At 45.5% G+C, this 71,307-nt stretch overlaps 1 protein-coding gene and 3 long non-coding RNA genes across 5 annotated transcripts; 2 read left to right on the top strand and 2 right to left on the bottom strand.

Annotated features, from left to right (window-relative positions):
- Positions 1 to 11,068: 11,068 nt before the first annotated feature.
- Positions 11,069 to 15,971, top strand: LOC144577080 (uncharacterized). Its single transcript, XR_013520363.1, has 2 exons — positions 11,069 to 11,966; positions 15,804 to 15,971. It is a non-coding gene; the product is annotated as an uncharacterized LOC144577080 (long non-coding RNA).
- A 9,534-nt stretch (positions 15,972 to 25,505) lies between these two features.
- Positions 25,506 to 57,154, bottom strand: ATP1A1 (ATPase Na+/K+ transporting subunit alpha 1). Of its 2 annotated transcripts, XM_002751282.7 has the most exons (23): positions 56,875 to 57,154; positions 46,061 to 46,171; positions 45,320 to 45,379; positions 42,254 to 42,457; positions 41,531 to 41,644; positions 41,014 to 41,148; positions 40,776 to 40,893; positions 40,088 to 40,356; positions 39,390 to 39,588; positions 38,936 to 39,045; positions 36,865 to 36,999; positions 36,133 to 36,325; positions 34,594 to 34,769; positions 33,265 to 33,401; positions 31,936 to 32,086; positions 31,206 to 31,374; positions 30,912 to 31,066; positions 30,452 to 30,575; positions 29,034 to 29,179; positions 28,805 to 28,935; positions 28,411 to 28,512; positions 26,309 to 26,400; positions 25,506 to 25,863 (listed from the first exon to the last, which is right to left on the bottom strand). In XM_002751282.7, the coding sequence occupies exons 1-23, from the start codon at positions 56,884 to 56,886 to the stop codon at positions 25,835 to 25,837; spliced, it is 3,072 nt and encodes a 1,023-aa protein (XP_002751328.1). In that variant the 5' UTR covers positions 56,887 to 57,154; the 3' UTR covers positions 25,506 to 25,834. The 2 variants fall into 2 exon arrangements, with proteins under 2 accessions (XP_002751328.1, XP_078188973.1); XM_078332847.1 differs by lacking the exons at positions 38,936 to 39,045; positions 39,390 to 39,588; positions 40,088 to 40,356; ... (5 more) ...; positions 46,061 to 46,171; positions 56,875 to 57,154 and having other exon boundaries at positions 33,265 to 33,909; positions 34,046 to 34,769; positions 36,865 to 37,001.
- Positions 47,707 to 56,361, bottom strand: LOC144577081 (uncharacterized). The gene is made up of 2 exons (XR_013520364.1): positions 51,960 to 56,361; positions 47,707 to 49,821 (listed from the first exon to the last, which is right to left on the bottom strand). It is a non-coding gene; the product is annotated as an uncharacterized LOC144577081 (long non-coding RNA).
- On the top strand, positions 52,167 to 69,955 carry LOC128928259 (uncharacterized). The gene is made up of 4 exons (XR_008473120.2): positions 52,167 to 52,306; positions 65,442 to 65,539; positions 67,469 to 67,845; positions 69,562 to 69,955. It is a non-coding gene; the product is annotated as an uncharacterized LOC128928259 (long non-coding RNA).
- Positions 69,956 to 71,307: the final 1,352 nt, after the last annotated feature.

Below are 71,307 nucleotides of genomic sequence, written 5' to 3'. Positions count from 1 at the left end.
AGGGCTCTTCCTTGTCTCAGGATCTTCCAGTTAACAAGGCTGAAAATCTCCCTGCCTCCTGGAGCTTGCGTCTATGAAAGGGGGCAGTCAGCAAACACACGAACAGAGACAAGCTCAGAGAGTTTAAGGTACTGGAAAGAGGTGGAAACAAGGGTTTGTGGGTTAAATGATGTGCCCAGTGTCGTGCACTTTGTAGGGGACAGAGCCAGGACTCAATACACATGGATCTGGCACCAGAATTCACCTGACTGTGCCACACAGGCTCTCCTGCATAGCTACTGCTTTCACCGCCAGCAGGTAACAATGAGACCTCACCTTTGCATAGCATTTGATAGTCTTCCAAGCAATTTCCAGCACATCACCTCATTTCACCTTGGTACATTATTATTTCCAGCTTTTCCTCTGAGGCCTGCCACGAATGCAAAGGAAAATGGTAGGAGCAGATCCTATAGCAACGGAGCCAATTAAGCTTCTTGCAAATGTGGAGCAGTTAAATCCCCATGACATGAAGGACCAAGAAAAGCCTTGAATTGACCATGCCTAGAGCAGAACCTTGTGGGCCAGAATTTAAATAGGCAAAGGTCTTTTTTTTCTCCTCCTGTGACTTACAGAAACTAGTTCTTATTCAGTCTCTGAATGTGGAAAGCAGTCACTGACAGCAGCTTCTGTATTCTTAGGTGCCTGGGGATGCTGGAGCAGTGCTCTGTCCTTCCAGCGTCTCCAGGGAAAAAAAATCTCTCTAGTGAATACTGCTTACTCCTTCAAGCATTCAGTCTTAGCAATAAGGTCAGGGTTTGACTGTTTGGTATTTTCACATACTCGGTCTCATTTGATGTTCACATAATCCCACTGTGTTGCTTCTCATAATCTTTGTAACTGTTGGATGGGGAAACTGAGGGTCAGGCTGAAGGCACCCAGTGGATACATTTCTGTGGGAATGGCAGGTGAGCTGGGACTTGAGACTCAGGATTCCTGACACCAAGATTCCTCCTAGCTCTGCCCCTGAAAGGACGTTTGCTTTCCTGCTAGCTTTGGAAGGAGCACTTTCTAAAATGTGTTATATATTTGCCTGTCTCTTACAGCAGAGGACACTGGGGGTAGGGAGTATGTGGGCTGGTGTAACATTTTCTTGACGAATAAAGGTATTTTTGTGAACACATAGCTCTCCAGTCTGCGCAGCATCGTGCCTGGGTATTACTTTTCTTACTCCAACTTTTGATAATACTAGGCCTGCTCAGCCCTTGTCCTCTCTCTTGATTTTTGAGGATTTCAATTAGAAGATGCTTATTAAAAACTGTTGTAGGCAAATTCAGTAGGACTGTAAATTGCTATAACTCATCTGAGGGGCAATTAGGCAGGGAGTTTAAGAAGCTTTAAAAATGTTTGGTTGGGTACAGTGGCTCATGCCTATAGTCCTAGCACTTTGGGAGGCTGAGGTGGGAGGATTTCTTGAGGCCAGGAGATTGAGACCAACCTGTGCAACATAATGAGACCCTGTCTCTATTTTAAAGAAAATTTTATAAAAATAAAGAAGTTTATAATTTTTGATCCCATAATATCTTAAAAAATATTCAGAAGCATGCAAAATTATTTCTATATAAATATTTCACTATGGCATTATTTATAAATTTTAAAATGGAAAGTAATCAATATAAGGAACAATTCAACTTTGATTAAATGAAATACATGACATCCATGTGATGGAATATTACATAGCCATTAAAACCGCAAAAAAATCCAATCAAATAGCAGTATGCTGTGTTGGTTAAACAGGTTGTAAACAGCAAGCAGATTTGAATCACAGTTTTGAAAAAGTAATTAATAAACACAAATAGAAAAATAACAGTAGCATACACACCAACATTTTGTAGGACTTACATCTACATGTGGGGCGATGGGTGTTTTTTTTAATGCTTTCATATTTTCTATGTTGAACATGTGCTACTTTTGACATTTTTGAAACATGACTGAAATATTATTTAGGCGTGAAATACTGGCTATGTGCTAAATGACCCATTGAGGCACTGAGTAAGGGCCAGACCAATGGGCATGACTATTAGATATGAAAGTGGCTTGATGAGGCTGAGACAATGTTTTTACTGATTTCTGAATCGGGGGCTCTCTTCTGAAGGTCTCAAAAGAGCTGTCAGGGAAGGACAAGTATTCTTTTCCTTAAGGATTTTAGTCTTGCTGGAGAGAAAATAGCCCATCAAACTATGAGAGAGCACAGGAAGGAGGGGGCGTCCATGTGGGCCCCACAGTGACAAGAGGTAGGAGCTGTGTGTGGGCAGCTGGGCCTGGAAGGGCAGATGGGAAATCAATGGGAGGAGGAAAGTGGGCAGCCCGAGCAGTTTCCTCCTGCTCCTTCCCTAGAAATCCAAGCTGCCTATTGTAGCTCTGCTTGGACAATGAACCCCAGAAGCTGTGTGCTGGGTCCACCTGTGAGGAGCCTGACCCAGCCTGGCATGCCATGGGGATGCCTGTGGAAGGGCATGGTCCTGCCCAGCACTAGCTGGGAGGGAACCTGCCCAGGCTCCCATTACCCCCAATGAATCTGGGTCACAGCCGCCAAAGCAGTTTGCCCCATGCTTGTGCTGTCCTGCTGAGCAGCCCGGTGTGGCTGGGCAGGAGTGTGGAAGGTGCATGAGGTATGCACTAAGGTCTCACCATGGCATCTGCTGTCAGGATAAGAACTCCAAGTCCCCATGTGGCCCTTTATTACTGATAATAACCCTTGGGCTGTGGGCAGCAAACTCATAGAAATACTAAGTGCACACAGGTGCATGTGCCCCAAGCAACCACCCCTACCTCCCCACATACACACACACACCCTGCCCTGAGCATCTTTAGATTGGTGGGTCAGTGGAAATGCAGCCCCTGTCCCCTCTCATCCTCATCCCACAGCCCATGGTGCCCATGGTGGAGGTGCCATCCTTGTCAAGCCCCATCGAGGCTGACTGGGCTCCTGGCAGCTCTGTCTTCTGGAGTGAGTCAGCCAGATTCTGGGGCCTTTGCTGCTCTGAGAACCTGCCAGAGTCAGGACAAGCCTCTGTCTCCTGGGTGACTTGGGGAGGTGCACGCTCACCCTACCCATCCACCCCAGCTTCCCCAGCTTCACAAGAAGGATCAGGCAGGTGAGAGGAGTCCCTGGCTTGTCTCAATCTAAATAAGCCACGAAGCAAACTGTGACAAGGCTTAACTGCCAATTATAGTTGTTAATGTCGGTGTGTTTTGTAGTGACTGCCCACAAATCTTCTAAGAAGATGAGATGCCTTTTCATTCATTCATTTAGTAGATACTTATGCATGTGGAGGGCTAGAAGAAATGGGAATGGAAAAGACAAGACCCAGCAATTTCACTTTCATATATATACACCAAAGATAATGGAAAACTTGTACACAATGTTCATAGCAGAATTATTCATAATGGCCAGAAAGCAAAAACAACCCAACTATCCATCAACTGATGAATAGATTAATAAAATGTGGTATATCCCTAATGAAATATTATTTGGCCATAAAAAAGGAATAAAATACTGCTAGATACTGCAGCATGAATAAACCCTGAAAGCTTTCTGTTAAGTGAAACAAGCCAGAGGCAAACGGTGTTACTGCATTATCCCACTTACATGAGATGCTCAAAAGAGACAAATCTCTATAGGTTTCTGTAGTCAGAAAGTAGATCAGCGGTTGCCTAGGGTTGAGGAGGTGGGAGATAAGACTGAGGGGCTAAGAGGAATAGGAATTCTCTTTGAGGTGTTGAAAATGTTCTAACTGTTGTGTGAGGCTTACCTCTCTGAATTCAGCTCCAGGCAGAGGGGTGGATGCAAGCATCACTTAGTTGGCTGGGCTCTGCCCTCATTGCTCCCTTTGACTGGTATCCCAGGGGGTGTCTTGATTTCAAATGGGCTTGTTGGAGTGGGTGCTAGACTATAATAAAGCCTTGGTTTCTTTAGATGAAGGCTAAGGCATGAGGTCAGACCACGTGCAGGGCAGTGGTTCCTGTAATTGCTAGAAAACCAGGCTAAAATCGGCATTTACTCCTCCCTCTTCTGAGCCCTGGAAGGGTGGATTGGTGGCAAAGATAGATGGTGTGACCTGATAGGATACCCCCTGCTCCACAGCTTCCCAGTGTCCTCAGTCCCGCCAGACAGCATCTGGACAAAGCAGCACAGTCCAGCCTCTTTCTTTCCACCACTCACTCCAAGCAACTCACCCTTGCTCTAAACACCCCCGCATTTTCCTGCGATCATCTCTTGGTTCATACTGTGTCCTCCGCACTAAATGAACTTTCTTCATCATTCCCTGTTAAAATTCTACTCTTCTGTTAAGATGTGGACCAAATGCACCTCCTTTCACCTACCATGTGTTCTTACACCTGCCACAGGCAGGAATACCGTCTTCATTCCTCCCACTATCCAGCATCAGGATGTATCTGATGCTCTCTTCTCTGTGAGTCCCATCATACCCATTATCCTCTGTGGCTGGGTGTCAGCACTGTCACCCTGCCCCTCTTCCTATTGTGGACATTTCTGTCTCTCCCATGGACAGTGAGCTCCTTGAGGGCAGGGATGCTCTACAATGTCAATATGTATCCTTCTTGGTGCCACATCCAATGCCTTGCACATGGTATGTTTTGAGAAAACATCTGCTGAATTATGGTGTAGGCATTTTTCTAACCAGATGGGCTGTGTTTTGCAGAAACTCAGCATAAAGGAATTCACCATTAATGAGTTCAAAACAAGGGGAACTAATTTCACAAATGGTACCTGTTTGCAAGATTTTTAGCTCTCTCAGTCCATTTGCTCACTTGGGGCTGCATTCTGTGGTCAACTTCTGCATCTCTGTACCTTCCCTCAGATCAGCTAGCACGTTGGTAAATGCCAGTAGCTTCTGCAGGAAAAACTGGGTACAGGGTTTGTACCACCACTGGCTGTGCTCTAAGGGCTGGAGAGGGAGCTGCTAAAATTGAGAGATTTTCATTTATTATGTTCTGTTCAGTTAAGCCATCAGTGATATTTCTTCTTTAGACCTTTATCTTTTCTGCCAAACATAAAAATATTCCAACCATTTGCACCCATATTGGTGAGCTGCAGACAGTGACATGATGAATTTGTCAGCAGAAAACTGTTGTTTTTCCTCTGTGTGATTTGGAAAGGTCTGTTGTCCTTTTGCATAGAGTTTTCTTATATGTTAGTGCCAATTTGTTTTCCAGAGGAGCACATCTCCAAATTTATAATGAAAGGCAAGCAAAGTGGGACTTCGTGGCCTTGGCTGGACACCAAGTGATAGCTAATTTTTGCAGCAGGAAAAGCGAAATAACAAGTCCCTGGATTGCAATTTTGGTTTCTCCTTCTGTTCTCAAACAAAATTGTTTAAATAATAAACTCTTGTCTTCATTATAATTATTAGTTAATGAATGAATGCATGTCTGTATTTCAAAAGTATATTTTTATTTTTTAGATATTAAATGTCATTCTAGGATTGGCAATTACCTTTGGGCTGCTGACCTTTGATTAAGGCAGAAGATGCTGGTAAAATGAATTAATTGTTCATTTAGCCAAATAGACGGAAAGGACAAACAAAAGTCTAGTTGACTGTTACTCTTGAACCCTCCCATTAGCCGACATCTGATCTGCAGCTAGTACAGAGAAATGATGAGTATGTCCATTTGGCAGAATGAAGGAGTTCCATTTAAAACTATATAGTTTATATTTCCTTGATGAACTTGATTTACTTGATTACAGACTCTGAAATAAGGAATGTCATCGTAACATAACTCTACCAACCATTTTGGAATCTCATTTGCTGCGAAGAACGAATGAGGATCTTAATTTATTCAATTTCTTATGTCAGAATACAAACTTTACACAACCCAAAAAATCTTTTCTCATGTCTTCAAATGAGGATCTTAATTTATTCAATTTCTATGTCAGAATATAAAGTCTACACAGCCCCAGAAAACTTCCCCGAGTCTCCCTCCTTCCCCGTCATGCTCGTTCTTGTCTGCTCAGACCCTTCCTGGTGTGGAGACTCTACCTTGTACACGTACACACCCACACATGCACACACACTCCTATCTCCATTCTCTGAGGACTCCGATCTGCTTCAGCCTTCACAGGTGCTAACAGTTTAATTTATTTCTCATACCCCCAAGTCACATATCATATTTCTTTAAATCTAAAATGACACTGATTTCAAGATGCTACATTCGTTTATGTACCCTTAAAATATTTTAACTGCAAGAATCCAGAGATTGGTTAGGTCCCAATTTTAAAGATGTTTAGAAACGATACAGTGTGAGCCTTGCAATCGATGAAATGTATTTAAATTTTGAAGGGAGCCTTTTGGAGGCAACGCCTTAGTGACTCCAATGGTGGAGTGTCAGGGATCTTGGCAGACTCCCGGGGGAGGGTTTGGAGCCAGATGGTGACTGTGCTGTCACATAGTCACATCATGTAGTAGCTGCTTCTCTCACATTTCCAGTGGGACTGGCTCGAGGTGTGAAGACCCTATACATAACGAAGCGAAACATACACGAATAACATGCAAGAAGAGGTGTAGACCTGGCTCTAGGAGATTCGCAGATGTCCTGTGATGCTGCATAAATCTCATTGACCAGAGAAGCCTGTTACATAAGTGTTCTGAGAACAGCCTGTCGTCAATCTCTTTGCCTAGGCCCTGGGCTGAGGTAGAGACTTGAGTTCTCATTTTTGTTTTGCTGTTCTCTAGCCCAGGGGCCACGTGTCCTAGGTGGCTGTTTTTTGCCCTTTGTCCTCAAAGTTAGAGTTCCTCGGGGGAGGCAAAAGACCACGGGCCTTGGGCTTCAATCAGGATAGCTCCACTTTTATGTCTTGAATATGGTACGTTTGTGATTTCCTATTATTATAAAATAAAGGTTTCTCTGTTAAAGGAAAGCTTGAAAACCATTGATTCAGATGAACTTTATACTTTCCTTCTCTGCTAAAATTCTCAGGTTTATTAATAGGTCGATTATAGAGAAGTATTAGACGCTTTATCCTTTCATAGTGGCATCAAGACAGGAGGGCCGAGGATTATTCATGTGAATAATGAATAATCGGCTGTTCTGTCCTTTTTTTTTTTTTTTTGAGACGGAGTTTCGCTCTTGTTACCCAGGCTGGAGTGCAATGGCGCGATCTCGGCTCACCGCAACCTCCGCCTCCTGGGTTCAGGCAATTCTCCTGCCTCAGCCTCCCGAGTAGCTGGGATTACAGGCACGCGCCACCGTGCCCAGCTAATTTTTTGTAATTTTTAGTAGAGACGGGGTTTCACCATGTTGACCAGGATGGTCTCGATCTGTTGACTTCGTGATCCACCCGCCTCGTCCTCCCAAAGTGCTGGGATTACAGGCGTGAGCCACCGCGCCCGGCTCCGCTGTTCTGTTCTAACTGCTTCCTCCTCGCTGCTCCTGCTGAGGCCTCGCCTGTGAGTGAGCCCTTGGGGTTGAAGTAGGTTTGCCCAGTGTCTAGTCTCCTATGGCTGCTGTAACAAATTCCCACAAATTGAATGGCTTAAAACCAAATGTATTATTGTACAGTTTTTTAGGCTAGAAATCTGACATGGGCTGGAATAAAGATGTCTGCAGGGCTGCACTTCTTTCTGGAGGTTCTAGGGAAGAATCCATTTCCTTGCCTTTCCCACTTTCTGGAGGCCACTTTTATTCCTTGGTTTGTGACTCCTTCCTCCATCCCTCCAGCAACGGCGAGTGAGTACTTTTCACATCTCCCTGGCTGTCTTCCACAGCCACATCTCACTCCGATTCTCTTCTGCCTCCCGCTTCCATGTTTCGGGGATCCTTGTAATTACATTGAGCCCGTTCAATTCAGTATAATCTTCCTATTTTAAGATCACTTGATTATCAGCCCTTTCTCTCTGCAATCCTGATTTCCCTATCCATGGAACTATCATGTTCACAGGTCCTGGGGATTAGGACAAAGCCCTCTTTGGGGGCCACTATTCTGTCTTCCACACCTAGAACTAGGAGTTGTGGTGTGACAGGGCTTGTGAGAATCAGAAAAAAAGAAGTGACACAAAACAAGCCGCAAAGCTGTAAGCCAGCCTATTTTGAGTGGTGATTTTATTCCCCACATTATTGCTAGATAATGTTTATTAAACAAGGGACCCAGGGAGTAGCACATAAATATTTCATGTGGGATTGGTGTCACAGGTTGAGTTTCCCAGAAGCAGACCCAAAGATGGAAACTTCCATGAATGACATTTACTAGGAGTACTCTTGGGATCAACACCTTTGGAATAGAAGGAAAGTGAGAAACAATTTGGGCAGGGAGAGAAATTGGGCGGCAAAGCAGTCTCAACATAGGCCTTCACTGACCCTACAGGGAACTCTGAAGGCGGGGTGAGGGTGCCAGACCATTATACATCATTGGATGTGGGCCGTTCCAGGAAGGGGTGTGGGGTATGACCTTGAGTGAGGCACCTCTCTTCAGCTAAGGCACTTCCTGGACAGGTCTGTCTGCCAGCAAATCCCCAGCAGCTTGAGGGAATAAGTTTGCCAGTTCTAAAAAGAAGTGTGGGTGGTGCCTCCCAATGCCCACTACAAAAGGACTCTAGCATAGTGTGCTCATCAGTAAGCTGGAGAGAACTCTCCAAGGCCTGGGTCCTAGAGCAGAGAAACTGTGGGTAGGAAATGGAGGGATTTGCCCAGACAGGCAAAGAATTGATTCAGAAGGGATATTGTTCTTCTTCTACCTATAACCCCAGTCCCTGCAGAACTCTGAGGCTCCCTACCCACGGGGAGACAGCCTGCCTGCTGCTCACCTCCTACTCATCACTGGAATCACAGAACGAGTAGTGGCCACACTGGCCTGAAGATTCTGGACAGTGAATAGATTTACACAGAGTAAACAAGAAGCTGGGCTGAGTCTGACTTGATCTCTCACCCTAGAAACCCACACACTGACAGCAGTCAATTCTGCAGTATTTATGTGTCTTGGTGGCTGCTGCTCATGGTGGCTATTTCCCATGATCGCATCTCATTATTCTTTATTACCTTGTCATCTGGAGGAGGAAGGATATCATCATCAATATTCTGTGAATTCCTAAATTATTTCACTTCTTTCAAATGAACTCTCCCCCCAGCCTTGTGACCTTTGGCGTCCTGCAGAACTCTACACAGAGGCTGGGAGTTAGGTTCGCCTTAAGTGAACACAGAATAAGTGGCTCCCCCACTCAGGGTCACCAGAAAAACCCTAACCCGTGAGAACCTTCCTACCCTGTTGTCTGATGTCTGAAGGCCCACCATTAGGACACCAAATTTTCAACTGCAAGCTCTGATCCCAATTAAATGTAGACACTCTCAGAAAGGGTATCTCTCAGGTGCATTTGAGATGTTTTCCTGGGGAAAAAAATGGGATATTAAGTAGCAATGTTCCAAATACCAAAACCTCCCTAAGGCACCGTGAAAAGCCATTTGGCAATAATACCAAAAGCTTTTAAATGTTCACACTCTGACCTAGCAGTTTCACTCCTGTGAATATAACCTAAGGAAACTGATCTCACTACTGAGAGGACTTTACACACAAGAATGGGCCTGGAGTGTAATCCCAGCTTTTTGGGACGTCAAGGCAGGCGGATCACTTTAGTTGATCGCACATACTAACCTGAATCCAGGGTTGTTGGCTCACGCCTGTAATCCCAGCACTTTGGGACGTCAAGGGGGTGAGGAGTGGATCACCTTACGTCAGGAGTTCGAGATCAGCCTGGCCAACATGGCGAAACCCCGTCTCTACTAAAAGTACAAAAATTAGCAGGCATGGTGGCGGGCGCCTGTAGTCCCAGCTACTCAGGAGGCTGAGGCAGGAGAATCGCTTGAACCCGGGAGGCAGAGGTTACAGTGAACCGAGATCATACCACTGCACTCTAGCCTGGGTAACAAAGGGGGAGACTCCGTCTCAAAAATAAATAAATAAGATCACAGAAAATAGTTGATAATGCGGAAGCTTTGGAAAGCACTTGAATGCTAAACATTTGCGAGATGCTTAGAGAAGCGACAGCATATGGACCCAATTTTTAAAAGTCCTGCCATGAAAAATTATAGGTAGGACTGTAATAACACTTGACTGTAATAACACGTGTCTGTAATAACACGGTGAAAATGTTTATGTTGCAGAGTGGAAAACAACCCTGGATTCCGGTTCGTATGTACGTGCGTTTTACCACAGCTGTGTAGAAACAAATCCATACACGTGGACGTAGAATGAAGTGAAACACGTGCAAATGGTAACCACGCTGTCCTTAGGGGCGGAATCCGAACCACCCTGTGAAACTCATTGATCATAGGGGTCCAAAGTGGCTCCCGCCGGAGCTCATGGCGCTCGCGAAGGCGAGGTCATCAGTTCAAGGCTAACCTGAGCAACCTCATAAGCTCAAACTGATTGGTTAAAAAAAAAAAAAAAGAAAAGAAAGTCATTGATCATCATTCGTACAGGCCCTGTGATGGCTGCAGTGTTTCTGTAACGAATGATTTTTTTTTTTTTTTTTGAGATGGAGTTTTGCTCTTGTTACCCAGACTGGAGTGCAATGGCGCGATCTCGGCTCACCGCAACCTCCACCCCCTGGTTCAGGCAATTCTCCTGCCTCAGCCTCCTGAGTAGCTGGGATTACAGGCACGCGCCACCATGCCCAGCTAATTTTTGTATTTTGAGTAGAGACGGGGTTTCACCATGTTGACCAGGATGGTCTCGATCTCTTGACCTCGTGATCCACCCACCTCAGCCTCCCAAAGCGCTGGGATTACAGGCTTGAGCCACCGCGCCCGGCCACGAATGATGTTTAAGCACGGAGCCCTACACCGGCCGACGCGCCGCTGGGAGACAGGAGCCGCGCCCACGCTCAGGTGGCAGCCCAGGTGGCAGCAGACGCTACCGGCGGGGGACCCTGTGCTGTCCCTGCAGGCGGAGGCTGGGCCGGGTTTGGAGGCGTCGCTCAGCTCCAGGCCCAGGACCCGCCGCGAAGCGCCGCCTCCGCGGGTTGATCCTCGGCGGCCGCCGTAGCGCGGAGATGAGTCCGCGCGCCCCCGGGCGCCGTGCGCGCTGCCTGCGGGCTCCCACCTGAGCGGCGCATCCTCAGGCCCCGGGCCTGGCCTCGTCGCCTGCGAGAGGGCTCTGTGACGGTGCCCACCTCGCGGGCTGTGCGAGGCCCGAGTGAAAGGGTGCGTTTGCGGTAAGAACGTGCTCGTCACGGTGCCCAGTCCTAATACGGGCTGCCAGCCTGAGGGCGGAGGCACAGTCCCGGCCCAAAGGCCAGTTTCCGGGTGAACGGTCCCAGTCTACACTGCTGCACGGAGCAGGGGACAGTGTGGACGGCGGACAGGTCTGAAGGCCCTTTAGGATAAGGATGGCGCTTCAGGGTTGTTGGAAGGGTTGAATGACATTATGTCTAAAGGGACGAGCACGGCGGCTGCTGCTAAGATAAATCATTTTCTCTACTGCCACTGCCCTTATAACCACACGCCTGCAGCAGCCTGCCGGGACGTCCCCTCATTTCCAAACTGGAGGTAGTAGGTGTGTTGTGAGCATTGAGAAAATACAGGAAGAACCTGGAGTTAACTAGGATTTAGGAAATGGGAGCAATTCTTCCTTCGCCAGGTGACCGACAGGCTGCACTGTGGTGGACACATACCCTTAGCACCGATTCTTGCGAGTCCAGGTAAAGAGCGAGAGAAGACGTACCGTGTTAAGTCGAAGGAGCCAGCGGTATCCAGGCAGCCCCAGAACCTCAACAGTACTGTACCAGGGCCCTCTTCAGTGAATGAATCTCCTCTTTGGCCTGTGTGCATTTGCTGCACCCATCAGTTCCCAAACCCGGTCTCGAAAGCCAGGAGCTCAAGGACACTTGTCCCAATCCTAGAAAACAAGTGCAGCACATACCACGAGCAGCACCCCTAAAAGCCAGCCCTACTGGCAGTACAGGCCCTGCACCCCCTAGGTAAGTGGCACACTCTAAGCCTCTTGGAAACAGCTAACTCAAGGCCTGACTAGGTTACTCCTATCTCCTCTCTTCAGGGAATCAGACTTTGTAAAGTAAGAGACAAAAGAAAACTGACCTAGGTCCTTTCCACTGTCTAATGAAATGTGTTTCACTTGTGTTTAAAGTGAATTGCAGGCTGGCATGGAGGCTCATGCCTATAATCCCAACACTTTGGGAGGCCAAGGCAGGCAGATTGCTTGAGCCTAGAAGTTTGAAACCAGTCTAGCAACAAGGAAAAATCCCATCTCTACAAAAAAAAATACAAAAATTAGCAGGACGTGATGGCGCATGCCCGTAGTCCCAGCTGCTCCAGAGGCTGAGGCAGGAGGATGGCTTGAGCCTGGGAGGTCGAGGCTGCAGTAAGCTGTAATCATGCCAGTGCACTCCAGCCTGGGTGACACAGTCAGATCCTGTCTCAAAAAAAAAAAAAAAAAAAAGCGAATTGTAGGACCAGCTACATTTCTAGAGCCCGTCCTCTTTATAGTCACGGTGCTGAACTCTCTGCTCCCTCTTTATAGTCACGGTGCTGAACTCTCTGCTCCCTCTTTATAGTCACGGTGCTGAACTCTCTGCTCCCTCTTTATAGTCACGGTGCTGAACTCTCTGCTCCCTCTTTATAGTCACGGTGCTGAACTCTCTGCTCTCTCTTTATAGTCACGGTGCTGAACTCTCTGATCTCATTGAATCCTGACAACCACCCTCACAAGGCTCTGTCCATTTTACATATTGGAAAACTAAGGTTAAGAGAAACTTGTTGAAGGTCACAGCTAGTAAACTACAGAGAACCAGAATGTGAGTCTGGGTTGATCCTGACTCTAAACAGTTTGCTCTTAACAACTGTACTCCTTTGAAAACACTGACTTCTTTTCTTCGTTAAGTAAAATGCTTTCTGTATCTTCATTTTCCGAACCTTCTAATAAAACATTTTGCAGAACATATTTTCTGAGTATCCCCCATCCCCCAAACCAGGCTTCTTTCCCTAACCTTTTAGTCATTGCAAACACATAATAGATGCATGCTGAATTTGTGAGCTTGACATGACAGGCTTTGGTTAGGGAATTCAGCTATAAGCAGCCAGACTCTCAGAGCCAAAGCCAGGGGTGCTAGGAGCCCTGGCCCTCCAGTGGCACTGTGATAAGGCCTCTGTGTCCTGCCTCAGAGGCCTTTCCATCCCTACAGTCACTGGGACAGAATAGCGTATGCTTTCACCCTTATATGGCTCCAGCTGTAGGATTTCAGTTTTTAAAAATCTGCAATACTGCAGCAGAAATGTAGTTATGAGTCAGGGATGTGTACGTGTGTGTGTGTGTCTGTGTGTGAAAGCCAGTCTCTCAGCACCAGCTAAAAATGTGAAGCAGCAAGTCTGTGCTGGGAATTGAGGACACCATATGCTTGCATTTCTGGGTCTTCCTAAGAGTTATGTAACTGCCCCCAAAGCCAGGGGGCAGGAGCAGGGCCAGCCGTGGGAGACGTTTCCAAAGAGGAATGCTGAGGAAGGACTGACCTTGAGGAGACAGGGAGTTTGCCAGGCTGTGGAATGTTCCCAGCCTTGGGGCTTAAACAAAAACTGTATTCAGAGGGTGAGTGCTCTGTTGAGAACAAACCCTGTCTGTCTCCCTGCTTTGTCTTGGGGGCTAATCAAGGTGACCCCTTTCTCTGCAGGTGCTGGATATTGAATTTAGAGGTGGGCACAGCTGCCAGAGCAGGGCCGTAGTAATCCTCCCAGCCATCTCTAATTAGCAGACTTCAGGGCCCACAGTGTTCTGAGGGTCAGGCAGAAGGGAGATAAGAGCTCTCATCTATTCATAGAATAAGGCGGCAGAAAGGCACCCTGGGAGGAGAGCCAGGGGAGGGGATACAACCAATCAGCAAAGGTTTATCAAGGGCTCACTCTGTGGTCACCCTTGGGGGAGGGAAGTATGTGATTGGCCCCATCCTGCTAAGGGCTTCTGCACAGTATTCTTTCCTAGAAAACACCCTCCCCACCATTCTTACTCCCTGCTCCAGATCTTCCTTGACTAAAGCCTGTTACTCTTATAGGCCTCAGTTCAGAGGCCTGAGACCTAGAGCAATGTTTTTCAAACTGTGGGTCATGACCCATTAGTCGTTTCTGTAATTAATTTAACAGGTTACATCGAGCATTACCATCCCCCGTGCCCCCCAAAAAAGCAAAACAAAAAGAACAAAGGAAGTAGAAAGGAGGCTATCTGAGCACATTAGACACCATGAAGTTAAGTGTTGTTTCAGTTATGTGTATGCTGGATCATGATATAAAAAATAAAATGCTTGCTGGTGATTGTGATTAAAAAAAAAAAAAGATTAAAAAACCCCTGACTTAAAGGCTGTATCTGTCCATATCCTTCTCAATGCAAGTGTCAGAAACCCTGGCTCAATCTAACTTAGATGAGGAGGACATTTATTATCTCACTTAAAGGGAGGACTAGAGGTGGTACAGGCCCTATGGTGGTTGATACAGTGGCTATACTCTGCCACCAACTGTACCATGCCTTCATGTTTGGTTTTATCCTCAAACTGGTAGTAAGATAGTTACAGACCCTTCCTGTCGTTTCCAGAGAACCTTGGGGTGGAGAGACAGAGACTAGATCTTCTTGTGTATCTGAAGAGTGAAGGAATTTTTTCTGGAAGCCCGCTGGCTGAATTCACTATCTCAGTAGAGAATTGGTCACAGCTCTATTCCTACCATCACTGGCAAGGGGGTATAGGAGTCCCATGAGTAGATGAGACTGAGCAGGAAATCCTCCTGGAGCTGAAGAGAAGAGGAAAGGTGACCAAAGTAGGACCAGATGACAGAATGGGAGAAGATGCTTGCAATATCTAAAACGGACTAATATCTAGAACACACAGGAATGCCTACAAATCAGGAGAAAGACAGCAGTCCCACAGAAATGTGGAAAAGATATGAACATGTAGTTTATAGAAGACTCAACCCTCAAATCTTATAAAATATGAAGTGCTCAAAATCATTGTTAATAATCAAAAATGTGAATTTAAATGAGACTACATGCATATGACTGAAAACAATTATTAACAAAACTGTGAGGTCTGAGAAAAATGAAATAAGAAAAAGGAAAAAAATCTAGGTGGACAATTCCAGTGATTGGCAGGGTGTGAGGTCGTGGGAACCTCATGCTGCTGGTGAGACTGTGGACTGGTGCAGCCATTCTGGAGGGCAGTGTGGTCTTCTTGGTGAAATTATGTAAATGAATATATCATGTGACCCACAGTTCTGCCCCGGGGGAAGTTCTCACAAAAGCCCCGAGAAGACCTGTATGAGGATGTTCCTGCAGTCTTATTGGTGGTGGAAGGGAGTTGCCTACCACCTGAGTGTCAGTTATTGTGAAAAAGAATAGGTCAGATGTGGTGCATGCACACTAGAAAGTACTGTGCAGCAGTTAGAAGTAATGGCGTACTCATAGCAAAAAAAAAGAAAAAACCTACTTAGTGGTTATGAACTTTTTTGAAAGGTCATTTTCTGTTGATGCATACTGAGATGTATAATGGGTGAAACAATGTCTGGGACTATCTTAAAATACTTCTGAAAGAAAGAAGTAGGGATGGAAGGGAGAGACTACATAAAACACAGTTGGCAAAATGTTGGCAAATTGTTCAAACTAGGTGATGGCTACCTGGAGGTTTGTGATATTATCTCTACTTTTGTGCACCTTAGAGAATTTTCATGATAAAAGTTTAAAAGTACTCACACACACAATACCCATGTTGCAAGAACACATTGAAATAAGAAGATGAACATTAAAATGGTTGGTTACCTTTTAGGAGAAGGAAGGAGAGCTGAGTGTGGTGCAAAAAAGGGAAGAGTGCTGGCTTTGGACGCGCATGTGCTGCAGTTGGAACCACACAGATGACCACGATTCCTGCGCATGCTGTGCAAATTCATGAAGTGTTCCATTTCTTTATAAATAAATAAATGGAAAAAAGTATAAACGGCCTAGACAAATTGTGACACCCCAGTGGAGCATGGGATGGGTAAAGACCGAGGGGAAGGCGTGTGCATTTGGCTGGCAATGAGCACGGCCTGCCCAGCGCCCATCTTTATTTCCCCAAGAGCTTCCTCTCAACACTTGAGGCTTGGTTAGACTCCTCTTGTGGCTTTCTGTGGGACCAGGGGATTTTTCTCTTCTGGCACTTACCACACATCATCTTAAGACCTGCTCACTGCACTATCTTCCCCACCAGACTGTAACAGGGAGTGGGCCCTTGTGTTTGTTTTGCTCAATTCTGTGTCCCCAGCATGTGGCCCAGGGTCCACCATTCTGGGTGCGCTCTAAAACCTGTTTAGTGAAAAACAGTAGCCAATGTCTGTTGAGTATTATCTTACTTTATTTCTACAACTCCATGATAAAGTAGGAAATCGTATTTTCACCTATTTGATTAACAAGGAAACAGAGGCTCGGAGAGGTTAAGAGACTTGGCTGAAGTTACAGAGTTGAAGTGTGGCAGAGCAAGGATCCAGGCAGACCAGCTGCCGTTAGAACCAGTGTTCTCAGTCTGCACCATGCTATCCTGAAGAGGGATGGAGGCTAGTGGTGTTGAGGAGAGAAGCTAGCACGCTTGAAATACTTTTCTAGCACCATCAGACACTTCCAAACCAAGAGCTAATGTGGTGGTACAACCTTTGGGAGCTGTGTGGTTGAGAAGGGAGTGGAGGCATCAGAGAGATAGGGAACATTGGAAAAGAGCTTAATAGAAACAGCTGCAGATGGCCAGCAAGTGATTGCAGTTGAATCCAAAAACATCTTCCCTACATTGCTATGGGGTTGAGATGGTAGGCTGAGGCCCAGCCCACCCCTGTGGGGGTATCTCTTGCCTTTTAGGTAGTTCTTAATCAGTGGTTCTCAACTGGGGGTGGTTTTACCCCTCCAGCGGACGGACATTTGACAGTATCTGGAGACACTTTTCCTTGTCACAACTGGAGGGAGAAGGGTGGCTAATGGCATCTACTGGGTAGAGCCCAGGGAGGCTGCTAAACGTGCTAAAATGCACAATACGCAGAATGACGCGCTCCCCTCCAAACAGATTCATCTGATCAGAATCTTAACAGTGCTGCAATTGAGAAACCTGCTTGAAACCCATCAGTTCTTAACCTGAATGATAGCTCTGACCATTTACCCACTCTGCTTCCACAGCCTTTCTCTCTCAGCTTCCAGAATCTCTAAATACAAGGACACGGCAAAGGCACAGTATTGTCAAGAGAAGCCTGAATGTTGGCTGGGCCTGGGGAGCTTCACATGATGCCGTTTCCTTTGATGGTTCATTACAGCCCAGGGCCCCTGTACCATCATCTTCCTTTCTGCTCTCTGATGCTTAGTCCCAGTGGTGTGCTGGTTAATGTTTAACCACCAGCTCTCTGAGAAGACAAGTCCTGGTTTGTAGCATTTGATGATTTCCATGGTGTAACTATTCCAACCTTGGCCAATTGCAAAATTCCTGAACATTTAACAAATGAGCTGGGGTGAGCCAGCTCCTGCACACCACTGCGTAGACTCCACCTTCCGATCTTCCATGTTCTCTCATAAGCCACATAAATGCGTACCTGCTGAGTCGATGGCTTAACACAATAAAAGTGGGTTTCTCACACAACAGTCCAATATGGGTGTTCCTGATAGAGTGGTTCTCCTACATGGCCCCCCTCCAAGCAGCAAGTCAGGAACAGGCTCCTTCTGTTTTGTGGCTTACTTCCTCTAGAGCAGTGGTTCTCAAACTTCAGCATACATCAGAGTCATCTTAAAATGCAAATCCCCAGGGTTTCTGACTCAGTAGGTCTGGGATGGGGCTTGCGGATGTGCATTTTCTAAGCAGTTCCCAGGCATTGCTGGTCTTGCTGGTTGGGGGATACATTTTGAGAACCACTTCTGAGGCAGTGATTTTTAACCTTGGCAGCACATTGGAATCACCTGGGAAGCTTTGTTAAATCCTGATGCCCGGTTCCACTTCCAGAGCGTCTGTTTTAATTGGTCTAGGATGCAGCCTGACCAATGCGGGTATTTAAAGCTCCCATGTGATTTCGATCTACAGCCAAGGATGAGAACTACTGCTTGAGAGCCTTCCTGTTTCTTCCACCATTCAGCTGGTGGGTATAGAAAGAGAATGCTTTTTTTGTGGAAGGGCTTGTGGGCCAGGCCTGCAAGTGATATGTGCATAAAGTCAGCTCCCGTTCCATTGCCCAGAACAGTCACATGGCTGTACCTCCACAAGGTGGGTGAGAAATGTGTTCACGGTGGTGAGTGCTTAGGAAGAAGAAGGGGTATGGTTTGTTGAACGACTAATGAGTTTCTGCCATGCCTAACTACTAGCTCTTTATTTGGAATAAGTATACCTAGCTAGGTGTTAGGGTCAAGTGTATGGACCCACAAGAATCTGATGAGTCCCCATTATTATATGGGAGTCTCTGGCTTAAGAGTATCTTGAGGTAAAAACTACCAGTGGCAACACAGGGTTGTTTTATGTCCCTAATGGGAAGCAGCTTGATCTAGTGGAAAGATTACAGCTTGTAGATATGTGCTCAAACACTTTTTAACAATTATTATACTTTAAGTTCTGGGATACATGTACAGAACCTGCAGGTTTTTTACATAGGTATACATGTGCTATGATGGTTTGCTGCACCCATCAACCCATCATCTACATTAGGTATTTCTCCTAATGCTATCCCTCCTCTAGCCGCCATTCCTTGACAGACCCCAGCATGTGATGTTCCCCTCCCTGTGTCCATGTGTTCTTATTGTTCAATTTCCACTTATGAGTGAGAATATGTGGTGTTTCGTTTTCTGTTCTTACGTTAGTTTGCTGAGAATGATGGTTTCCAGCTTCATCCATGTTCCTGAAAAGGACATGAACTCATCCTTTTTTATGGCTGCATAGTATTCCATGGTGTATATGTGCCACATTTTCTTTATCCAGCCTATCATTGATGGCATTTGGATTGGTCCCAAGTCTTTGCTATTGTGAAAAGTGCTGCAACAAACATGTGTGTATATGAGTCTCTATAGCAGAATGATCTATAATCCTTTGGGTATATATATTTCTGGTTCTGGATCCTTGAGGTATCATCATACAGTCTTCCACAATGGTTGAACTAATTTACACTCCCACCAACAGTGTAAAAGTGTTCCTATTTCTCCACATCCTCTCCAGCATCTGTTGTTTCCTGACTTTTTAATGATCGACATTCTAACTGGTGTGAGATGGTATCTCATTGTGGTTTTGATTTGCATTTCTCTAATGACTTGTTCAGAAGTGTCTGTTCATATCCTTTGCCCACTTTTTGATGGGTTTTTCTTTGGTAAATTTACCACTTCTTACAGGTTACTAACCCCTCAGTTTCTCCTCTCTGCAAAGTGGGCGTTACATTTACCTCTAGCTACTTACTAGGATGAAATGAAATACAAAGCCCCCAGAATGTACTACTGTAGGCAGAACATGTTCAGTGAATGTTGGTTTCCCTTCCCTTAGAAAACATTGCCTTGTTGGCACCAGTGATAAGGGAATTGGAATGGGTGACTGACAAGGACTCTAGGCTTCTCTCCTGGCACATGTACATGGGGTGAAGAGCTGGCTGTGAGCATTTTGCTGTCTCTTCTTTGGGAGAGAACCAATACACAGAAGACTTTTGTAGTAAAGGATGAATGTACGTTCTGGGACAATATTTAGTTGGCAATAATACCCTCATATGCCTGTCATTTTAGCAAAACTTTAAAAACTTGCAACTAGGCTGGGCACTATGGCTCATACCTATAATCCCACAGCACTTTGGGAGGCCAAGTCAGGATGATCTCTTGAGCCTAGGAGTTTGAGAGCAGCCTGGGCAACATAGTGAGTGAGACCACATCTCTAAAACAAAAACAAAAGAACCCACCAACAACAAAAACTTGCAAGCAGTTATTTATTTATTTTTTCTTTTTTAAGTATTTTTTCTTTTTTTAAGATGGGTTTCACCATGTTGGTCAGGCTAGTCTTGAACTCCCGAGCTCAGGAGATCCGCTGGCCTTGGCCTCCAAAGTGCTTGGATTACAGGCTTGAACCACCACACCCGGCCAGCAGTTTTAAATAGAGCAATAATTTGTACTACAAAAACATTCTTTGCATTAACGAATAACCTCTTTAAACAGCTCTGCTTCCCTACGCACAGATTAACTGTACTGCGTCAGAGTCCTAAATGGGGAAGGGAAGAGATGAGAAGGGATGAGATCCCTGCTTTTTATAGAAGTCAGGGCTGGGAGGGACAGTGTTAACACCTCTGTCTGTCCGCTGAAGGACAATCATGAACACAGAGAAGGCCTCTCTACAGCCCATGGGAGGCAAGGGACACACCCCTGTATGCAGACAGCCGCAGCCTGGGAAGCAGATCTGCCCGTTCACCTAACAGGAGAGGCAGTGCCGAGCTTGCCTGGGATTAGAGCCTCCCACCTTCATGCTTCCCAGTTACGCAAGTTGCAGCTTGATCACCCAGCAGCTCCTGGGGGCAAATCCATTTGAGTAACTGTTCAACAGCATGTGCTTAATTTCCAAGAAACTTTCCATGATCTGGTTTTAACACCAGCTCTAACCTTCCCTGTTCTTTGTTTTTCATACAAACACTGCCCTCCTCCTGTTCTTGACCCCTAGTAGTGCTTTCTCCCACCACAGCCAGCACTTCCCTAGCATGTTGGGAACCCAGGCTTCGAGCCCAGCTGTCTGGGTTCAAGGCAGATTCGCCCAACTCTGCCACTTATTAGCTGTGTGACTTCAGGCAAGTTACTTCACTTCTCTGAGGCTCGGTTTTTTTCACTTGTGAAATAGTCATAATTTAGGACATTGCCTGGAACGTAACAACCACTGTACAGTAAGTAGCTACGTCTGTTAGGTGGGAACAGCAGCGTGTTCCCCTCTGTTTATCTTCAGGAGACACCTGGAGCACAGTGTGTGGTGGAGACGTGTGTATGGGCGAGTGTGTGAGGTGAGTGACCTTTTATTGAACCATGATGTCGGGCCGGTCACTGTACTAAGCCCTTTCCGCATTTTCCTTCACATAGTCTTCACAATAGCCTCATGAGGTAAGAATGGGGTCATCTGCATTTTACAGACAGAGGCTTGGAGAGACCATGTGACTTGCCCACATTGTCCACCTAGTATGCCCAGGGTCCAGGCTCCCCAACCCATTGCTGAGACTGCCACCCTCTCCCGGCACACAGCTGACGGGATAGGGCTGAAAAGGAAACTCAGCTCTTGAAAGTCTGTGGGCACAAATCCCGTGCAGCCCCACCAGCGAGCCTGAGCCCAGCCAGGAGATGCCTCCCACCGTGAGCGCCCGAACATCTGTGCACTCAGGTTTTCATCCAGGAGGGCAGCGTACAACATAGCTGGCGGCAAATGTGAGACCCATTCGTTCCAGTCTCGCTCTAGCCTTGCCTCCTCCTCTTAACCACAGGACACCGTGGATAAGTCACTTTGCCTGTGTGCCCTCCTTCAGGAGGGAGTGCTGACCCCCTGTGCTAAGTGCTCAGTTTTCTTTGTGAGGCACTGAGCTGAGCACCAGGGATAAAATGGAAAAGAACAGATCAGCTTTATGACCTCATAAAGCTTAGCAGGAAAAAAAGGGATATTAAATTAATAATGACATAACTGGGTAATATAAATAATGAATTAGAATTGTGAGTTCTTTGAAGAAATAGAGAGTACTCATCAACTATCTGATGGGAGATTCTGGTCTAGTTGGGGGAAGGGAGCGGTTTCTTATGAGAGCATTAGAAGCCCAGGACAGGGACTCGAAAGCTCTGGAACCAGGCAGATCCAGGGCTGATGTCCTTCTTGGTGTCTCTGTCTTTGTGGATCTCTTCTCTACCCAATACCTTTGCTTGCCACATGGCTCTCCACTCCACTTTCCAACACCCCAGTTCCATGCATGACTTATTCTTACACTCTCTAACTTCAAAGTCTTGAGAGAGGAGAGGCCGTAACTCATGGACAGGTGGCAAGCCAGGGCATGGATTCCCTTGGGTAAAGTGTCAGCCCTAAGCCAAGAAGCAGACTCAAAGTGAGAGTGAAATGTTAAAATGACGGCTGTTTAGGCAACAGAAAAATGTGCATGCATCCATTCATTCAATAAACATCCATAGCATTAGATGCTAGGGAGGGTACAGCCTGGTCCATGTCATCTAGAAACTCACAGTCTATCTGGGAACAAACAGATCAACACCAGTGAAAGTGCTACCCTAAGGTGTACAAGTGAGGATCCACTGAGTGTTTCCCAAAGAGAAAAGACTTAATGGGCATATTCATAAGGCGAGTGAATTCGCCAGGTGAATGAAAGTTGGGGGGATGGTGGGTGGGTTGGGAGAATGCCGAAGGGACTTGCGCGATGGCAGAGGAAAGAATGTGTGGCACATTAGAAGACTGCACAGGAGTTTGAATGGCTGAACAGAGAGGGTTTTACATGCTGGGGTCCAGGGTGAAGACGGATGGATAGTGGAGAGGGGCAGCCATGTAGGCTTGGAAGATGGATTAGAGCGATAGTTAAGATTTTGCTGTGCCTCAGAATCACCTGGAAAGCTACCTTTAATAGATTGCTGGGTTTCACCTCCAGTTTCTGATTCAATAGGTCTGCATCAGAATTTGCATTTCTAAGAAGATCCCAGGTGATGTTGCATTTCTAAGAAGCTCCCAGGTGATGTTGATACTTAGAGAACGGCTGGATTAGAGAACCGCAAAAGTTAGAGAGGCCACCAAAAGGCTGCTTCGGGCACCCAGATGTGAAGGACACAGGCAATAGAGAGAATGACTTACTGAACAGCAGCCACTCCGAGACTCCCTTTTATGCATAATCTCAATCCTTTTAACAGCTCTGAAATATTGTAAAGGAAGCACAAAGATGAGTCACTATCTGTGTCTATGTTGTTAAAAGACGCCAAGTCCATGTTCTCTACCACAACGTTGGAATCCACAGTAATGGGGTGCGGGGCAGAGCAGGAAAAGAGAGGGCTCACCTAGCTTTCCGGTTTCTGGCTTGTGCAGTAGGGTGCCGAATGTCATCACTCACATCACTAAAGCATACTTATTTGTGGGACCTCAAACTTGGGCTTGCCATTGGCACCAAGACTCAAGTGTGTTGTACTCTTTCTGAACAAAGGCATATATCTAGGACAATTGGATTTACGCATCTGGGGTTCAGGAGAGGACCAGATCAGAGCTGGAAATCGTCCCAGAAAGAGTATGAAGCAGGGAGAGGAGGCAGGAAGCCGTTCCTGAGGAAATGAGGGGTCGAGTAGGTGAAGAGGGGCCTGAGAGCTTCGAGAGAAGAGGGGCACAGAGACAATGACAGAAAGATGGGACGGATGGACGAGATGTAGCAGAGGCCAAGGAAGGACTAAGAGGCATCGGGAGGTCAGTGTGACCTCAACCAGACAATTTTGGTGGACTGGTGTTCATGGGAGCTGGAGGAGGCAGAGGGATGACTGGCAGGTGAGCAAATAGGAGGAGTGGCGATGACTCTTCTTAAAAGTCCGTCCACGAGGAAGGGGTGATAGCTAGAGAAAAGTGTGGGGGTCAGGATGTGAGAGGGATGAGACTCCAACTTAAATGCTGAGAAGGACCAGTAAGAAGTTGAACATAATCAATGAGGGCCCATATATTGAAAAAGGTATGTGGTGAGAGGTATTCCGAGGGCATTTAAAAGGGTGGTCAGAGACAGAGGTCTGTAGGGAATGGACAGTGCTGAGGGTTATTGTGAGAAGCTGCTTCTGATTGCTCTGGAGTGATTTTAGCTCCTAGTGACAGGGCCAGTGGGAGTTTTGAGCATAGAGGTAGAAATGAGAGCCCAAGCACTCCTGCTTTTAGAAAGTTGGGAAAGCTCTCACCCACAGCAGGCCTGGCTTTGGCGCCAGCTTTACCCCTGAAGAGCAGCTCACTTACCTGCTTTTCCTAAATCAAATGTTCTGCTGTAAAACAGTTTATTCAAAGGATTGTCAGATAGAAAAGGGCAGAAATGTTCTGGTGGAACATCGGATGGGAAGTTTAGAACCTCCGTTCTGCCTTGCTCCCTCTAGGGTTTCCCCAGAAGATCAGGGCTTCTTAGAGCTGTCAGAGAAACCCTGGCTTAGCGCTTTCTGGGTTTCTTAGTCCCCTCTTCAGAGGCTAAAGTCTCAGAGTGTTTCAAATTCTTCTGCATCAGGAAATGCCCATGACCTTCATCACAGCAGGGTATGTGTGCTGGTCTTCTCCAGGGATGCTGAAAGTAGACGTACAGGGAATCGAGGTGTGCCAGCCTGAGCACATAAGAGTGGCCTCACTCCTGCCATCACAGCTGGGCTAGTGAGGTGCTTTCCAGGAGGACCCCGTTACTACCTAACTCACAACCCTTTAATCCCACGTTGGTCTAGCAAATGGCTAATTTTAAAGATTGCCAACAAATGTGTAGAAATCACCCCAGGGGAAAGTGCCCCAAAAACGGAGAGTCCCAGACCACCTGCTCCTCCCAGTTCTGTGGCTGCAGTGGGTGGGTGCAGCAACCATAGCCCGTGTATAGGAGTTACCCCTGCTCCCTCCAGCATTGGCCCAGCCTGGACGTGCACAGCAACCAAGCTTGAGGACTCAGTTAAGCTTTTCAGAGAAAAAAAAGACACTGTGATCATCTGGCAGATCACGATCACTGTTTAGTGCCACAGGTAAGGACTGCTTGTGATTGCTTGGAGGCGACACTTGGCAGTGACAGCCTGGGAGAAGCACGGGCAGTTAACAGCACTCTGCACCACTCATGGCTGAGACTGAGAGGAGCCTTTTACAGCAGCTCTGAAAGCAGGTGTTCTCAGACTTGACCCTAAACACATCTCTTTCACCTTTTTCTTAAGTGCCTGCTGGCACATAACCACTTGCTAAAATTGTGTCATTTGATGCTAAATTAGGAACATGTTATATGGAAGGAAGGGAACCACTCTTCAGTGAGCACGCATGCCCAGGCAGACTGTGTGTGATAGATTTCTGCTTCTCAGGTAAGCCCTGGGCTAGAGATACTTGAGACTATTATGGTGGTGATCTTTGGAGGGAAAGCAAGAAGGCCTGAGGTCTGTGTTTAAGACTGGACTAGAAGGGCCTCACCTGCAGTTTATTATACTCTGAGGGTCTGGAAATCCTTTGTGCTTTCCATCAAAAAGCCAGACGCTAAGGCAGCAGACAGAGGTACAGTTACAGCCATATCACCCAGGCAACACCCAGAAAAATGGTTCATGTAAGCTCACCTACTCCAAGTAAGAGAGCACGGGCAGAATGCTTCCTCTTAGCCAGCGGTTTTCAAACTTGAAGGTAAATCAGAATCACCTGAGGGCTTATTAAGCTACATTGCTGATGCACCTCTGACTCAGTGGGTCTGGGCCCGCCTTCCTAGCAAGCTCCCAGGTGATGCTGATAAACTGGTCAGGGACTCGTTATGTTGAGAACCACAGCTCTGGATCACACAGACGTGTACCAAAGAAGCGACGAGGGCACAAATTCCATTATAATAGCCATCTTTATTTGTAAAAATCCAGATATAAAATGTATTCTTTCAGTCTTTCCGAATGTTCCTTTTTTACAAAAACAAAAAGGCACATAAAAACCTTCCCCGCTGTCATTTCCACAGATGGATGGTTTTCAGGCAGCCCTCCCCCCTCCCCCCATAGAGCTACATGCTTCATTCCAGGACGTCTCGCTTCCCCACATGCTGCGGTGCTTTCCTACCAGGGTAGAGTTCCGAACTCCAAGACTGAAGTACACAAAGAGGGGGTGGGTGACGGATGCAGAGTGTGTGGCCTGGTGCTCCACGGCGTGCAGGATGGGGTCTAGTAGTAGGTTTCCTTCTCCACCCAGCCTGTGGGTGGCAAAGAGACAAGACATGCTACAGTCAGTCTTCCTCACTCCAGCATTACAGAAATGGAAAACAGGGAGTAAGAACCAACCTGAGGATGATGGGGGTTGGGTATGCTGAAATCCAAATTCAACATGGGACTTCAACTACACTTATTTAAAATTTATAGGAATACGACATTGCCTGGAAAGATGGTTCAGATTTCTGACAGGTTTTCACTAAATCATACTTGGTTTGTATTTTAAAGTCTAAAACATGACCACTCCTCAAACTGTAACTGAGATCCACATTCTGAAGATGTGACTACGGTCAGTCTGCTGGTCCAATAACCTTAGCCAATCAGACTGACCACTGAGGGAGCCCATTCACTTTGATGGAAACGAAAAGCCAACAGCGCTACAGCCCCGCCCGCGCCTCCTCCAACCAAAGTCAGAAAGCCCGTAATTACCGCCAGGGCGTCGCCTGATGATGAGTTTTCTGACTTCGTCATATACAAAGATGAGAAGAGAGTAGGGGAAGGCACAGAACCACCAGGTAGGTCTGGAAATAGAATGAGGTACCAATTTATATGCATGCAACTACAATTCAAATAAAGAGGAGAAATTGCACGTCACCACAGTGACAACGAAATAATCAGCCTGAAAGGAGAAGCCACATACAGTCACAGTTAACTACTGAGTCATTAACAGAACAAATAAAAATGTCTTAAAACAGACTGCTACTTTGCGTGCCCAGGGCCTAGAGACACGTAAGAAATCAGCCTGCAGACTCTGAAACGAATCCCTACTCACCTTCAGTTTGGATTTCATAAGACTTGGTTTACAGGATGAGCAGAGCAGAGTACATTTTCTTTTCACAGGGCAACTGAACATTTTGTTTCTTTCATTTCTAAAGTGTTTAAGAAGCTTTTAAGACCATCTGCCTAATGTCCTGGCATTTGAAGATAAAGACCTGCCAGTGTGGGGCAAAACCAGTTTGTTCCCAAATCTGATCTCGCTGAGAACAGTATTTGGGATATGCAGCTCTGTGCTCTAAGTCCTGGTCCCGGGGACTGAAAAAGCTGAACCCAAAGGCTTCCAAGGGGCCTAGAAGCTGAGCCACACAGTCTCCAGCCTGCTGACAGGCAGCCTATGTGATCACCAGCTCCTTGCTGTGGTGACAAAGGCTGTCCCTGGGCAGGACTCTGGGGGTCTCCTCCCTCTTCCTGTGTGTCTGCCACAGGAGCTAAGAGATGACCTCATTTAACTCAGTCACCAAGTAACTGAACCACCTTCCAAAATTAGGCAGAACCTGTCAGAACAATCTCTTTGGTGGTAGCAAAAAAAACAAAAACAAAAACAACAACAACAAAAAAAACCCACAGAAGGACCCAGAGATGGAAATACCCACTTTTCAGTGGATTTCCATCAGCCTTTTTGGAAATCTCTGTGACCTCTCCCACCCTCTCTTGATACATAATGGTCCAAGCTGACAGAATTCAACTTGGACACGGCTGGCCCCTGCTGTATACCAGCTCTGTATAGGGAGCTGGGGAAGCACAGAGAAGGAAGACACCGTGGCCCATGCCTTCCTGATTAAAACCTAGCAAGGAGGTGAAATGACAAGTAACAAGTAATGCCAGGGAAGAGGTGCAAGTGCACGGCCCTGAAGGGACAGGCTCCAAGGAAACCAGCCGTGACGGGACTACCAGGATTGCCAGGGTAGGAGGGAACAGGAGGAGGGATCTGAGGGGAGGAAGCATCCTTACCAAATGCAAACCAAATACAAACAGAAAACCGAATTCACCTAACATGAGCTTGGATGGTTCAGATGGGTCTGAGCAAGCATGGGGACAACGGGAATTCAAAGGAGACTAATGCTTTAAATCAAAAGCTTTCTCGAAAGAACTTACACATTTCAATCAAGTTGCAGCTGCTTAACTTCAACCAGTTACCAGGCATCACCAAACATACTCAATGTTGCAAAAAGCTAAGTGTGTGATAAACCCTCTACTTGAAAATTCAGGTTGATCAGAAATGCAGAGTCATTTACTGGGTTTAAAGATCAAATCTACCCATGACTGGTCATAAAATAAAAGGGACCTCAGATCTGCTTCTCCAACCTTCTTTGTTTGAGAGCAGAGGATTCAGAGTCCCAGAAAGGTGGAGGACTTGTAATGGACAGTGATTAAGCAAATCAAGATTTGGGCCCGGATGCCTAAGCTCCAGCATACCCCCAGTTGGCCTCTGAAGACAACTGGACTACAGCTGTAGCAGACCTGAGTGCTCCATGCAGTTCACTGTTGAGCAATTCTATGGAGTTAGAGCCTGTGTGGCTTCATCTCATCTTGGGCCCAATTCTAATCACCACCTGCTGTCATGGAAGCCTCAGAATTTGCTAGTCTGATTTACTGACATGTCAAACCTTCCCAGTTTTTCAGTCCATAGGAGTTTTTGTATATGCCACTCAAAGTTCTGAAAATAACAGCTATTACTGTAAGTCATTGTGGGGGGGGGGGAAACCCACACATACTATTTCATACTTTCTGGGGCTACAAGAGGGTCAACTTACTTGAGGGGATACATCCGAAGCGCAACACCCATTCCAGGGCAGTAGGAAAGGAAAGCAGCCAGGGCAGTCTCTTCAAAGAGGCCAAATATCAAGATCTTGTTCCTAAAATCAAAGTGGGGGAGAAAAAGCTTAAAAGATGCAAATAAAGGTTTATCTTCTGATGCTACGCATTCAAGTGGCAGATCAACATCTTTATGTATTAGCTGTTCGTGAAAACTTGGAGGTCAGATGAAAGAACTAGAAACTTGCATTTCTTGGTTCCTAAATTTGCCGTATAAGCTAGAGCTTCCAGAAACCTGGCTCTATGTTTCACACGTTGAGTTTTTGGCAAAGGGTTACAAATCACCAGGCCCCTTCTTTGAGCCAAGGCCTTGACATGTCCTTCATTACTTACTTCATCCCCTGCTGGAAGACTGAATTCCTCCTGGTCTTACAGATGACCAAGTCAGCCCACTGCACCACCACGATACTGACGAAGAAGGCTGTGTGGCAAGTGAACTCCACGATTTTCCTCTGCTCATAGGTCTGAAATGCAAGGCAGAAGATGAGCTCTGGCTTTTCACCTGCATGGCCGGCGGCAGTGAGGAGCTGTGGCACAGCTCAGGGGAGAGGTGTCCACTTACCCACTGCTGTCCGTAGCTGTCTTCCACATCGTTGATCCAGCGGTCATCCCAGTCCACTCGGAGGCCCAACAGGTGAAGCGGGAGGAAGCCATTCTCAGCCAGAATCACAAAGTAAGTAAAGAAGCCACCCAGGGCCTGGATCATACCTAAGTGGGAAAAACAACCCGATTACTAGAACCTCACAACACAAGGGCACCTGCAGAGCCTTCAGCTGATTACTGTAGCAGGCCCAGAACAGCACATATGGCGTGTTTCCCACTGTGTGATAAAAGCACAGGAAGTAACTGCTGGGTCACTCACAGGCTATGAGGGATGGGATGGAGCATCCCAGAGGTATACTCCAATTTCAGGGTCCTCTGCTTTTTGAGTCACCTTTTGGAGCTTACACAGACACATGCTTACACAAAGGCATGAGTGCCTTGCTCTCAAAACACCCACCTCTATTATTCCCTGACCAGCTGCCTCTATCAGGGCATGACCCTTAGGGGAAAATCTGACCAATAACTTCTTTTCCATCTCTCAGAATTCCTACATGCTGCCATTTTTCTAGCCACTGTGGCATCTTCTGACTCTTCACACTTTCAGGACCCCCCTTCAATTTAACCATACTGCTCCAACTTCCTCGGGGCAGGCTTTCATCTTAAACCACCAGAGACCTAGTCTTCCTTCCTCTCAGAAGCAGGCCTTGGAGAAGGTCAGGACGGGCCACCAGCCAATTACTATGTTGCCAACAACTGTTCAAGGAATCTCTGCCATAATCTGCACAATGTTCTACTCTGTTCAACTTTATCCAGATGTTCAGCTATGTGACCCATTAACCAGGAGAATAAGACATCCGTGGTGGCTTCGACGGGTTTTCTTGAAGGAGCCCTAGGCAGGGGATTTAAAAACGAATGGCATGCTGACTGCCCTACACCTAGACCGCCTGTTGGCTAGTTATGCTCCCCTGCGGGGGCAGAAGTCTAGTGTGAGGCAGACGGAGGGTCACCCTTTGGTGGTGACCTACCAGCCAAACCCTCAAACACATATGCCCTCTCCAATGCCTAACTCTCCATCCAAGTGAGTGACAGATAAGTGTGTATCCCCAGGGAAAGTGGCCTCTGCATCAATATACACATTCCTCAGAACTCTGCATTGTGTTCCGCAAGGCTCAGTGAGGAAGGACATCTTCAGTTCTCAGAGTTGAGCCAAGTTTCAAGGTGCTCAGTATAAAAAACCAGTTTCCACAAAAGGTAACTGGGCAAAAGCAACAGACGTATTCTCACATGGAAGAGAGTTTAGAGAAACTCCACAGGCTCACCCTAGACCTGAAGGTCACCCTGGATTTGCAGTCTCCGAAATCACCCCCGACCTGAGGTGGACACCATCACCTCAGATGCCTTAGATGTGCCAGCTCCCCACTCCAGGCTACAGCTTACCAATCTGCCCATAGGCCATGCTGATCAGCCGCTCATTCACAAGTTTGTCTGTTTTGGGATTTCTGGGCTGTCTCTTCATGATGTCACTCTCAGCCTGCTCATAAGCCAGGGAGATGGCAGGAACCTGGGGAGGGGTGGGGAGAAGGAATTTAGAGTTACCAAAAATAAGGAAACTAATATTGTGAACCTTTTGTTATAAAATTCTTGGCCTCCCATTTAAAAATCTTTTAGGTGAAGTATACAAAAATAAACATTCCCATGTGTAAACAGATGTCAGCTGCTGCCTCGAAGAGCGGTAATACTGATTCTGTGATGCTGGGGCTGGGACACACACTGGACGTGGGTCCTGAGAACTTCTTTTCCCAATGCCAGCCTCATGGACCCCGGGAGCACAGTGCCAGTGAATGAAGACACAGCTCACACCTCACTACTATCAATCTGTGGCTATTGTGACACTCACCATGTCAGTGCCCAAGTCAATGCAGAGGATGGTGACGGTCCCCAGTGGTAGTGGAATGTTTGCGATAATAAATATCAGGAAGGGGGTGATCTCGGGAATGTTACTGGTTAAGGTATAAGCAATGGATTTCTTTAAGTTATCAAAGATCAGACGACCTATGAAAGCAAGATTTTTTACTGTTAGCTTATGAGACAAGCACACTGGAAACTGAACATATCCAAGAAGTGTACAGAAATGGATGCCGATGGGCAGTATCTGAATACGATCTTGGCGTACACCTTAAGAAGCTCTCACCTTCCTCTACTCCAGTCACAATTGAGGCAAAGTTGTCATCCAAAAGAATCATGTCAGCAGCTTGCTTGGACACATCTGAGCCAGCAATCCCCATGGCAACCCCAATGTCTGCTTTCTTCAAAGCTGGAGAGTCATTCACACCGTCACCTGTCACAGCCACGATAGCGCCCTACCCCGGAAAAGGGAAGACCAGTGAACACAAACCACTTCTTCTAGGGATGGAAACAGTAAGCAAACCCTCATTACAGACACTGCTCCTTTTCTACTGAGACCCATCTATGCAGCCTGAGAACCGTCACAGTCAAGTATCCACACAGGCCCTACACCAAATAACAACGGAGAAGTGACAACAAACATAGCATCGCAGCATTAACAAGGGCTACTCGATGACTCTGGTGTGTGGCACTCCAGAAAATCCCATTCCTGGATGCACGCCCTGTAGTCTCCTGGCCACTCACATCTCTACTGCAGATATTAGGACCTCTTATCAGATGACTCCACTGAGGGGTCAGGCTCTGGGACACAGTGGATACCTAGACTTTAAAGTGCTTCTGTCCCTGCTAAACCATTAACGAGTCACCCTCTTTATGCCTGGGAGCTTCCTACCGGCCTATTTATACTGAGTCCAATACAGCCAGGTATGCGTCCATCACCATTGCTCCATTTCCATTGGAACTCCGATCCCTAAAGCCAACAGTGCCCAAAGCGGCCTGCCCCTTGTGTTGCTGACCTGTCTCTGGCAGCCTTCCACAATGATGAGCTTCTGCTGAGGGGAGGTCCTGGCGAACACAATCTCAGTATGGTACTTCAAAATGTCATCCAGCTGCTCGGAGGTCATGTCCTTTAGATCACTGCCATGTACTACACAGGCCTTGGCATCCCTAGAATGAGGACAAAAAAAAAAAAAAAGTCACGTATCACATCACCAGCACAGCGCTCATTACCTCAAGAGGGGATGTTCTTATGCAGATCACTTTAGAAACATAACCTAGAGGGAATTTTCCCCAGCAAGTGAAAGTTATTCAGTGTTCAGTACTTTACAGGTTACAGAGCATTTTCATCTATTTTATCTCATTTGAGACTCATGTGGGACGGGGTTGCTGCCTGTATTCTTCCTTTCCCTATATTCCTAAGACACACTGAAATATAACCAAGTTTTAGCTGAGTGTGGTGGCTCACACCTGTAATCCCAGCACTTTGGGAGGCCGAGGTGAGCGGATCACTTGAGGTCAGGAGTTTGAAACCAGTTTGGCCAACACGGTAAAACCCCATCTGTACTAAAAATTCAAAAATTAGCCGGGTGTGGTGGCATATGCCTGTAATCCCAGCTACTTGGGAGGCTGAGACAGGAGAATCGCTTGAACTCAGGAGGCGGAGGTTGCAGTGAGCCAAGATCATGCCACTGCACTTCAGCCTGGGTGACACAGCGAGACTCCATCTTAGAAAAAAAAAAAAAAGAGAGAAGAAAAGAAATATAATGAAGTTTTAGAAAGTGGCAGAGCTGATACAAGACGGACCCCTCCCAACCCTAACGGAGGCTGAAAGGTCCCTGAACTTTAAAACAAAACCAACTTGCTGTTACCTATTTTACTTCATTGACAAATGTTTCCTGTGTCTGCCTGAACGACCTAAGTAATTATCCCTTGCTTACTTTATTTTGTTAGTGTGGACCTGGAAAGTGTCAAGGTGCTAGGTGCTAGGCAGTAGAGTCAGTGGCTAACAGCATGAAATCAGACGCTAGACTGCTGAATGTACTGCACGACTTCACCAGATCTGAGGTACTTCAAAGCCTCTCGAATCCTCAGCTTCCCCACTCTGAAAATAATAGGTCACCATATCAAGCCCTTAGAACAGCAAATACCATCTAAGTGCTAGTTATTATGACTTGCTCTTACTTAACATCCTCCGTAGCAATGACAAGGTTGGTTTCTGGCAGTGCAGGTGCATTTCCTACTCAGAGCAAGCCTAGACGCAAACCACTATAGAACCATGCCGAAGATTTTAAATGATCACTATTTGCTCGTTCACAGCAGACTGTGATTTGAGCTTCCTGCCTTACCTGGGGTTCACCTGGTTGACTGGGATGTTGAGGCGGGCAGCAATGTCTTCTACAGTCTCATTGCCTTCTGAGATGATGCCCACACCTTTGGCAATAGCTTTAGCTGTGATGGGATGGTCTCCTGTGACCATGATGACCTATAATAAACAAGACAATGTGTCAAATGCAACTGTCAAGTAAATTACCTTAAAAAAAGTCTTCCACGTCAGTAGGCAAGAGTAAATACTAAGGATGATTCAGCTTAGACCATCAAAAGGAAAGGAATGCAAACATAAAACTAATGAACATCGATTAGCCAAAAATATAAACATATGTATGCACAGAAAGGAAACACAAAGCCTCAGGTTTTATCTTGGTACACAATCACTGGCATACATAGTATCTATTCTTCCTTCTACAGTCACGTAAAAATACTCAAAAATTACTTAAACCAGCAAAGAATGCTGCTGGCTAGCGTTCCCAATTGGCCCAATTTGGGGAAAAGCAACATGTGGCAAGAACTCGAAACTGTTATTTTTTTGATGCCGTGATTATACTTAGAATATACTTTAAAAAGCAGCAGTCGGAGTGGTGAGGGAGTAACTTCTACAAAGCTTTTCAGGGCAGTATTAATCCTGAGAGGAGGCCGGGCATGGTGGCTCATGCCTGTAATCCCAGCACTTTGGGAGGCTGAGGCGGGTAGATCGCTTGAGTCCAGGAGTTTGAGACCCGCCTAGCCATCATGGTGAAACCCCATCTCTACTAAAAAATACAAAAATTCGCTGGGCCTGGTGGCTCATGCCTGTAATCCCAGCTACTCAGGAGGCTGGAGCAGGAGAAGTGCTTGAACCCAGGAGGTGGAGGTTGCGGTGAGCTGAGATCGCGCTACTACACTCCAGCCTGGGCAACAAAGCGAGACTCTGTCTCAAAAAGAAAAAAAAAAAAATCCTGAGAGTAAAAAACAGAAACATCAAATACCCAGAACAGGATACTAGTACACTTGAGTAACATTGAGCTACTTAAACACAGAAAACATGCCGTTCACTGCATAAGATACGTTAATTTAGAATAATGCAAGTATTTTAAAACTTGAGTCTTTTGCTCTTTTTACTTTGCTTACATTTCTTTTCTAAACAAGGGATTTCTGAACATGTTAAATTCCTAGTGCGTTTACACCACCATATTTTAATACTGTTCGGTCTTTTCTGACTGCAAGTAAAGCTTTGGAGACGAGACATTACTGCCCCAGGTGAGATAAACAGCCGGCCACCGGGACCTCGAAGGGCAACCCTGACTGAGGAGGGTGTCCCAAGGCACTGAGAGATGAGGCCACGGAGGCGCCGGCACCACCTTGATCCCAGCGCTCCGACATTTGCCCACGGCATCGGGAACGGCCGCCCGCGGAGGGTCGATCATGGAGATGAGCCCCACAAAGCACAGATTGTCGACAGGGAAATTCACATCGTCGGTGTCAAACTGGAACCCTTCAGGAAACTGCTCATCTGGCAGGAAGAGGTGGCAGAAACCTGCGAAGAGGACAGGAGCCTTTGAAAATTTTAATACTACAGGCAGTGATGGCAGGCAGCCTATTCAGCCCATCTACCTTTCACTGGAATGTTTAGTTTGGAAGATTTTTCAAGTCTATTTTTGTAACAAGAGTGAGGGCTTTAACATTTATGAATGATACAGAGTCACTGAAAGAAAAAAGAAATTCGGAAGACAGAATCCATCACACCAAGCCTCAAAGGAACTGTAAATTGTTTCACGTGGAGAAGACTAAATTGATGATACTAATTTAGAGCACCGGGATGTTAAGGGTTCTAGACTTGCCCACTGGTAACAACAGTAAATTATCTGGATTTGGCAAATCATGGGATTAACTGTCTCAGCTACCTTCTCTGGAAAAATCAAGGCCATACCTCTGCTCTCTTGGTCATGTAACTGAAGTATATTACCGAGCACCGATATGGGACATCATTCTAGCTACTTCTGAGGATAAGTACAGGTCAGAGGCATTCTGCCCAAGGGCTTTATCATCTAGTATAGTCAATGCCAGAATCAAGATAATATAAGGCATTCCTTTCAGTGTTGTATGAAGGTTACAATGATCTTTAAAATAGAATGATATGCCACGTGGACTCGAGAGAGACTGCTTCCACTGTGGGGTGGTGGAGGCAGGGCAGTGCAAAGTACTTCAGAGAAGACAGAGAGAAGACAGCAGTCCTCCGGTTGCATAGACACATACTAAAGATACCATGAGTTAGGTTTACCCAAGTCAAGAACAATAGGAAGAATCACGATACAAAATATTATAAATGCCAGTTCCCCAAATACATTAGACAACGTAAAGTGAACTTCTTCGCCTCAGTAGCCATCAGGGTAGAAAAAATAGGCAGCCATTCAGACTAAACGTTTACCGTCAGTCTGGTTTCTGAGCCGCGTGCTTAGGTGCTGAAGTGAATTCAGCACTTTCCAAGGCAGCCAGGAACTAATTATGTCTAACTTAGACACACTAATTAACTTTAATTTACTTAAGCTTATTGTTCATGTTCATAGCAACAAAGGTTAGATAAGATCTTCCACCATTTTTTTTGTTTTTAAAAAACAAACAAACAGAAGTGACTAGCGTGAGACCAAACGTCTAGGTACAAGTCAGAAGTGAACCGTCAGGACAATTCCCACAGCCCAACACACTGAACATTTCTCCAGCACTTACTGTTTTCAAAATAATAGGGGGCAAATAAACAAGTAGGAGGATTGCCCCAGAAAGATGTACAGGAAGGTCGACAAGTCATAGAGGTTACATGGGATCACTCGTTAACTGTCTACCAAACTAGGTTACTTGACAGAAACATGCCCAGGTGCTTTGTTACCAGGTTATCTGCGTACCTAAGACTCGTTCTCCGAGGCCCCCCAGCTCCAAGTAGGCATTCTGAAAGGCATCTTTCAGCTCCTCATCAAGGGGCTGCTCCTTGCCATGGAGGAGGATAGAGCTGCAACGGTCTAGGATCCTTTCTGGGGCACCCTTCATCACCAACAGGTGTCGGGGCTCCGAGGTGTTGGGGTTCTTATGAATGGACAACTGTGAAGGATTGTTGAGATGTAAACATTGGATGGTTGGATGTGTGGCAATCCACAGTGGAAAACGAAGCTTCACTTACTATTTAATAATTGCTCTAAAAGACCCAAGATCCCTTATTTCTGAACTCTGAAGTATCTTATACTCGTAACATACTTTGAATGCTACAGAAAAAATAAAGAGCACTATGATGTATTCATAAATTCCTGACACTTGTTCACATTAAAAAAAAAACACACACACACAAAATTTCAGGACACAGGGATTGGGGCACACTCTCGCACACATACCTCCAGGCCTCTCTCCACAGGCCCCAAACCACAAGTATTCCAAAGGGCTCAATAGTGTTTTTTAAGAGGCTTCATTTATCCTGCTGATATTCAACTAAATTATGACAGTCTGTGTGTAATCAAGGGTAAAATTTAAAGCTAAAGCTTATAAAACTCCAAAGGGAGAATATTTTCTCTTCCTGTTCATGTACCCCCCGCCTTCTTTGTCCTCCAGCGTGCCCTCGCCCTCTGAGTGCCCACTGATCTTCAGACCTGGTACTTGTTGGTGGAGTTGAAGGGTATCTCGACGATTTTGGCGTATCTTTCTCTCATCTCCTTCACAGAACCACAGCACAGCTCGATGCATTTTAAGAGCGCTGACTCAGAAGCATCTCCCGCAACTGCCCGCTGTGAACAGACACATCATCTGTAAATTATCTCAAAAAAATTTCACTGACGCATCATTGAAAAACAGGAAAAATAACCAAAGACACATTCCACTCTTGTCCAACATAGCAGAGGACAGGCAAGAAGGAAGCAGTGGTGTCAAGTGGGACAGGAGTCCCTCTAGCCCAGACCACTGCTGTTCACAGCACTTCGGACTCAAACCCCAACCTCCTTTCCTGCCACACAGCAGCTTCTAGGGAAAGAAGGGTGTGGGAAGGTGTCACCTTCCCTAGCAGAGGTGTAGCACACCCTTCCAACCGACTCCAGTCTCTTTTTATCTTCCCCTGGCCTAGTGAAAAGTCTCAAAGCCAATGCTACTCCCAACTACCTATTTCTGGTTATTTATCCGAAAATACCAAGTGAGAGACTAAACGTTTATAGCACCTTTCATTACCCTAGAATTTATTTAAAAAATGCCTTAGGGTCTCAGGACTGGAGACAAACTGCCTGTGTCAAGGGCAAGGTAGAGGACTTTACATTCTAAACATAACTGGCCTGAAGGACGTGAACTGAGGCTGTTACCAGCTGAACAGTAATAAAATCTGACCAGGTAACATTTTAGTTAAAGCGCACGCTTCAGGTGATACACATATTTTCTGTGATACACGATGACACACTTGTATTTTGACATACTGAAGGCATTTTCACTTGTAAACAACTTTTACATAGAACCTTTTAGAATGGTAACATGTAAGGCTGCATATGCAGATGAACAAATTAATGCTCACAAGTATTGCAGCTCCACAGAGCAAGAAAGTTGGCCAGGTTTGGAAAGAAACAAAAAACAAATAAGTGGGGGTCATTTTAAATCAAAGCCAGCTACTTTAATAAAAGCAGACTAGAGCTGCCGCTTCCTCCTCACTTTTAGTAATGACACCGCCAGCATGGCCCCACTCTGGAAGTACTCAGAATACAGCTTCTGCTACCTTTCTGCGGTTTTTAAGTCAGGAAAGATTTGGTACTTTTGGGACCTGTTGCTCAAAGCCTAGAACATTTCCACTTTGAGATAAAGAAAACCATGAAACACTTATCTCAAGTTTTATCCCCAAGATAAACAACATCACCCTCAAATGAACATCGATTCAATGCCAAGAAAACCTCTGCAGAATAAATGAACTGTGTCCTCACCCCAGAAAGCATCTGAGTTACATCCAAGCCATTTTCCCTTTGGCAACTTAGTGGACACCCACAACTACTACAGGCAGCTTCACAGAGAACGTGGGGCCCAGAGAGCCTCACACAGCCCCCTCCTCCTCCGGGACTTTACACAAATTCACGATCCTTCTGAGACTGCATCTTCACTTGGGCAGCACAGTAAAACCGCAGTCACTTCAACTGCATCAGAATTCCACAGGCTGAAGCTGAGCTTATTTTGGCCTGGAGCTTATTTTTACATCATTAGTAAACAAGCTAAGAACCAATAAGATAAGATAAGCTGAGCTATTTCAGGAAAATAAATGGCTTAAAGGATTTACTGGAATCTACTGTATCCTAATATGCAAAGACGATTATGGAGTCACTACAGCCCTCAGCCCTCAGCTCTCACTGTCCACTAGGTTAGGTGACCATATAAACTCAAGAGTAATAAAAGCAGATGAATTAGGTTTTTTACCAATGAAGACTCTCCTCCCATCCCACTCTGGTCAGATTTTTACTGCATCTTCCCTTTTTAATCAACCTCCATGGAGCAGGGGGTCCTATAATACATCGAGATCTACAGGCAACACAATGGAAGGTACACACAGGAAAGTACCATACAGATGGCTCCAGTTGTCCTACAGTGAACGGTCACACACACCGCAAAGGTAATGTGCTACTTTTAACACTCAAATGGCAGTTCTCATGTGCTGTCTACACCCCTCCAAAAGGCAACTCATCAGTTAACTCCTGAGCATACCTTAAGAATAGGTAGGTTTTCCTGGTTAGCCTGAAACACTGCCCTGTTACAAAGACCTGCAATTCTGGACAGAGCAAGCCAGGTAGCTGAAGTCTTGTCAAAAGAGACACCTGATGGAGGCAAGAAAACACAACAGGAAAATAATGCATTAACCTCAAATGCTATGTTCTCAGTTCTCCTATTAAAGTCCCATAGAAATCTGCAGTGACACATCTCATTTCCCAATTAATGAAACCAATCATGTTTTAGGCGTTCTTCAATCAGGTTTGTAGGGCAATTTAAAGTTTCTACCAACATGCAAAAAAAAAAAATCAATATTTCATACCCTCGACTCATTACTAAATGTTTAAAAAAAAAAACTGCCATGAGCTTAAAAAACAAATTTCATGCGATTTCTTAAAAGAAGCAAGCGAAGCCAGCAGGTGGCTGAGGTGTGTGACAGCCCTGGCCTTACCACTCTGATTCTCTGTCGTATCAGCTTCATGGATTTGATTGTCAAACCACATGTGGGCCACTGTCATCCGGTTCTGAGTCAGAGTTCCAGTTTTATCCGAGCAGATGGTGGATGTGGACCCCAAGGTCTCCACAGCTTCTAAGTTCTTCACTAAGCAGTTCTTCCTCGCCATGCGTTTGGCAGTAAGTGTCAGACAGACCTAAAAAATATTAGGAAAATTATTACTTCATTCGACCAGATTAGGATTCTACACAAATTCTTCCTACACCCTAATGTGGAAGAAGTTTGTCTAAAATTAAATCTCCCCAACCTTCTTCTGAAGTCTGAAGAAATAATAAGGGGAACCCATACATGAGGCTTCTCCTTCCTTCCAGAAAAGCAATCTATTAAGAAAAATAACAGGATCCTACCACAGTCTATCCCCCACTGGATCCCAAGTTCTCCTTTCTCCTCTGCACTGTTCTGGATCACAGGATAATTTAAAAGCAAAATGTATGCTTTGGGGTTATTATCTTATGTATAAACACATGCTGAGGTTTTCTCACTGTCAAAACTCACCATGTCATATGGCTCTGAAGAAAAACTATTAAACATGCAGAATAAAATACAAGTTGGCGATCCCTTAGAATAGGATAGCAGACAAGTTTAACAATCACGCAAGATGATCTGAGTCAGGGTGACCATCACCTGCCTCTTACCGTGACAGTGGCCAGCAAACCTTCTGGCACATTGGCTACGATGATACCGATGAGGAAGATGACAGCCTCAAGCCAGGTGTACTCAAGGATGAGAGAAAGAATGAAGAAAGACACACCCAGGAACACAGCCACACCCGTGATGATGTGGATAAAATGTTCAATTTCTGCAGCAATGGGGGTCTGGCCTCCTTCGAGCCCAGAAGCAAGTGTGGCAATTCTTCCCATCACAGTGCGATCCCCAGTGTAGACAACAATACCACGTGCGGTGCCTTTAAAAGAAGGGGGGGAGAACTGTACCTAATTTTATCTAACCTGAAAGAAGCCACAGATTTTACACAATTACATAGCATGGCTTAAAAAAAAAAAAAAAGTTGACCTGACAACAGCACACTCTTTAAGGGCCAGCTCTTTGGCTGTATATGCTGTTTGTCAAAGGGACTTCAACCCATTCACAGGACAGCAGCTCCAACACCCATGCCAGGCTGGTGGTGTTGAGAGAAGAGGCAGGGTGGAGGGAAGGGAAATAGCCACCAGGTTTCCTGCCAGCATGGAAGACACCTCTGCTCTGTGCTCGACACTGTTGTCAGAAATGGAGCCAACAAAACGCAAGATTGTGCCTATGGTTTTGTTTATGTTAATGCCCGAGAGAAATACCACACCATGTTCTAAGTGCCAAAAAATGGCCTACCTTCAACACAATTGGTTGAAAAGAAGGCAATGTTCCTAGTCTCCAGGGGGTTTTCATTTGTGAAATCTGGAGACCTCGTCTGGGGTTCTGATTCACCAGTGAGTGAGGAGTTATCCACCTGTATGTGAGAAAGAAAGGAAAATGTCATGTGACTCTATCAGCCTCATCATGGGGTACTGTACCCCCTCAACTCGCACTGCCCAAACAGCAGAGCTATGAGCTTTGTTAAAATATCCACCTTGCAGCCATTTGCAGATATGATTCTGAGGTCAGCAGGAATTCGGTCTCCTCCTTTCACTTCTACCAGATCCCCAACCACAACCTCCTCGGCATTTATGCTCATTTTCTCACCATTTCGAATCACAAGGGCTTGCTTTGGAAAGGAAACCATTTATACCGTTAGTATACCAACAAGGAGAGGGTAATGTCCAAAACAAGAAAATCAAGTTAAAAATGGTCTACAATCCTAATTATCTCAATACACAACAAAGATATGATTCACTCTTTTATTTATGCAGGTTACAAAAACTTGCTTTCCAGTTTAAGAGAGATTGCTGTTACATGGTATGCCTGCATTCAGAGTTTACCTTCCAAAGAAAAGCTGCCACTTTTTTGGGGTAGAAGGAAAAGAGGTGGTTTTGGGTGGGCTAGAAGACATCCATCTCTCTGATGGAGTCATATTAATACTGGGAAAGCCTTAAATTCCCACTAAGTCACAGGCTGACAAGCTTGGAGAAGGACAAAGCATCTGGTACCTGAGGGACCATGTTTTTGAAGGATTCCATAATCTTTGAACTTTTAGCTTCCTGATAGTAGGAGAAGCAACCAGTTATAATGACAACGGCTGATAGCACCACACCCAGGTACAGCTGGAAGGGAAAAGAAAAGTTAAGGCCGATGGCTCTACGCAAGAATTAGGGACATTCAATTCATTTTTTGACTGAATAAAAAACAGATTTTTCAATAGAGAAATCAAGGTTTCAGAAATATGGAACTCATGTTTTCCTATTTATCCTTCCAGAGACCACACAGGAAGGGTCAGAAATGGAGTCAGCCACACCAACACCTGATCACTAACTGGACGTTTGGAAATGTTCTAGATCCATCTATGAAACAAAATGTTTTTCAACCAACTTGTGGATTTTGAAGAATGGCCACCAGCATTTCCAGACAGGTGACTGTGCCAACAGTAAAAGCTGTGCTCTGCCATCCAGTGGGTGGCGGCAGGGGCCTGACAGGGCTGCCTGCTCAGCAGTACATGCAGGTGGGCTTCCCACTTGTAAGAGCATCTACACGTGGGTGGTAGAAAGAGGAACTGGAAAAAAAAAGGATGGGTCTTGAAGGCAACAGCTGCTGACACTATTCTCCAGTGTTCGTAACTATCAAGCAATGAGTGGTAATTGAGAATCAGTGGGAGACAAGACAGAGAAGAAACCTGATGTGTACTACAAATCCACACGCTGAATGACACAACTCACATTATCGTTTTGAGGTTCCTCTTCTGTAGCAGCTTGGATGCTATAAGCCAAGAAACAAAGAATTGCTCCAATCCACAGTAACATTGAGAACCCCCCAAAGAGCTGCCGACAAAATTTGATCCATTCAGGAGTAGTGGGAGGGGGAGTGAGGGCGTTGGGACCATCTCGCGCCAGGATCTCAGCTGCTCGAGCAGATGTTAAGCCCTGAGAAGCAGAAGAATATAAATAAATAAGGCAAATCGTACGAGCATTTACAAGCCAATATACTTATCTGATAGCTGGACAGCTGCAGCAAGGATTTAAGGAAGAAACCAAATGTCCCAAGCTGGAGAGCCAAGGTAAAACCTAGCAAATTCCTCCATGAATAGTTCTCTGACGAGCCAGCTCCAACAGGGTTCAGGCAAACAATTGCCTACATTTCCCAAGGAAACCGTAACACCCAGATTCAAACTCTTCAAATTGACCCATCAATAAACTTGAATCCAGCCTGGTTTCTTCGAAGTTTTAGATCAATGGATTCATGCCAAATTGTATTTCTACCAAAAATATATCTATTTTCACAAAACCATTCCGTTTTGCAAATTAAGAGCTTTGAGTTTTCTGTGTATTGATTCTGTCAATTGGAGAGGGGAAAAAAAACCCTCTCCAAACATCAAAGGAGAAAGAACTTCCTGTGGAAATCTGCTGGGTTAACAGCCAAGTTTTAAATATACAGCTTGATTCTTTGCTTGTCTGGCAGGGAAGCGCTCACCTCCAAGTGCATTAGCCAACTCCCAGGAAACCTGGGGACAGAAAGGTGTTCACCCGAAAAACCCACTCTACTAAAGCCTGCTGTTTTTCTAATGGGCCTTAAACCCAAGATCCACTGACAGCAGACAATTAGATATAGGCTCTCATTAAGAGAGGAAAATTAGGATCATTTTTATACTATCAAAATACCAAGCTAAACAAAAGAAAATAGTTTTGTCTAGAGTATCTATTTATCTGTATTCTGTGCTCACGTTACCAAGCATTTGAGTGCTAATCTACATGCTAGGCACTAAATTCAGTGATTTCATTAACTTGTTCAATTCTCATGACAATCCTTTTTAGGCATTATTAACCTCATTTTACAAGTAAGGAAATAGACCCACAGCATTTGAGTAATGGGCATAGGTCAGAGAGAGCACACTTTATAAGACTCTAATAAAAACTTAAGTGAGATGATACATGTGAAGGGGCTGGAGACTGCCTGGCACAGTGAGCACAGTCACTGCGGCATGTTGTTCTGAGTCAAGTCGAGGCCTCCTCTTGGACCTTAGAGTAACTGCGTCAAGAAAAACACTTTCAAGCCACATTCTTCTCTATTCTCTTTTTTTGAGACGGAGTTTAGTTCTTGTTGCCCAGGCTTCAGCGCAATGGAGTGCACTCTCAGCTCACTGCAACCTCCCTCCTGGGTTCAAACAATTCTGCCTCAGCATAGTGAGGAGCTGGGATTACAGGCATGCACCACCACGCCCAGCTAGCTAATTTTGTATCTTCAGTAGAGACATGGTTTCGCCATGTTGGTCAGGTGGTCTTGAACTCCTGACCTCAGGTGATCCACTGCCCCCACCGGGCCTCTTCTCTACTTTTACATCACAACAAACAACACAGAATATGACTTCTGTGACCAAAGGTGTGGCGGTTTCTCCCCATCACCAAGGTTTCCTCCAATTCAATTCCAACACTATCTACCTGGAAAATCAGAAAGGTGGAACAAGATTAGAGTCCTGCCTTGGGGCAGGTGAAAGGACAGGGGAGAGAGATTCTGTTTCCTGAAGCCTGAGGTCTACCACACCCATCCCTATAACAAAAGACTGTAATAAGGGCTATGGGAGTTATGAACCAGAAACTGTGGACAAAAACCAATATTTATCAGAACACCACAGTATCCATGGCTTTTGATGCCTTACTGAAAAAAACACTACATATTCGCTTGTTATTCAAGTTATTCCCAGACTTTTCAGTGATTACCTGGAAAGAAGACACCCCTAGACTATTTACTTTTATTACATTTGTTACACATTTAATATCAAAATCCAGGCCGGGCATGGTGGCTCACGCCTGTAATCCCAGCACTTTGGGAGGCCGAGGTGGGTTGATCACGAGGTCAAGAGATCGAGACCATCCTGGTCAACATGGTGAAACCCCGTCTCTACTAAAAATACAAAATTTAGCTGGGCATGGTGGTGCATGCCTGTAATCCCAGCTACTCAGGAGGCTGAGGCAGGAGAATTGCCTGAACCCAGGAGGCGGAGGTTGCGGTGAGCCGAGATTGCGCCATTGCACTCCAGCCTGGGTAACAAGAGCGAAACTCCGTCTCATAAAAAAAAAAAAAAAAAAAAAAATACATATACATATATATATATATATATATATATATATATATCAAAATCCTCTTAATAATAAGATACACAATGCCTATTTTACGAAAAGCTTTCTTTAAATTTTGTGCAAAACAGTTTCCAAATAAATGATAAAGTAAACAAATGATAGTATAATCGTAACACACTGCAATGGGCTAGCTGGGAAAAGTGCAAAAATGTGAACTGTTGAAGATTCAACTAGGTGAAATATTCACCTCAATTTAACCCATGTAGAAAAATATAGGGGAAATTTATCATCAAAAGGTCAAGGCATAAGCATAGCTTTGAAGCCAACTGCAAGTCTTCGGCTCCCACTTACTGGCTCTCAACTACTATAAAATAGGGAAAATAACATCAGGGATTTTTTTCTTTTTTTTAAACATCAGGGACGTTTTCAGGGAAAAGAAAACAGTAGGATATAAAAGCCCAAGCTCTGTGCATGCCACATAGTAGATACACAGATGGTGTGTGTCATTTTCTTACTGGTGCCTCTGAGGTTAGACCTGTGTATTACATACATTTTGATATATATTTATATTTTGATATATATATATATCTGTATGTAATACACGTCTAACCTCAGAGGCACCAGTAAGAAAATGACAGAAAATACAAGTAAGAAAAAAACATAATAGGGAAAACTAGGATTCTATACAACAGCTTTCAAACTAGAACATACCCGGCTCAAGTCTGTTCCATATTTACGATGAAGTTCATCAAGGCTAAGTTTATGATCATCCTAAGGGAAAACGGAAACAAAGGAAATAGTTAAACACTGTAGTACAAAAAATGACCCCCAAAAAATCAGCATTACTCATTACGATCATGAGACTGAATAAACCAAGTGCAGATGTTTTCTTCAGTGCAGAAGCTGGTATACTTTTCCCCGTCACTTCGTGGCTTCGCAACCACACAGCTGTCATGACAGCTAGCTCTTCGCTGGAGAATGGCTAAAGCTGAGTGACAGTGGCCCATCACCACTTGCCACAACACTTCAGAGAAACCCAGCAGCTCTCAGGGATCTAGTAAAACCTTATCTGCCTTCCCTGATGACCAGGTTGGTTCCAGGCAGGGTAAGTCTTGGAAGCTTCCATAGCCTGGAGAGACTGAATTTCCCAATGTTTGATACAACCCAGAGAAAAGCAAAGACTCGTGATATCAACCCCAGTTCCTTCTGTTGATTTCTGCTTATGCCAGAGTGACTGAGTAACCTTCCAACCCTCTAACAGCTTTTAAAAAAGAAAATGTTCGACAGTAACCTCTACAATTACATGAGATCTGTATAACTGCTATGATCTCTTTTAATATAATTACCTGGCTGAAGAATACAGTGAGGCTTGGGGGTAAGTGTATAATCCAAGAGATAGGATACAATGAATTTTTAATAAGGATGGAATACAACATTCCTCCTAGTACTTACCATAGAAACTTCTTTCTTCAGTTCATCCATGTCCCTTTCTTTTTTGACCTTTTTGCCCTTCTTATCACCTTGTTCCGAAACAGCTGCAGGTTCATATTTATCACGTCCAACCTGCAGGACAATGTGGGAAAAGTGAGGCTGTGAATTACGTGCCTCATCTGAAACTGAAAATACTGGAGTAGGGGATTTTGGTAGTTTTTAGGGTAGCCAAAATTTGGAATAGTCATTACGATAATAGTCACAAAAACGTATGCCCTTATATTGCACGCTACATATGCAAAGCAATCTACTAATAATACATTATCTCAAGACACATCATCTCCATCCAAGAGCATTAAGACCACTGGGAAAGTCTTAATGCTTCTGACACTAGTGGTAGGCTTCAGAATGGCCTTGCCAGTGCCACTTCCATTTGGGGTTAATGAGGAGATTTTTGTTACCAAAATCCCTATTCTGCGGCTTTCCATCTTCCCTACTGAAAGAATGAAACTAACTTTGCATTATTAACTTACTGTGCTTATGAGTCTGCATTCTTCATCAGACAGGCTTGAGTTAAAATGCTGGGCTTCACCGCTTACCAGCAATGTATCCTCAGGCAAGTTACTGACTCCTACATTTCAATTTCCTCTTCCATAGCGTGGAGATAAAGAGGAGTGCCAACTTTTTTGTATTTTTAAGAATTAAATGATATAATACATCTAAATGCTAGTTACTTTGATACTGTTTACGTTCTTTGATTTGCAAAGACATTATTACATATCAAATTTAAATATCTTCAGTGTTCACATAAGAGCACGGACCTTTTCCAGCTTCTCATATTAAAAAGTTACCCTAGGGCAGGCGCGGTGGCTCAAGCCTGTAATCCCAGCACTTTGGGAGACCGAGGCGGGTGGATCACGAGGTTCGAGACCATCCCGGTCAACATGGTGAAACCCCGTCTCTACTAATAATACAAAAAAAAAAATTAGCTGGGCACGGTGGTGTGTGCCTGTAATCCCAGCTACTCAGGAGGCTGAGGCAGGAGAATTGCCTGAACCCAAGAGGCAGAGGCTGCGGTGAGCCGAGATCGCGCCATTGCACTCCAGCCTGGTTAACAAGAGCAAAACTCCATCTCAAAAAAAAAAAGTCACCCTAAGACTCCTTAAAATTCTTTCCATAACAGATAAAAAAGGGAGCCCCCACCCCATTCTGTAGCCTGAAAATAAAACCTCCAAAATGAAAGTCTCTGGAAATGTTTTGACATAAGCAGGATGTAGGAAAAGCATGTGCATTACCACATAATTCACAGGATCCACCTACGCCTCTTGAAAACTGGAACAATTTTTAAAGAAAATGTTGATTCTATAGTTTAAATTTAGATTGCTCCACTCCCCCACTCCTGTTGAAAATCCCTGAGCTTTCCTACACAAAGCCTGAACTTGGTGCTCCAAAGCTTAGTGGAGCAGAAAAGCCCCCTTGTTCCAGACACCTCCCCCCAGGCAGCCTCCCACAAGGACAACTTAAGGCCAAAAAGTAGACATTAACAATTTTCTTAGAATGCATGACATGTGGCGCTATTCCTGTTATTTGTGGCTCTCCCTTACTCATTTCTAACTATCCTAAGTGCATTACCAGCTACCAAAGCAATAATTAGGAGCTCATGTGTCCGTATTATCATTTTATTGTGCTGAAATGAAAAGAAAATCAGAAAGTGTATGTGCGTTTCAGTCATAACTAACACAGTTGCAAATAAAATACAGTGTTCACATAAATTTAAACATATCCCCTTAAGACTCCGAGGAGAAATCCTCCAAGTTCACTGGTGTGCCCACATGTAGTGACACATCATTTACATCTGTAACTTCTGTGGTCACGTGTGCAGGACTAGTTGACTAGTAACTTCTTCCAACCGGGTAAAGTTATTAGTTTCCATCTTATCTATTAATGAAGCCGGTCTAAAGATAGTCAACATTCTTGACATTCTCTCCATTATGGAACAACTACATTTGTAGGCGCCTCTTTCAGTACAGCTCTTGGTGCCAGAGTCTAAACGAAAAAATAATAACACGTACAAATGGACAAATAAAACAAAAAGGAAAGGCAGCTCATCTATCAGAAAGGAACCACAGCTAAAGTATTTCCTTCATACCTTTAACGAGAAAGCACGACACTTAAAAACCATTTTAAAACATTGACTAAGGATCTTTACAAGATTTATGTGACCACTTCATATTGATTTTGAAAATACAGCTCACAAATTCTCTCTAAGCAAGTTGAATATCATTGAAATATATTTTAATAAATGAAAATCAGAGTTATAACCCCTCAGTTTCATCATCTGCATGCTTTGATTATTCTCAGACTTCCAATATCTTCCACTCCAGAAGAGGAGAGAGGACCACTAGAGCAGCTAGGCTTCGAACACGTTCCAAAGCTTCACCCCTACTTACAGGATAAATGTCTTGCTAACAGCTTCATCACTATCAATGCTCAGTCAGTTGGGAATCTAGACACCCTAATAACTCTCCCTTTTCTTTAGCCATTCATGCCAAGTAAGGCAAAGTTTTCAAATGAGGCCATTTGTGAATGAGACATGGTCAGTATTAACAAGTGAAATTGCTTTTTCTTCAAAACTTTAATTTTTTCACTAGGCAATGTCTGTACAGAGGAACCAGGCAGCTTATACAATTCAGTTCATCTCCACAAGTAAAATAATACCTTAATATTAGCTTATCCTGGTGGGAACCTATCAGTCTCAAAGCTGCAAAATTCAGAGTCAGGGAGTGCACGCTGGGTGCGATGAACACTGGTAGAATCAGGTAAGACAATGTTGCTTTATTATCTTTTTTAAACCTTTTTTTTTTTTTTTTTACATATTTTATTGTGTTTTAGGTTTTGGGGTACATGTGAAGAACATGCATAGGTACACACATGGCAATGTGGTTTGCTGCCTTCCTCCCCCCATCACCTATATCTGGCATTTCCCCCCATGTTATCCCTCCCCAACTCCCCACCCCCCACTGTCCCTCCCCTAGATCCCCCCCCCACCGACAGACCTCAGTGTATGATGCTCCCCTCCCCGTGTCCATGTGTTCTCATTGTTCAACACCCGCCTATGAGTGAGAATATGCAGTGTTTGATTTTCTGTTCTTGTGTCAAGTTTGCTGAGAATGATGGTTTCCAGGTTGATCCATGTCCCTACAAAGGACATGAACTCATCGTTTTTGATGGCTGCATAATATTCCATGGTGTATATGTGCCACATTTTCCCTGTCCAGTCTATCATCGATGGGCATTTGAGTTCCAAGTCTTTGCTATTGTAAACAGTGCCTTAGGGCATTTGGGAAAAACAAAAGTCACAGGAAGGGTGAATGATACCTACCGTGTTTCCTCATCAACTACAGTGACCCTCCTGCTCATCTGGGCATTGGGCACGTACTTCCTACTTTTTCAATTAGAAAGTTAAGGTCACTTCCCCACCCCCAGAGGACTGGGAGTGATTAATCCTCACTCTCATTATGTTCCGCATAAGGGCACCCCCACCCCTGTGAGCATCTCTGAGGAAAGCCCAACAGGTTACACATTCTCAAAAGGGCCACTTCTAAAAATGAAGTTGGGTTGGTTTTTTTTCCCCCTTCCATTCTGATTTAGGAAGTGGAAAGTCGCAGCAAGGACAGGGGCTTACCTACTGTGACACAGCTTAGGACAGCGTCACCGTTTCATCCTGCGCTTCCCATGGATTCTATCCTGTCGAAGATTAACTAAGGATTCTGCTATTTGATCTGGGTAGAGGGAACAGGTGCCCAAGAGATGAGAAAATTCTTGACAGGAGGAACCAAGGTTAAAACATGTAACAAGGTTCACTCATTTAAAAATATATATCGAATCCTCACAGTCCTCACAATGAGTGAGACGTCCCCAAGACCTGCTAGAGCTGAAGATGTTCCTTCCTCTTTTTTAGAAATTAGCCAGTCATTTAATGGGGACAGAGTTGGGGAGAGATAGGACAGATGTAGAAATTATCCCCAAATAGGCAGGAGCTTCCATCCCAGTGGTATATCACTTGAGGTCTGCATAAGCTATAGCTACCACTGAAGGCCTTCACACCCATCCCAAACACCAGTCTTTGCCTGTTAGCCTCAGTTTCCTAATCCCTAAAATGGGAATACCACTTGGTATACCAATTAAAGAACCTACAGATGGCATTTTCATAGTCTGATTAGTAAAGAAATCATCAACTCTGAAAAATAAAACACCTAAAAACTGGCCTATTTCCAAAGTCCACAAACAAAAGCTTTTGACTCGCAAGAAGGGCCCCAAGGACAGCAAAAAGAAGTGCCCCGAATGCAGCCCGTTTCAGAGTCACCAAGAAGATTGTAGAAACGGCACCTCAGGACACAATCTGGCAAATTCCACCTTAGCAGGAAAGTTGGGGGATGCACTCTGACCCCGCTGGTTTCCTAGAGGCTGCCCAGTCTGGGCTACCCTTAATGCAAAAGGTAAGGGGGAGGGGTGCTTTCTCGTTTTCCTGGATGAACGAAGTAAAACCATCCAACACAGTGTGGAAGTAAACGTGTTCTCAAAGCAGCACACCAAGGCTGTTACTGAACTCAGTCCTCATTAACATATACGTTACTGCCATTTTTCGCTTTCCACGAAAATTCTTTTAAACCTTGAAAGAAAAAATTCCTTTGCTTTATTTTTCATTTGATCTTATCAGTGAAAACTTAAAGAAAGTAACAGTCTTTTCCAGTTTAGCATGGAAAAAGAAAAAGAAAGTAACAGTGAAGAAATGATCAGGCCCCGTTTATTACATCTCCATTTGCTCCTAAACGACTAAGTAGCTTAGTTTATGTGCAAGGAATTGTGTAGGCAGGGATGGCCAGGGACGAGGGAGGACACTGTCATAGCACCATGGCTGCTCTCCAGCTCCAGCAGCAGCACATCACTGCGGGAGCAGCGGTTCTCTGCAGAGGAGTTGACCCTGCGGGGCCACCATGCCTTCATCTTCCTTCTCTCGCCCACCCAAATATGCACGCCGGAGTACGCGATTTACCGAGGCCAAAGCAGTAGGTCCCTTTGTGAGCCCAGTTCAGTATCTCCAAACTTGGGCTGCAGCCCATCAGCCAGCAAGGGTCAAAGAACAGCGACAGCTCTAGCCAGCAGGTTCCCTCAACCCAGAAGAACATGACCTAACCTTCCTCCCCAGCCTGCCTGGATGCCAATCCTTAACAAGCCTGCCAACCTACCCTACCTACAGTAGTTAGTATACATCCATGATCATTCAAAAAATAAAAATCCGAAAAGGCGTAAAGAATCAATGCCCTTTAGATACGCTTTTGTTTTTTACAATTATTAAGAACAATCAGACAAAAACTTCAGTTTCTTCAATGGGCTATTCTACCTCTACTTTACTCACATGGGTTATGAAGAGTTAAAACTTTCTGCTTATTCCTTAACTCCCCTATTTGCTGACCACCTTACCCCCTTCTTTTTTTTCATTTTGCCAGACTGCTCCGGTTTGAGAGACAACTGATTAATTATCAGCATATGTGTTATGAGAGGACAGAATCAGTTCCCAGTAAGTGCTGATCACTCCTCAATTAGTACCCTGAAGCTGAGGCTGGGAAGGAAAATGACTGCCAGGCTGAAGAGGATAAAGGCTGTCCAGGGCCCTAAAGAAATGCCACATAAGTTGAAATAAAACCAATATGGTACCATGGAAGCATTATGTGGAGGATAAAAGACATAAGAGGATGACCCCCAAAGCACATTAGGGTCCTGCCCCCACATGGGAACAGACTAGAAAGAGAAATCATGGCCCACTGACCCACACAGCAAGGCCCACTGAGCCACAAAATCTTACACTGATTCTCAGGCCCCCAAACAATACAAGTCCCAAGGACAAAGCATGAGCTACCATGAATCAACTTCTCAAATCACCGAAACAGCCGACAGTCGTTACTAAATACGGTTTGAATGAAACCAGAAAGAGATCACGTGCAGATGTAGTTCATCATAAATCCCCAAGGAACGAGTGAGTGAGGTCTAAAACCAGACAGAGAGACACTGTGAAGTCACAAAAGAACTAAGGAATGAGGTCTATTAGTCAGAAATTCCTTTGCTCAGTACCCAAATAAGAACCAAAGCAAAGAGAAAGTATACAGTGAAGGGTACCTCTTTCCTGACAGAATCCGCTACCCCAAACACCAAATAAACGTGAAGAACTTCTGTGGCCCAACAACAGATTTCAGCACAACTAATGAGGTGAGTCACATGCAAAGAACAGTCTCTCTAAGACTGCAGCCAAAGAACACACACTTCCTCTCGTACCCCCAATTCATGGCAACGTGGGAAAGCTCAGACCTGACTAGCTTCCATATCCTCTCCTCAAAATATATAAATGAAGGAGAGATTTAAAAACGAGTGAGTAGGTTTTACAGTTCCCTCTACTGCACATTGTCGTGTACTGGACATGTACTTTCAGTGTAATCTAGAATTGGACAGCTCTGGCAGGGATGGGAAACATTTTGCCTGGTGTTTTGCTGTCCAAACCCAGCCACTCTGATTACTGTGAGCCCATCTGATCTGACACTCGGGTTTCTTCTTCTAGCCTGTTGGCTGGCAGAGAGCCCTGGGCAGCTAGAAGTCAGCACAGCACAAATGTTCAGGCTCCCTCTCATCACAGAAGGCTGAAAAGCCCATTTTATTTTGCAAGACTTCAAAATGATTATCAACCATGAACAAAGTCCTTCACCTGAAAAGTGACAGCAGACAGTAAGATGCTATGAGACAGATTTGCCTGTTGAGCACAGATAACAGCCGCAGTCTTGTCAACTGACACCTCTACTTGACTTTCCTATGAAGGGCAATTAACAGTATTTTCCATTATTTTCAAACCGTAATATGTTCTCATGGTGAAAGGAAAAAACGGCTCTCTAATTCTGAAAGGGCTAATGGCTTGCTGACAAACGGCAAACCCAGTCTGGAAAGATGTGATCTTGTCTCGGCTCTAATTACCGTACCTATGTCAGCCCCGTAACAACAGCCACAACTCGGGCTGGCATTGCAGTCCCTCCATAAACAGAACATAGATTACTTCACTTGATTCCCAGGATGAACATTCTATCCAAGAGCCCGATGAGAAACTGAAGCTTCAGGGCTTTTATTTTTTTAAACCTGTTCATTTTTAAGTGAAGAAACCAATTTTACTTTACCATACCAAATCCTTAGTTAAAGCCCTTCTTAAGTTTAGATATATTTAAAAGAACATAGCCTGATTTGAATGGAAAGTCACTTATCTGTTCATTAGCTGCTAAAATAATCGGAAAACAATCACTGAGGGTACTGGATTGGAGCATGGATGCGTGCCAAGTCTACTGTGCTATAAAATGTTGAATTTACTTTTATTTTTAAATGCAATTTAGGAATAACATTCCCAGGAATCTGTATATTTTAAGTGTTAGCCCTCATCTGGTCAAACATCAAATTGGATTTTAAAAGGCATTTTTTTGTTTTGTTTCTTTTTTTTTTTGGGCTATCAGGTTTACCACTCTCTCCCCATCTTCCCAGGTTTAAGAGGCAGGCCTCCCCTCTTTTCCTACCCTCCCACCTGAAGGTGAGTCACTACAGTGTTACAAACTCACTGGCAGAGAACACTACAAATGAACAAACAGTAAGTTACTAAAAGGGGATACACCCTCATAAAAGGGTACAGAAAGAACCCAAGAAGCAGGGAACTGTTACACTCAACAACCGACAGGCAAAGGGCGAGGCACAGTGCTCTTCTCCACGCCCCCAGCTCCAGGCACTAGTTCTTCCTGTAACTGCTCCACTAGCTCCGGGCCAGGCCCGGGCAACTTTCCACTCTGAGGCCTCTGCCTTACAATGCTTTAAGTCTAAAGTACTAGCTTTAGAGCAGACAGAGGAGCTTCAGTCACACTTGCAAGCTGAGCTCCAAAAGGGCAGCTGATAACGTTACCATACAACCAAGATTTCTGCTGACATGTGCATCCCCCCTGCTACCTTCCCTGGAACCTTTTTTCCCTGCTCCTCTTTAAATCACCACCCATAAGCTAGGATTTATTTTTTTTTTTTTGGTGATAATAATCAAACTAAATCCAGACTGCAGTGAAAGACCCGGTAAGACCCCCTCCTCCTCATCTTTTACACACTTGAGAAAACAAACGTTCTCACATTTCTAAACAGTTATGGTGTGTACCTTTGGTGAGCAAAACGGTTGCCGGTGGTAGGCCTAGCTGGAGGTTTAAGCCGAGTCACTGGCAAAAACACCCAGTAAGAAAAAAAGGGACGAAATCCTACTTCATCCAGGAATGATTCAGCAAGAGCTGTTCTTTCATTTTCTTAACAAATGCTTAGGAATTAGACTTTTAAGGACATACAAAATCACCTGAAATATCATCAAAAGCTAGGACACAAACGGTGCTGAGGAGAGGAGGGGAAGAAATTTACAATGACCTTAAAAATTAGCTCCCGGCACAGGCTTCCCGTTTAACCAACTATCAGCTGGGCTTTAGTCACCACTCCACCCACATTTTAATCCCCATGTGGAGAAATCCCAACATGAAATATTCTCCTGAGCATGTGGACGATCACAGTAAGTCACTGAGGACAAACACACATAAAAGTAGCCTCATGTTCAAGGTATGCTCAATGTGTCAGAATACCCAGGAGGCTAACTCCCACCCAGCAGCGAAGCAGCTCATCATCCCAGTGTTCGCCTGCTGTAATTTAATCTTGTTTGCTAGCCACCCTACATTTGTTCCAAGCCGTCGGGGTTGAAGCCCTACTAACTATTCGGGCGGGTTACTACTGCATGTGTGCCTGTGTGTGGTTATAAGGCAGGCATCTAGATATACAGACGTGACTTAGTTACCCAAACCATTTCCACGGCCTATTAATTCAACGTCACAAATACCCTAGTTTCATCTGAAGAGTAAGTTTTGAGTTCTGTATAGGTGACGTTAAAAGAGTAAATGTATGTTCAGGCTTGAGGCCACAGGCTATTCAAGAATCAGGGACGCCTGGTCTGTCACAAGCCAACCGTTTGACCTTGAGCAAGTCACTTCACCTTCCTAGGCCGGGGGCCTACATCTATGACCTCCACACCCCCCAAAATTAGCTCAGGAATTTTTTTTTTTTTTTTTTTTTTTTAAAAGGGAGGAGAGACCACGAATGAGCTTTCAAGTGCTTGTTTACAGGGAATGATGAAGGCTTTGATGGTGTGGTAAAGGCACAGCCACTAACCCAGTTTCCGTTAGGGGAATGGAGAGGCCCGGCACTCCGCTCTTTGATGCCACTAGACCTGGACCGGCTCTCCATATGCTTTTAAAAGCGAGGCGAGCTGTGCATTTCACCTGCGCCTGTTCGTCTCACCAGCCTTTCAATTACCTCCTTCAAAACCCATTTAGAGAGTCCCCAAAGAGTGCAGCCTCCCTCTGCTCCAGACACTCGGTCTACACCCAGAAGCCTCAGGGCCTTCAAAGACCTACTCAGTGTCTGCACTGTGCTACAGCCTGGAGACAACGAAGTGGATTCTCTCCCATCTCTATTCTTTTTTTTAAAAAATAATTTATTTATTTTACTTTAGGTGCATACTCTATCTGGCATTTCTCCCATCTCTATTCTAATGACCTGGTCACTTTCATCCCATGAATTCCGAGGTTATTTTCTGTAAATTTTTCTCAACTGGCCTTTGGAGTCCGGGACCCAGTCTCCTGCAGCAGCTAGCTACCGGGAATCAAGGCTTCGCTACAGAAATGTAGGAAAGCGGTGTTGTGATGATATTTCCACCGCGCTCCGCGCCACTCTCCTGTCCCAAGACCCCTCGTTTCCTTAAGGGACTGACTGCCTTTTGGTGCGTCCGCGACGCTGGAAACCGGCAGAGTATTCCTACCACCGTACTGCCCACAGCCTCCAGTCCGTTTTAGGGTTTACTGTACCCTAAGGCCCTGGTGGGTGAGCCTATTCTCCTTCAAGGTTCATCCCTTCAAAAAAAAAAAAATTTGCACGCCTCTCCCCACCGTCGGATAACTCCAGTTGGCACCGGCGCATCCAGTGTTTACGGAAAGTGGCCCAAAAGAGCTCTCAAAAGTATACATTAAAGGCCATCTTAGGGCGGTGAAGACACACCCTTTCTGGCACCAGCTCGCCCAGCCGGCTCCGCACTCAGGGGAAGCCAGTTTTTTCTTTGGGGGAGGGCGGCCACCTCTGCGGGAAGTCAGCTAAGCCCCAGCGCCTCCGGCAGAAGGAGCCCCGAACCCGCAGGCTGCCCCTGCCGGCGCCGAGGCCGCGGCGGGAACGGAGGCCCGGGAGGGGCCCCGGCGGAGCGCCCCAGGGGAAGGGGAGGAGCGCGCCTTTCCTCCGGGCACGGAGGGCGGAGGGAAAAGGAAGGAGAGAGGAGGTGAGGGCGGGCGCGGGGAGGGGAGCCGGGCTCCGGGATGCCGGCTCGGTCCCGGGGCCGCCCTGCTGCCGCTCTCCCCCGCTCCTCCCGGCCCCGGGGCTTCCCAAGGACCGCCCCCCGGAGCCCCCGGCCCGCTCCGCCTCGGCGGCGCGCAGCCCCCACGCGGGGTCGGCGCATCGCCCAGCAATGCAGCGCTCCAGCTTCTCGGTTCTCCCTTCCCCCGCCCCCCGTTACTGCGCTCCCTCCATTTCCAAAGTGCGTCGTCTTTTAAGCCGCGCGGCTCTGCCAGCCCACTCCGCGCCGCGCCGCTTCCTCCCCGCCGCCTCCCGCGGGCCCCAGCCGCCCTCCTGACTTCCTCCTCTTGCCCTCCAGGGCTCCCCAATCCTCCTCCCCGGGGGCGCCGGACACTCACCCCCTTCCCCATGGTGGCGGTGCTTGGTGCCCGGCGCCGGGTCCTGTCGCTGGAGAATCAGAGAGAAAAGCAAAGAGCAGCTCCCGGCCGAGCTAGCGGGGCAGGGGGAGCCGAGTGGAGGGAGCTAGGGCTGCCGCGGGGCGGGAGGGAGGGAGCGCGGCCGGCGGCTCGGGCCGATGCCGCCGCCGCTGCTGCCGCCGCCGGGGCTGCTACCGCTGCTGCTGCCACGTGTCCGCCTCCTCCCGCCGCTGCCGTGCGCCCCAGACCCCGCCGCAGCTCCAGCCTGCGCCTCCTCCTCACTTCCTAAAATATGCAACCTGCGTGCTGGCCCCGCCCACGCCGCGAAACGTCACCGTTACCGGAGCAACCTGACACCGGCCGCGGGCCTGGCTCCGCCCCCTCCCCAAGCCCCGCCCCCGGGCCCGGACAGCTCCTGCTGCGGCCAGTGCAGGCTCCCGGCCGGAGGACGCCTGGAACCGGGGCGAGAGTGCCCACCGCGTCCCGGGAGGGCTGCGGGGCGCGCCTGCTGGCTGAGCAGCGGGGACTCGGCGGCCTTGGCCCTCACGCGCCCCTCCTCCCGCCGCCCTGCGTGACCTGCCTGCTATGTAGGAACAGGAGGTCCGCAGTGGCTGCGGTAGGGTCTCGGAACTGGGCTGCCCCATCGCCGCCGACCCGGCACCAGAAGCCTTGCGCGGAACGGCTTTTCCAGCGCTTGGGGAATCTCCTCTGGGACTCGGGGATGCTGGAGGGAGCTGGCACTCGGGTGTGATTGCAGCCGGCGCCTGACTGAGGGACTCCGCCCCTCTGCGGAATCCTTGCCCCACGCCCACCTGCGGATGGCCTCCCCGGGCGCTGGCTACCCGCCGAGTCCCTCCTGTGACTTGGGGTCCTCTTATCCCCTTCCGCTCCGTCATAGCTGGAATGGATCTGAACTGGCCTCGCCAGAAGTTCCAAGCACCCTCCTCCCACCACCTCTCTTTCTTCAAGATTCCAAAATGAGAATCCAAAGGGCGACCAGCGAATTCATTCACGCTATTGTGTGAATGTAACCTGCTTGTCCAGTTTAGGGATTCTCTTTTTAGGGAAGAAAAATCTGAAACCCAAAGGAAAGCATATCTTTAGTTAGAGGAGCTAAATCAAGGGGGAGGCGTTTGAGGACTTGTCAGGTGCCTCTCCACGCCTCCACCTGTCATGGCAACATCTCCAGCACGGCCTTGGGTTCTCTAAGGGAGCCCCGGAAACCACCCCTCTCCCGGGAGAACCCTGGTCCCACTGCACTTTGGGGCTTCTGTCTCATTATAGCTTCTGCTTCTTAGCAAGAGGTTGCAATGGCTGAAGTTCTTCAACATTTTGAAAAACAGAGTTATTTGCAGAAAGTCAAGTACTCTGAGAAAGGCCAGGATATTGAATATCTAAGGAAAGGTTCCTAAGTTAAAGCCAACCCTATCAACTTCAAGTATTCATGTAACATAAACAAATCAGGATATGAAGTTGGAAAAAATGGGAAAGGAAGGAAAGAAAGGAAAACTAGAAACTGTGTTGTCAGTTACATCATTAGGGTGATTCTCATCCCTTCTCGGAAGACAGTTGCTTATTAGGAGTCTCTTTCTTCTTCCACAAAAATGTATGTTAAGGGTTGATGTTGCCTCCAGTGATCTAGAGACTTAGTTCAATCATTCCAGGCCATGGAGAGCAGAGGAATTGTCAGAATTCTAAACCCTGACTGCTTGGAGAAGAGGCCCCAAATTCCCAACAGAATTCCCAAGACTGTTAATTCAACAGAGTGTTCGGGTATCCATCTCTAAGCTTCTAGAAAATGCTTCTCTAACATGCTTGATAGCCTCAGTTACTGTACTTTGTAAGACGCCTTTGCTTATTAAAGATAGCTTATTTAAGATTACTCCTTGGGCGCTGGTCCGAATAGGAAAAGTGCAGCAGCAACAAGTAAATATATAAAGCAAGGGTCGGAACAATGCAGGTTTCTCCTGCCAGCTCATCTCCTCTTGCTCCCTTCATAAGTAAAATTCTCATCCACTCACTCAACAAAACAACCCTGATAGGTCAAGGCATTTTCTTTTTTCTGTGGAGCCATTTTTTTGGCAACTGAAAATTGCCAAAGGTCCTTTCAGGAGGATCCCGAAGTTCTAGCTGTGTTCCAGTGTGAAGAAAGGGCAAAACATGTAAGAAACATTATCTTCAATCTGCATTTTACTTGTGATTTCACACAGTAATTTTAGATGCACAGTGCCCTTGAATTCTCACAAGTTTATGAGGTAAAGAAAAAAGGTAAGGCGTGACCAGGACTGAGGTACAGAAAGAAATCTCAGATGTGAGCGAGACGCCTTGGAAAATGGGGAACCAAAGGAGGAAAAGTCTTTTTTTTTTTTTTTTTAAGAAAAATCCTCTTTTCTTCCCTTGGAAGAGGGGCTTCTGAATGAAATAAAACCTTACCGATGAAACATCAAGCTCCCCTCATTTCGTGATGAAGAAACTGAGGCCCAGGGAGTAATTGGCACTGAATATTCCAAGAATAGTGGCAGGACTTTCAGGTAGCTTTGCTAACTCCAGTACAGGGGACAAATTTGGATTCTAGAAGAGACGGTGGAGAAAGTAATGCCTCTCTATTCTGTCTGCTTCTTATCCTATCAACTAACTCTTTTTAAGCTCCTAGCTCGGGCACAGGTAAACTGGTTGGCCTGGAGATTCAGCATTTATAGACTGTAAAGCTGCCAAGTATGGATGGCTTCGAGGAGAATTTGATCACAACTGTAGATGGTTGCACCAGTCGTTGTGAATAGAGTCAGCAGATGTATGAAAAATATGATGCAAGTCACTCTTCTGAGCCAAGAATGCGAGCACTTTGAGTATCTGCTGAATTGAATAAACACACCATTGCAATGAAGAGCTTTAAAATATGAGTTGGAGCCCACACCAACTTAGCATTTTCCAGAGGATGCAAAAACGTGGGGGCTCTTTGAGCTAGAGATTGGGAGAACAGCATTGTGTTTGGCTTTGCGTGCTCCGGAGTTAGCATGGAAACAGTCATAAGCATGCCTTTTTATCCTTTACCTATTTCCCGTGTTACCCAGAATTTTCCACATTACCCAGAAGTCCACTCTTGCTGCCTTAAAGTTAACTGTCTTCATCATCCAAAGCTCCTCCTAGCCATTATCTATGCCTCCATTGCAAATCTGTTTTCTTTTCTTCTGTTCGGCAGCAGACATATCACCTGTCTTTAAAAGCACAGTTCTGCGTGCATTGCTGACTATCAAAGTCTGTCAGCTAAATAATTCTGAATCCTATAACTTTTCCTCTCAGACTCCATTTTTACTCATTTCTTTTTTTTTTTTTTTTCTTCCCCCAGGGAGGGAGTCTCACTGTATCACCCAAGCTGGAGTGCAGTGGCACAATCTTGGCTCACTGAAACCTCCACCTCCCAGGTTCAAGCAATTTGTGTGCCTCAGCCTTCTGAGTAGCTTGGATTAAAGGCAGGCACCACCACATTCAGCTAATTTTTATATTTTCAGTAGACACAGGGTTTCATCACGTTGGCCAGGCTGTTTTCAAACTCCTGACTTCAAGGGATCTGCCCACCTCGGCTTCCCAAAGTGCTGGGATTACAGGTGTGAGCCACCGAACCCAGCCATTTCTTAATCCTTCTGAAAGCTCCTTAGTATTCTCTTAAATATATTTTCTCCTGTTAATGGTGGTTGAAGACTTCAAGTTATGCCTCTGGGAAATTGGGAAATTTGGAAGAGTCAGCGTTTACTTGGTCCTCTCACAGGTTATCATCAGCCACGACAGAGTCAAGTCCTTGGTATTTTACTCAGCATCCCTTTAACCCAGCTGCCCTTTAAACCGTTTGCTCTTATTAATAGCAGTCTTTGTAAATAAAACAGTGATAAAGGATTCTTCAGTTGTTTCCCATGTGTTTTATACCAGATCCGGAGCCAGCCTTCTGTCTTCTCCTTTACAAATCTCCCCCATACAGTTCTACTCCCCTCACCCTAGTTCACAACACTATGTGAAGTTACAATATCCTGCATTTAAAAAGTCACCTGTTGTTTTCTGCAAATCAACAACCACCGAGGCATTGGGAAAAAAAAAAAAATCAAATGGTAACAAAGAAGAGATCTGGACTGAAAAATATTCTACTGCCAGAGTCCCATCTCCATCCAGCCAGTAGAGATACAGGTTCAGGCAGGCTTACTGCTCAGCAAGGGCAAGCCCAAAGCTGGGAAGAGGTGGCAGGAGGTAACTGGCATCTAACCCTTCCTGCTCTCCAGGGAGTACAACCACAAGCACTAAGGAGCTAAGTGCCATCATCATGGTGGATAGATTTGCTGTTCTTGGCCTTAAACTCTTCCATGGGAAAACAATTGAGAGAGTTCTGTGGACGCTGGTCCTACTGAGAACAATACTCTTCCATAGATGCCTTTGTACTAAAGCTGGGTTTCAGAGACCGTATAGATTGTCGCTTCAGTAAAGCACTACCTTAAGAGAACAGAATACAAAACCATCAAAAAGTGGTTTGGTTCATTTATAAGAATGGAAGTTTTTGCAACAGCAGAAGTAACCAAAAAGTAGGCCAGGCGCAAAAATAGTAACCAGCTCAATTCATTTTTATCAGCTTATGTTTTACTCTGGAGGATTCCATTTTGGTGATGGTGACCTCTACATGTGGACTTCTACAAATAAGCCCCTAAGAAGGGTCCCCTCTTTTTTCCCCATCTTATAAAGAGCATACTCCAGCCCTTAACTCCGGTACTATACAGTGTTTAACAGAAGTAAAAACTAGTTTATGTGAAAAATCAGAACAAACATCATCGAGTATCTACTCTGAGCCTAGCACAGAGCCTGTTGCAGCTGTATGGAGATAACTAAGACACACTCTCTACCCTCGAATAGCTCACCATCTGGCCCAAAGACAGACATGCAAAGAGACATCAGTAACACAGTGAGAGGTGCTGTGTCTGTGCAGGCCTTCACGAGGGCATGGAGGAAGAAGCGGCCAGCTCCGCCTGCAGAGTGGGAAAGGCTTCCCTGGAGGGATCTTGAAAGATGGAGAGGAATTCACTGGATGGGCAGCATGTTAGGTGGGACCAGGGGGATGCAAGCAGAAGTAGCACATGGGCAAGGTCTTCAGGACAGAAACAGACTGAGTGCTGGAGGACTGGCCAGTAAGTTAAAATGGCTAGAGCCTAGCTGTGAGAGGGATGGCAGCAGGAGGTAAGCTTGGAGAGGTGAGCAGAGTCCAGATTGTGGGGGACTTGGATGTCATCAGAGGGCTTGCACTTTATCCTGTGGGCCATAGGGAGACACTGTGGGGTTCTAAGCAGAGGCCTGGTATGATCAGAATTGTGCTTTGGAAAGATTTCTCCAGTAGATATGCCCTCATAGCCAGCACATTTGTGAAAGCTTCTCTGATCACGTTATTTAATTCAGAATCTCAAGATACCTGTATCTCCTTGTGTATTTTTGTCACAGTATGCTGATTTTATCTTCTTCCTTTTCTTGTGCACACACATGCAGCATGCCTTAATGCCCATTACCGTCCCTATAATCTACTCCTTCCCTTGCACAGAAGCTTTCAAATTGCTGGATATGATGAAAAACTGGAATTAGGACATAATTTTAACAATTGGTCAACATGCAACTCCCCAGCCTCAGAAGACAGTTCAATTTGCCGGGAAGGCCCAGGCATTTATCTGATTTCCCGGTGTTTCTTGCTAAGCCAAATTCCAAACAGGCCAAGGACTTTGTTGGTGTCTACTTCTCTTCACACCAGTGCTTGATGCAACCCCAGTGACTGAAGAAATGTTAAGCCACCTGGTGAGCAATCTCACATATGAAGATGGAAATCATAAAGGACACAGAAAAGAAGGAAGAGGCCAAGTTAATGAATAATTTCACTTCAGTTGTCCAACTACTTAGGTGCGAGGGTCACTTGAGGTCAAGAATTCGAGACCAGCCTGAGCGATATAGTGGGACCCACCTCAAAAAAAAAAAAAAAAAAAAATGGTCCAAATAGCTCAAGTCCCTGCCTAACACATCTCTACATCTCTGCTTTTCTTTTTTGACAAGTCCCTGTCAACTTAACATTTGACATCCAGTCATGGACATGGTGTTAGAGACAGCAGTGGAGACAGAGAGGGAGGTGGTGGTAATGAAGGGGATGGTAGGAGGTGAGCAATGGTGGTGAGGGAGGTGGTGGACCCAAAGTAGTTGATCACATGACAGGATTCCAACTAACTACCTTCTTCAAACAACGCACGTAAACACGAAGCTTTTTATCTAGAAAAACGATCTAACTTAGTAACTCTACCAGTGGGTTGCTATGAGAAGCAATTGACACGATATACTTAAAGCCCTAGAACTTTGCCGGCCATGTAGTCACTGTTGAAAGAGTGCCAGCAGTGATGTTGTCTTGATTTCAAATTCTTATTCAGCCTGGGAGAAATAAGGTCCAAGGAAGAATGAAGGCAGCCTCAAAAATGTGTCTACAAGAGGAGAGAATGAGAGCAGAATCTACGCTGGCTCACCTCTTCCCACAGCAATCTCCTTTAACCAAAGAAGAACCCATCTACTGAAACACAGCTGAGTGCACCGAGCTGGGTGGTATAGGTCCGTCAGCACTCCACCTGTCTGAACTGGTCTGGTTATTACCAAACCTCAGGCGAGGACTGGGAAAATAAGCCCACTAAAACATCACAGCCGCAGCCCAGCTGATTGATTTTCACCTTCAGAATAAGAAGCCTGAATATCCAGGATCTACACTGCATGGGCTACCTCGGGAGAAAGCAAGCATTGTCTCCAAATGCAATTTAAAACCTTTTCTTCTTTTTCCTTTTTCCTTAAAAACAAGATACCATCTGCTAATGCAATCACTAATTAGGGAGGGAGAGTTAATCTAGCTTCCTAACAACAAACTCAAGAGGAGACTGAGTTTCAGGACCATGACTCCTGCTCGAAGAAGCCGAGTGGGACAGACACAGTGCTGCCGGCTGGAACTGCAGGGAGCTTCAGAGGCCGGGGACCCAGTTCCTTCCCCTCCCTCTAATCTCATAAACCAGAAGTGCTCAAACTCAATGTATTATTTTTCCCCTCACATTTTTCATAATGGAAAAAAAAACCGCTGTTAAAGTTTTGAATTAAGAAAGAGCTGCCATCTGGGTAATTGAATTCTGCTTGAAGCAGGCCACCTGGTTCACATCAGCGGCTCCTGGCAGGTATGGAAGTGTCAGCTAAGGTCCTGCATTGACTTCTAAACACAGGCTCACTTTCCCTGAGCAGTGGAGAAACCTTAATTTCAAAATAGTGAAAGCGGTTTTATATCAGGTTACCTCAATGCATGGTAGATTTCTTAGGCTGCAGACACGTAAAATTGTAGCAGTGATGATTGGTCTGGTCCACTCCTAGCCACATGCTGCCTTAAAAAAACAAAAATTGCAAAACCAGTTCCCTTTGGCTTCCTGTTTGGACATCCATGTCACCGAAACATGTGTGGCTTCAATCACCTTGCTCTCCTAGAGGATTCAAGAGGCTGAGTGTTTCCAGCTCCTCCGATAGTGGAGAGAGGAGAGGGCAGCCTGGGAGAGATGTCAAGGATGTAGCTCAGGTTTGGGTGCCAAATCCTATCCTTCTCTGCTGCCTTCTTCATTGCCAGTTACTCCCGTTCCTCCAGGGGAGGTACAATCATGCAGCAGCAACGGTTTGCGGAAGTTGCCGACCTATTCCCCTCCCTCAGACTCTCCCCTACGAAGAAAAATGGAGTCAGGAGCTTTGCATGCATCCCACCCCCCGCCCAGCCAGAGCTGTCTGGGCCAACAATGCTGACCATCCACGTGCACAGCCAGAGCCGATGGTCTGTTTGGTTTGCCAGGATAACACACAGCATAAAACAGAGCTGCTCTGAACTTGGGTGGTCTTGAGCAAGTCCTCTGAGTCCATTTTCCATGTGTCTGAAATGTCTGCAGCAGAATTGAGTGCAATTGGGAGCTTCCCTGAGGCAACACTGGATTCAAGAATTGGGGGTAGCTATGCATGGGATAGAACTCTTGTTCACAAGTAGGTTGGGTTTTACAAAGCTCCACACTGAGCTTACGGAATGAGAATTCTACACCAGAAATAATCTGGTCTCCCCTCCTCTTTTACAGGGTGGGATTGATGCTGAGTGGGTACACGTGATTTCTCCAGGGTCACAGAGCTGCTGCTGAATGTGCGACATCCCCAGTCCCTTCTCTTTCCACTGCACCACACTGTTTCCTTAGCTTCAGGGCCACCAGAAAAGAGCCAGGAGAGCAGAAATGTTTTGCTTCTAAACAAAAAAATGAGGCTTATCCAAAACATGTAATTTAAAAGACCAGCTCTTTTCAAACAGAATTTTCCATGATGCCCTGGGTACTTATATAAGTCACACACACACACACACACACACACACACACACACATAGTTTTCAAGTTGGGATAATTCGTGGAATCATCTTCCTTTTAACAAAATGATATCAAGATAAAAGTATTGTTATTATTATCATTATTTTGAGATGGAGTCTTGCTCTGTCACTCAGGCTGCAGTGCAATGGTTCGATCTCGACTCACTGCAACCTCTGCTTCCCGGGTTCAAGTGATTCTCATTCCTCAGCTTCCCAAGTAGCTGGGATTACAGGTATGTGCCACCACACATAATTTTAGTAGAGATGGGGTTTTGCTGTGTTGGCCAGGTTGGTCTCAAACTCATGGCCTCAAGTGATCTGTCTACAGCCTTGGCTTCTCAAAGTGCTGGGAATACAGGTGTGAGCCACCACCCCCAGCCTTGTAAGGTAAGATTAAATTAAATTTTTTTTCATGGTGTTTCCAGGCTCAGGATTAGCTCACTCAGCTTCTTTCCTGGGAAGCCACTTCTCCCTCCAATGATGGTCCCCTGGGCCCTGCCTCACACCTGCAGCACAGGGGCTCCTCAGGCTACTGGGTTATATTGCTCAGCTCTACTCCATGGCCATCTTGGCTCCAGTGGAAGCCAAGGAGACCAGGAGGATCCTACAATCAAATTCTGATGAGGACAGGGAGGGGCAATGGCTTGAGGTCGTGGGCCTGGTGTGCGGCTGGAGCAGGCCAGCTCAGATACTGGGGATGGAGAGTGAGGTTAACGCAGCCTCATGTAGCCTGGACCAACTCCCAGCAGGCTCACGTATGCTCCCTCAGCCTCACAACCTCCTTTCCTAATCCAATAAAGGTCCACTTGCCTAAATTTGAAAAAGTGCCATAATATTATTCCATCCACAGTATCCTGTCCTCAGGCATTTAAATTCATGAGCTTCCTCCTCAAAACCAACTTCTGTCCAGTAAGACTCTCAGCAGCGATCTTGAATCACTCACTTTTTTTTTTTTTTTTTGAGACAGAGTTTCGCTTTTTTTACCCAGGCTGGAGTGCAATGGTGTGATCTCGGCTCACCGCAACCTCCGCCTCCTGGGTTCAGGCAATTCTCCTGCCTCAGCCTCCTGAGTAGCTGGGATTACAAGCGCGCGCCACCATGCCCAGCTAATTTTTTGTATTTTTTTAGTAGAGACGGGGTTTCACCACGTTGACCAGGATGGTCTCGATCTCTTGACCTCGTGATCCACCCGCCTCGGCCTCCCAAAGTGCTGGGATTACAGGCTTGAGCCACCGCACCCAGCCGAATCACTAACATTTTAAGCCTCTGAGACAGTATTGTCTCTTCATTCTCCTCCTTCTTGCCAAATGGGCAGTATCCCAACTCTCCTGGTTCCTTGGCCCACTCTTGCTTCTCTCTCTGATGCCACGGCATCCTTCTAGCCACATCTCTAAGGTAGAAGATCCTCTTCTCCTGGCTCTAATCAGATAAGGCTCCATCTTCCCACATCTGGATCCTTGCTTAGAGTTCAAAAAACTCAGCTTCTCCATGCTTTGGAATAGGGTGGTGGCGGGAAAAGTACTGATTCTAGGTCCACTCGCTGGACAGGGATGCAGGGAAGCTGGAGGGACCTGGAATCCCAGTACTGTAGGGACAGGGGCTATTGCCTGAGCAGCAAAACTCCCCTCTTTCAACACAGGCATCAGAGATTCCTTAGGTAACCTCATTTTCCTCGTCCAGGCTCCCCCATTGATGATAAAAGATTAGGTTTTTGTAGGAGACCCATATTGTGATTTTTCCTGGGTACTCCCACAACCTCTACAAACATCAAGGAAACAGGTCTCTCCTAGGTACTTTTTTTGAGGGTATTGGAACGTTGGCCAAATATAAAATATCCAACAATACTGCAGTACATTTCTGGAAACCACATGGAAAATCCTAAAACTGATCTTACCCGTGGGATCTGTGTTATAATTGGATGTTGCATTCTTGACCAAAGACTTGGCATCAGATAAATCACAGATACTAAATATGTCATAGAGGCAAAGATTCACAAAGATTCACAGTTTAAATCAGTAGTTCCCAACCCTGGCTGAGCCTTAGGATTATCAAAAGAGATTTTTAAAAATGCCAATGCCTGCACCTCATTTGGGAATGGTTAAAGCCAAATCTCTATGGGTGGGTCCAAGTAACCAACCTTTTTTTTTTGTTTGTGTATTAAGAGCCAGGACCAAGCCGGGCTCGGTGGATCACGCCTGTAATCCCAGCACTTTGGGAGGCCAAGGCGGGTGGATCACAAGGTCAAGAGATCGAGACCATCCTGGTCAACATGGTGAAACCCCGTCTCTACTAAAAATATGAAAAATTAGCTGGGCACGGTGGCACGTGCCTGTAATCCCAGCTACTCGGGAGGCTGAGGCAGGAGAATTGCCTGAACCCAGGAGGCGGAGGCTGTGGTGAGCCGAGATCGTGCCATTGCACTCTAGCCTGGGTAACAAGAGAGAAACTCCGTCTCAAAAAAAAAAAAAAAAGAGCCTGGACCAAAAGAAACACATAGTTGTCATTTGGCACTTCAGAAAGAGAAAAGAGCCGCTTTAAAGTAAGTGAAAAGATTTACTGATTCACCAAATGGAAATTCAGAGACCCCACATCTGATGAATGTGCCGTCATCTCACACGGCGGAGAGGCAGTACGTATTGCATGTGCCGTCCACCAGGTCCGAAGGTGAAGTAGTGCTCCCAGGTGCAATGTTCTAAGGCTAATGACTAGTGAGTTAATACGTATTTACAAAGATTTCATGATGAGCATAATGTCTCCGTATTGAGGACTTGTTTAGGAGTCATTGGAAAAAAATAGGCAACGTCCCTGTTCTCAAGCATTGTTCAAAGAGACAAGAGCCCAATTATTCTGAAGTCAGGCTTCTGGCAGGGTAGCAACACGGAAACATTGCCCTTTGCTGACAGTAGCATTTGTATCTGAAATGATCTCAACCAGATAGATCTAATGATTTAAAAGTTTTGAAAATCTGGAGCTATATTCCAGGATTCTCCTCTTCCCTTAGAAGGTTAGAGAGAACTGACCCAGGGAAGGGAAGCCTTGGGCTCACTCACACCCTGGGCCTCCTCCAGACACACCCAGTGCAGAGAGGAAAGCAGTCCCACAGGGCCAGCCACCCAGAGACCCCAGGGAAAAAGTACCCCTGCGCATTTCTCACCAGGTTTATGTAAGTAAAGAGGACTATAAACCCTGCCGATCCAGGAGGTTGGTTTCTATTTCAGATTCCAGTTCTTTGCCATGAATTATGGGATTAGAAGCAGGGCATTTCATGATGCCTCAGTATTTCCATTTTAAAATAGAATAGTGTCTATTCCTTACCTACCAAAACAAATACCTTACAGATAAGTAAAGTTCTGTTCAAAGGTATCTGAGCATTATTACAAATATTTTTTTCTGATTTTTAGACTGACATATTTACTAAAGAGAACTCAGAAATTGCAGAGAAATAGTTATATAAGAAAACAAAATTTATCTATAATCACACTCATAATTAAACAGCATTTAAAGCAGCCTACTTCCTGGCTGTGCCACGATTTGTTTATTCATTGTTAGATACACAACGTAGGTATTTTTTAAATTTAAGAGAAGGTTAATAACCCAAGAAATTTTAATTACTATTATTTATAATAATCCATTTGGAGATTTTAAAAATATATGGACATCAACTGGAAATAATCTCAGAAACACAGACAATGAGATTTAAAAGACAATCAAGAGCAATTTTATTTTTAAAGGTCAATTCACTTATAAGAAACACAGAGAACATGCAGTAATTGCCTGTAACTGCATTTCCATTGACTTCCGAGTGGTGATTTTATCTTGAACACCCCCTGCTGGTTTGCCTTATGGTTTTAGCGTTATCACTTTCTTTTTTTTTAAAAAAAATGTGGTTTCATTAGAGCAACATTTTTCCAGTCCTATTCTCTTCATTCTCTCCCTCGAAAAATAAAATGAGAGGGATATGAGCAAAGGAAAAACAGAACAATTGATTATTACTTTATAGAAATTCTCCCCCCACAACTCCAGCCACCACATGTAAAGGAAATAGGCTAGAGACGCACAAGAGAATGAAGAGATACACTCAGGCTTTCTTTTAAGAACTTTGTGGCTTGTTGCATTACTCATCTATTCAAGGCCATTGGCATAGGCTCTATATCTCATATTACTCCACAATAATGATCTGAAAGATAAACCCAGGAATGTGTGGATTCACAGGTCAGGGCCAATGTATGGTCATCCTTTTTTTTTTTTCCGCCAGGGTTACAGGCAGCTCGATTCAAAGCACTGCTTGAGATGGCACTTACCTGAACCGTTGTTTGTTCCATGAACGCATCTTATAGCAAGCTTCCATCCTCTAATTTTACTTCCAACCAGAAAGGTCAGCTCATGCCCATGTGTGATGTATAAACAATTAAGAAACAGCTATTACCTCATTTCTGATAGATCTGGACTTGCTTTGTTCATTCAAATAGCATTTATTGAATGTCCATTCTGTGCCTCGCACGGATGGAGGGACATCCACAAGACAGGTCACATCCCTGTTCCTCTAGAGTTTCCACCCTAGTGGAAGGGATAAATAATAGCAACGCAAGCAAACAAATAAGCAGGATAATATAACACAGTGACCAGCTGGAAGAGGACCGTGAAGCAAGAGGTGGTGGTATGACCGAGTCACTTGGGAGGAGGCGGGTGGTGCAGGGAATGTTTTTGTTAGCGTGGTCAGGGAGGGTGGCTTTTGAAGAAGTGCCCAGTCATTTACCTTCAGTCTTTCAACCTGAGTGTTGCAAGTTTCATTCTCCAAATCCCCTTCCTGCCATGACTCTCATAGCTTAATCTAATGCCTTTCCTCTGTCCTTTCTGCTTTGGGGCCCTGGGAAGGGTTTGCAGGGGCTCCACACCGCCAGCCTTTCTCATGATAGCCTACTTCTTACAAATCTACATTCACTTTACAATCATCTTTCATCCCAGTATCTCCCTTAAGGAAATACAAGATAAGGTTGGAAATAAAAGGGATCCCTGTTTGTTTCAATTATATTTTTAAATGTGCATATTTGCATTTGAATACAGATAATTCTATTGTGCTATTTGAGATTCTGCTAAAATCATCTCTTTGCAGAGGAAAAGTATTGCATCATCCACAGTAGCTTTCACCCTCACACAAAAGACCAGATTTCCAGAGAAAACGTGTCTTGGGCTGCTTTAGGAAGTCCAGGGCCAGTGATGGTTTTCAGGCTGCTGAGAACTTCCTTTTTAAGCCACAAGTGATGAATGCACATGTTATCTGGAGACATGATGATACATTTTCTTTGATGTCCTTGACTGGAGTAACTGGTAGTAATTTTTAATCACTGGAACAGTTTTTGGAGTTTATAATGCTTTCCTGCCATTACTCTTCCCTTGGCTGTAGCTGATTTAAGCATTTCTTGCTTCTAGATTAAAATAGCAGGGCATTGGTCCCATGTGTCAAACTCTGTGTATGATAAATCTATTTTCTCTTTGCATTTTTGTGACAAGCTCATTAATCATGTGTTAGGAATGGGGAAGATGAGATTCAGAGAGTTTATGGCCTGGCTCAGAGTCAGAGGTACAGAAGAGATTTCACTCAAGTCTTTTTATTTCAGTTCAACTGTGTACCACCTCTCAGGCTGCAGCTGTCTCCTTCCAGCGCTCAACTAGGTCTTTAGGAAAGTAATATGAAATCGAGTATTCAGGTAACCATCTTAATGAAGATTCCAGTTTCACTAGGACCACTAGTTACCAATGGAACAAGACACTGAATATATGCATGAATATATAGATATTAAATATGATTACAAACAAGAGGGTACATCCCTCAGGTGTTGGCTCCCTCTCCTCATATGCAACCTTGAAGAGACCACGGGGGTACGAATATGAAATATAGCATGAATTTATAAAATGGTATATAAAGATATAATTTACTGAAACGTCAACAGTGTCTGGTATTATAGTAATAAAGAATGTATGAATCTTTACTGAAAAAAAT

This window comes from Callithrix jacchus, chromosome 7 (genome assembly GCF_049354715.1).
Source record: "Callithrix jacchus isolate 240 chromosome 7, calJac240_pri, whole genome shotgun sequence".
Classification (NCBI taxonomy): domain Eukaryota; kingdom Metazoa; phylum Chordata; class Mammalia; order Primates; family Cebidae; genus Callithrix; species Callithrix jacchus.
Note: the sequence above shows the minus strand (reverse complement) of the source record. Positions and strands in the feature narration are given on the sequence as shown.

Excerpts from the sequence above, each read along its gene's own strand:
- ATP1A1 (XM_002751282.7), bottom strand. Across the intron at positions 31,067-31,205 it reads TGTGACTGGAGTAGAGGAAG|GTCGTCTGATCTTTGATAAC; the intron begins GTGAGAGCTTCT and ends TTGCTTTCATAG. Across the intron at positions 30,576-30,911 it reads TTGACTTGGGCACTGACATG|GTTCCTGCCATCTCCCTGGC; the intron begins GTGAGTGTCACA and ends ACCCCTCCCCAG.